At 35.2% G+C, this 72,089-nt stretch overlaps 3 protein-coding genes across 3 annotated transcripts; 1 reads left to right on the top strand and 2 right to left on the bottom strand.

Annotated features, from left to right (window-relative positions):
• Window positions 1-29,985: 29,985 nt before the first annotated feature.
• On the bottom strand, window positions 29,986-31,806 carry LOC113693500 (uncharacterized). The gene has a single exon (XM_027212031.2). It carries the CDS (start codon window positions 31,804-31,806, stop codon window positions 29,986-29,988), a length of 1,821 nt encoding a protein of 606 aa, XP_027067832.1.
• Window positions 31,807-42,369: 10,563 nt separating this feature from the next.
• On the top strand, window positions 42,370-48,543 carry LOC113694300 (beta-glucosidase 12-like). The gene is made up of 14 exons (XM_072069362.1): window positions 42,370-42,445; window positions 43,681-43,745; window positions 44,189-44,258; window positions 44,685-44,743; window positions 44,965-45,040; window positions 45,158-45,235; window positions 45,330-45,417; window positions 45,839-46,094; window positions 46,196-46,311; window positions 47,426-47,646; window positions 47,773-47,804; window positions 47,938-48,040; window positions 48,131-48,239; window positions 48,378-48,543. Exons 1-14 carry the CDS (start codon window positions 42,370-42,372, stop codon window positions 48,541-48,543), a joined length of 1,515 nt encoding a protein of 504 aa, XP_071925463.1.
• Window positions 48,544-49,313: 770 nt separating this feature from the next.
• On the bottom strand, window positions 49,314-50,852 carry LOC140016125 (uncharacterized). Its single transcript, XM_072069356.1, has 2 exons — window positions 50,421-50,852; window positions 49,314-50,138 (listed from the first exon to the last, which is right to left on the bottom strand). Exons 1-2 carry the CDS (start codon window positions 50,850-50,852, stop codon window positions 49,314-49,316), a joined length of 1,257 nt encoding a protein of 418 aa, XP_071925457.1.
• Window positions 50,853-72,089: the final 21,237 nt, after the last annotated feature.

Raw genomic sequence — 72,089 nt, 5'->3', positions numbered from 1 at the left:
TTGTCGAGTGGAGTGTTATCTTCTCGACTAATTGGTATGCTCGAATATTACCACCACTGTTTATTTTTGGATACGGAGTGTTAAATGACAACTAACGTCTCTAAGCTTTACTGTATGAGCATTGGCTAACAGCCAACGACTCTAATTTTGATTATCTGAATACTTGGGGCTATAAGCCATATCCTGAATTACTGAATATCTGGGACTATAAGTCCAACCTAGAGTTAGTTGGTTGAATTGAGTCAGCAAGGGCTTGGTCGAGGAGATCGACGAATCTTGGGTACTTCTTAGACATTCGGGCCAGATAGGGGGTTGATCAGTGGACGGAAACTGGTGTAAAGTGGAGATCTACGGACGTTATACTTTCGTGGTTGACGGAGAGTCAACGGACCTTGATCAAGCTACTGTGGAACTTGCTCCTGAGAGCAACCTATATCCTTTGCCCTGAATGTGTTTTTTTTTTGTACTCTTTTGCATGATTTATCTAGATAATTGTTTACCTATATATTGAGTCATGATTTATTTGAGTTTGACTTGTTTCTTGATGTCTGGGTATGCTATCTTGTTTCATATTTTACCTGTTTGTCCAAAATTAATTTTTGGAAGTTCGTTTAGTGAAAATAGTGAATACGCGTTTGGAGACAGTGACCGATTTGATGATACAATAAGTTCGAAAAAAATTGGATACTTATACATTAGTCTTAAAAATAGATATTTTCATGTTTAAGTATTCAAGTATTAGTTAGTGGTACAATCGTTATAGGAATTTCTTGGAGATTTCACTCTATCGCGCACAAATTAGAAATACGCGTTTTCACATGCGCGATTTAATTGAGGGACTTAAGAAATTTATTTCTAAATTATTAAGAGTGAATAATAATAGTATGAATACAAGTGCATTAGAGGTTTAGTGCACTAGTGAAACAAACTCGAAAGGAATTGAGCACAAAACGCACGCGCGCGCGCGAGGGAGAGTTGACTTTTGGAGCAATTCTTGTCCACAAATTTCAAAGCTTCTCACGGAAGCTTATCATCAGCCATCATCCCTTCCTTTCCTTCTTCATTCCAGCCGTGCAACTCCAAGGAAAAACAAGACCAAGTTCTTCATTTTTCCTTCATCGATTCTTGTTTCAAATCTCTACCAAATCACCTCAAATTTTAACTACACTTTGCTAAACACTTGGTGATCAAAAGAGGCTTCATTTCCATGGTTTTCTTGAGCTTCAAAGTGACCAAAAATTCTGATTTAGTCATCAAGAGAGGCAATGAACGATCAACCTCTTAATTCTTGATTTATGGATGTTAGATTACACTCATGAGCTCTTGGATTCTCATGGATAGCTTTAAATTATTGTAAAATTGGTGAGTGGGCTCTATGAACTCCCACTTTGATGGAAAGACTGATTTGATGATTGATGATGAAATTAATGGTGGTTTAGTGCTTATAATAGTGGATTAATGTTGAATTGTTGGTAGAAAAATCAAAGGAGGTGCTTGGAGCAAAACTGAACATTTTACCCCTGCCTTGTCCGATCACTTTTGTGCAAAATTTTGAGGTTCTAATGGCTTGATTATATTTCTTACATGTTATATTGGTTGTGTAAAAAGTTTCATTGAAAAATAACTTGATTTGGTTACCCAAATGTTGGATTTACGACAACTTAGCAATCTGGAAATTTATCCCGTATTCACCCAGGCAGTGTATTTGTTTCGGCTATATCTTTTTACTCCAATGTCGGAATCGAGTGCCGTTTGTGGCACTGGAAACTATATATTCCCAGATTTCTAACAGTATAAAATGCACATTTTAGTTCCATTTGAGTGAGCCAAACCATTCGTTTGAAATCCACTGTCCTGTTTCGTTGCTTCTTGGAAGGCAGCATACGAGTTGCAAATTGATGCTCACGAATGAGCTATTTATGGACAGATTTTGAAAATGGTTTCTTCTGAGAAAATATAGCCTTATGAGTCTATTTTCTAACTCCACCAACCACGCTCAATTCTGAGTTGAATTGAGTGATTTATTATCGAAATTCAAAACTGACTTTGTGAACGAAAACAGTGTTTTTGACAGATTTAAAACTAACTACGGTTTGGGACTTGTTATCCAAAGTTTCTTATTGTAAATCATCTATTGAATATACCTTGAACATATTTTGGACATTTCCTACTGGAATGAACCATGTTTGAGATGTTCCTTGACCAAATGTTTGGAAACGGCAAAACGGAAGTTCAAAGGCAATTTAGCCTTAGAATTTCTTGTGATTTCAACGGTTTTGTTAACCCATTTTCTGTGCTTATTTCTCTATGAAATTTGGTAGAGGAACAACCCTTATATGGTAGTGTAACACTGCTAATTTTGGTGTTATTCCGAGGCCGTTTCATTTCTTAACTAAACTTCCAAAGTTCGTGACTTGATTTTGGAAAACCCTTGTTTAACAAAGAAATTTGGGTAACTTTGAGCTACCATATCTTGGTTCTCAAAACTTCAATTCTCATTCTGCTTGTTCCATTTTAAACTTTGATTGCAACTCTAATAGAGTTCCAAATTTCAAAGGCTAGTTCAAATTGAGTGAATTTTGCCGAATTCCCAAAGTTGGCCAAAAACCAACCCGAAAGCTGTCTTCATGTTCAAAGCAGCAACTTTGAACCAATTTTTGAATACCTTCCATTTGGAATCATGGAAAAGTGTCTTCTAGAAATTTTTAGTACTTTGGAAGTAGTTTCCAACGGTGACAAGTTTTCCAATTTTGGACTCATAGAGAGTGAGATCTGATTTTTCAAAATTTGCTTGCCGAATCTGAAATTTCCGAACTTAAAGGAAATTGAGGGTTTCAAACTCTCCATTTTACTCCGATATTGCTAGACCGTTTTACACTTGATTTCAAAGACAAGAATCAAATTTCTCTTGTATTTTTAAAACCCACTTTCGAGTCTCGACTATAAATAATTAAGGTTCAATTCATGAATTCTCCTTAGAATGAACACTAGTATAAGCTTCACGATAAGTAAGGAATTTTAAGCGATAGTGTGTAATAGACAACTATTGTTTGCTCAGGTGCTCAAGGAGACCTTCAAGAGGATCTCGAGGGGAACACCTGAAGGATTGTATATGCACTTACTCTTTTGTTGCAATAGGTGAGTGTTCCATATAGGAGTACGTAATTTGAATAAGTCTATCATGCTTAATCCATGATCATTAAGTTTTAAGTGCTACATGTTAAGTATTTACCACATTCACGCATATTTAAGTAATGCATACTTGAATTACTCGACATGAAATATTTGAATTGCATATTTATGTGATGTGTTTAAATGATTAATTATGCTATGGGTGCATAAATCGGTTGGAGTGAATCTCCTCGACTCTTAAGTGGTAAAAGTGGGAAACGGCCAATGGCGGCCTATTAAAATGACTAATGTCTACCAATTAATCGTGATTACTACCGTTAACCGTCAACCGTTAACTGTTAATCGTCCACCGTTACCGTTTACCTTAATTTCTTATCGTTTCCTATCTACTTGATTACCTGGTACTTGATTATTTGATTACCGTAAATTACATGTTCACATGAAATTATCAAATATTGCTTATGTGTTTATGTGTTAATTGTTGTTAGCAATTGATCATATGAAATTGTCCATCACTTTAAGGCGAGTGTGTACTTTATTTCACTCGACCTACCAAAAGAATAAATTTTTACCGTTAGCCAAGTTATTTGATTACTTGTGCATGTTGTAAGCTCTAAACTGAACTTGGGCCCTGCCCTTGGTTACTGACCTATTCGAACCAGGATTGGGGTCGATCGGGTAGGTTGGAATCCTGTGCCACTGTTTCAGTATACTCGAGTATTACCACTGGAGGGATAAGGCGATGGCCAGACAGTACCGTGGGGACCGGAAGTTATAAGGTGCAGTTGACTGAAATGATTTCAATGGAACACCGTATCCTTCAATGTGTGTTTATTTTACATAATGATAACCGTTTCAGGCAAATGTGCCATACCTGTGATATGCTGAAATTACTCGTACAATGATTATTGTCTCATGTTAATATGCCAATGTGCAACCTTGAACCATACATGCAGTATGCTCAATTACTTGATTTATTAGAACTGTTAGAGTGTTTTGGAATCTCACTGGGCTGTATAGCTCATCCCACGTTTTGGGTTTCTTTAACAGGGTTCGAGACCAAGAGTGCTCGTGAATAGTACTAGATTGCTTTCTTTTAAAGATTTTAAGTTGTATTACAGCAGATGGCTGTAGTAAATATTCTTTTGGATTGTATTAAACTTGAGAGCTGATTAATTGTAAGTGTGAGATATTTTGGAGTATTTTTATTATGTATTAGAGTTATTTGAAGTATTATTGAAGTATTCCGGGCTTGTGAATTGTGGATTGTAGTGAGCCCTGGCGAGAGCTGGACAGGCGTCCCGCGGATACCCTTTGGTTCGCTTTAGGGAGAAGTGGGGGCGTCACAGTTGGTATCAGAGCTTAGGTTTCAGATCTTTGTAGTGTATCTTAGACTAAAAAGTTTAGGATGCCGGACTGTAGGACTGATTTGAAAGTTAAATGACTATTTGTATGGCCAAAAATTAGTGCCACTTCACGTGATCTCTACACGGGGTAAGATTGAGCCAAGTGGTGTTATGGTCCTTACTATGTGATTGAGTAAAGGCTTAAGTGCCCTTCTAGAAATGTAAGTTGTGAATCATGAATGTGATAGGTTGTAAAACCTTTATCTTGATCCTTGGAGGAAATTTGATATGTATGTTGGGTAGGAATCTCGAATGTGGTGATTTACTCTTGGGACCGGCCGGCTTGACTTGTGAATTACCTTATTTTGGATTCTTGTACCCGAGTACTTGAGAGTTGAGGGCAATCCTAAAGGCTTGAGATTTTCATTTGTGGGGAATAAATATAGAATCGATATTTCACGTGAATAGTTACAGAACACCAATAATTGTTTGGCTATAATGGCACGATAATTAAGAGCGGGAGGTGGAAATGATCGTAGCCCAGAAGATCCTTATGTTGGGATTGAAGTTGAACGTGTTAGGGAACGGGATTCGTCTTGTCCAATTAATCTAGTGAGATACTACTTGTGATCTTTTGTAGTGGGACTATGAGAGTAGAACTTGAGAGTTTTGTGCTATGGAGATGAATGTACTTTTGATAATCACTTGTTTATTTTTGTTTATTGACTTTGACTTGGTATGAATTTCACTTGACTAAAACTTGTGTTATGATTTAATGAGGTTTAGTTTGTGTTTACTTGCATAGTGATAATGTTATTTGTGTAAATGATTTTCTTTTCTTTAAAAGTTGTTACTAGTATGTGTGTATAGTTCAATTATAGTTTGGTGTGAGGTTTATACCTATGCGTATAGATTAGCTGTGAATATGGAAACTAGAGCACTACGAAAGGAACATCAACCTAAACAATTCCGAAATCAAAGAGTAGATAATGGGTCTGATATTGATCAAAATGCTGAGCAAAGTGCTGGAAGAGGAAATGACCAAATGGGAGTAGTTTTGACTCGCATGACGGATATATTAGAACTCTTAGTAGATCAACAGGATCAAGGGGTTGGACAAGGAAACCAAGAGATAGGGGAGGATCGAGCCTTAGAGCGGTTTCAGAAATTCTTTCCGCCCAAATTTTCTGGAGGACCTGACCCAGAAATGGCTGAGAATTGGTTAGAAAATATAAGAAATATATTCGATGCCTTAGATTACACAGAGGAAAGACAAGTCACCTTTGCTATATTTCAACTTGAAGGGGCGGCCCGAACTTGGTGGAATGTTAGAAGAAATAAGTGGGAAAGAGATCAAACTCCAAGGACTTGGATAAACTTTGTGCGTGAGTTTAATGAGAAATTTCTCCCTCCGCTTGTCCAAGAAAAGAGAGAAGATGATATTATAAAGTTTTATCAAGGAACTTTAAGTGTGGCTGTAAGGCCCAAAAATAACCTAAGAGGAGGGGTGAATTAGGTTGATTAAAAATTTAATTGAATTTATGCACTTTATACTTAATAAATATTTACCTTCTTTTCTAGTAGAGATCAATCAAGTAATTTTAAAGAAGAGAACAATGTTGATCAAAAATAAGGATATATATAAGCAATGAGAATTTTATTAAACAAAAAGAATAAGATAGAGTATCAAATCGATTGTCTACCAAGCTTTCCTCAAACTTGAAGACCAATCACAAAGATGAGCACCTTCTCTTTGATGAACAATAATCAACTCAATGTACAATGGAGGGATCACCTCCTTCTTGCCCCAAGCCTCTCTTAGTCAAGTTAGGAAGTTTTACTATCACTCAGATAACCCTCAACACAGCTACACTATTAAAAATTTCAAACACAAGAGAAGTGCTCACAAGAACTTCACACAACTAGGAGAACAAATCTTGCTTAGGAGACTATTTTCTAGCTAAAATATCCCTTAAGATCTTGTAAACAAAGTGTGCAAAAGTCATTTTCTCGTTCAGAATCGTTTGTATTTGAAGGGGACCAAAAATGGGCTTCATTAATGCTTCCAACGGATAGAAGCCAGATAAAGAGTCAGTTAGCCGTTGGGCCTGTCGGACGTCCGACAGATTAATCATCGTCCGATCCCATCATACGAAACTCACCAAGTTGTCGTTCGGACGTCCGATGGGATTTTATCGTCCGAAAGCATCTGCATCCGAATGTCGTCCAGAGAGTCATCAAAACTTTGCGAAATTTTTCGGACGTCCAACGCGATTGATATGCGTCCGAAGAGTGTGTCCGATCCTCCCGGACGTCCGATGCTTCCTCACGAGCGTCCGAAGGAATTTCCTTCTTGATGTTCTTCATCCTTTCGAACGTCCGACAATTTCCTTTCGGACGTCCGACATGAGTGCCCTGTTTTTGCTTCTTCTTTTGCTTGATTTTCTTTCCTTGACACCTTTGTACCTGATTCTCTAAAAATCAAAACACTTATATTTGAAGAGAATTAGATAAACATTTCAAAGTGCTTTTGTGATCATCAAAATCAAGAATAACAGTGGCTGAGTACGAAACACACTTCACGAAATTATCTACATATGCTCCAGAATTGGTGGCTATTGAATGGAAGAGAATAAGACGGTTTATCCAGGGATTAGATTTAGAAATCCAAGATGCCCTTGCCGCTCTCGAGATTTTGTAATAAAGCAATTAACTCAGATTCCATTGTAGATTTTGTAATAATTTGTTGCTTCTTTGATTTCCAAGATATTGCACCACTAGCTAAAGTAAAATATATCTAGCAGTAGATGGTGAATCTCCAGGCAATGTGTTCTAGTCTTCATCACAAAATCCTTCAACAACAGCAGGGTAATTTGCATAGAATAAGCCATAAAATTTAGTTTTAGCTAAATATTTCATAATTAACATGGCAAATTGCATGCCAATGAGTAATATTTGGTTTGGTAGTAAATCTATCAAGTACTCCTACAACATAAGCAATATTAGGTCATGGGCAATCGGTTGCAAAACATAAACTTCCAATTATACTAGCATATTCTTTTTGGTTGAAAACATCATTTTATTTTTAGTTGGAAATAAGTAAACATTAGGATTAAACGATGTACTTTCATATTTAGTATCACCATAATTATATTTCTTTAGTAATTTTCAATATATTGTGTTTGATTTAAAAGAATACTGCCACTTAATCTAAAATTTCCATTCCAAGCATAATATTAGCTACACCCAAGTCTTTCATGTCAAAATAGTTTAGCAACATTTTTGTTTTCTCAATTGCACCTAATTGGAACCAAATATCAATAAATCATCCACGTATAAACAAATAATTACATGTAGATCGTTAATGTTTTTAAAATATAAATATTTATCACAGTCACTATATTTGAAACCATTTTCAAGTAAGCAAGTATCAAAATTTTCATACCATTGTTTGGGAGCTTGTCTAAGACCATACAAGAATTTATTTAATTTACACACTTTATTTTCTTACCTAGATATAATAAATCCTTCTGGTTGGTCTATATGTATATATTTCTTCATCTAAATCACCATTCAAAAAGATTGGTTTTACATGCATTTGGTGAATAACTAAATTATGAATAGAAGCAATGGCAATTAAAAATCTAATTGATACTATTCTTGAAACAGGAGAAAAAGTATCAAAGAGATCAATATCTTCTTTCTACTTGAAGACTTTTGCAACTAGTTTTACTTTATTTTTTCTATTGTTCCATCTGGTTTGTATTTTTTCCTAAGAACCCATTTACAACCGATAGTTTTATAATCAGGCGGAAAGTCAACTAGTTTCCAAGTCTTACTAGAAATTAAAGAATTCATTTGGTCATTAATAACTTCTTGCCAAAAATTGAGTCAAGAGATGATAAAGCCTCTTTAATAGAATTAGAAATTTATAGGATTAATCTTATATACACTATTAGTATATACACTATCACCATTAGATATATGACACATGTACAAAATTTGAATTTGAAATTCAAAATTTGTTCATGTGTTATCCACCCAACTGTGATAGTATATACGCAGATAGTGTATATAAAATTTACTCAAATTTATATAGATAATAATTTGCATCACAATCTTTTTCTATTCTAACTCTTTTACTTCTTCTAAGTTCAATATCATCCATATTTTGGTTTTCTATAGAAGATGTTGATGCAAATGCATTATTGTTGATAATTTATTGGCCCTCACTATTTCTAGACACATAAGGACATTTATCTTCGGGAAAAATAGCATTTAAAGATAGGTTTTACTTGATAAAGAATAATCAACAAAAACACATGTAGAAGCTCTAGCACCCAACTTTGGTCTAATCGCACATAAGTCAAGCAATCCCAAACTTTTAAATAATTTAAATTAGGCTTATAATATTTTCAAAACTCAAAAGGAGTTATGTGACAGCCCTACCTCCCCCTAGGGCATACCAAAGGGTTTGGTGGACCGCCTGTCTAACTCTCGCCAAGACTCAGTCACAATTCATGAAAACTTACAAATAAAACCCTCAATAAAAAAATGATAGTTATTACAACCTTTAACATATACACTCATGGTCCTCCAACGTCCACGCGTGTGACGTCCTCACTTCTCCTTAAGGCGAACCAAAGGGTATCCGCGGGACGCCTGCCCAACCCTCGCCATGGCTCACTACAATCCACAATTTATAAGCCCGGAATACTTCAATAATACTTCAAATAACTCCAATACATAATAAAAGTACTCCAAAATATCTCACACTTACAATTAATCAGCTCTCAAGCTTAATACAATCCAAAAGAATATTTACTATAGCCATCTGCTGTAATACAACTTAAAGTCTTCAAGAGAAAGCAATCTAGTACTATTCACGAGTACTCTTGGTCTCGAACCCTGTTAAAGAAACCTAAAACGTGGGATGAGCTGCACAGTCTAGTGAGGTTTCAAGACACTCTAGCAGTTCTAATAAATCAAGTAATTGAGCATACTGCATGTATGGTTCAAGGTTGCACATTGGCATATTAACATGAGGCAATAATCATTGTACGAATAATTTCAGCACATCCATAACTTTGTTAAACAATAATCAGACAATAATCTTTGTTAAACAAGGGTTTTCCAAAATCAAGTCACGAATTTTGGAAGTTTAGTTGAGAAATGAAACGGCCTCGGAATAACACCAAAATTAGCAGTGTAACACTACCATATATGGGTTGTTCCTCTACCAAATTTCATAAAGAAATAAGCACAGAAAATGGGTTAACAAAACCGTTGAAATCACAAGAAATTCTAAGGCTAAGCTGCCTTTGAACTTCCGTTTTGCCGTTTCCAAACATTTGGTCAAGGAACATCTCAAACATGGTTCATTCCAGTAGGAAATGTCCAAAATATGTTCAAGGTACATTCAATAGATGATTTACAATAAGAAACTTTGGATAACAAGTCCCAAACCGTAGTTAGTTTTAAATCTGTCCAAAACACTGTTTTCGTTCACAAAGTCAGTTTTGAATTTCGATAATAAATCACTCAATTCAACTCGGAATTGAGCGTGGTTGGTGGAGTTAGAAAATAGACTCATAAGGCTATATTTTCTCAGAAGAAACCATTTTCAAAATTTGTCCATAAATAGCTCATTCGTGAGCATCAATTTGCAACTCATGTGCTGCCTTCCAAGAAGCAACGAAACAGGACAGTGGATTTCAAACGAATGGTTTGGCTCACTCAAATGGAACTAGAATGTGAATTTTATACTGTTAGAAATCTGGGAATATATAGTTTTCAGTGCCACAAACGGCACTCGATTCCGACATTGGAGTAAAAAGATATAGCCGAAACAAATACACTGCCTGGGTGAATACGGGATAAATTTCCAGATTGCTAAGCTGTCGTAAATCCAACATTTGGGTGACCAAATCAAGTTATTTTTCAATGAAACTTTTTACACAACCAATATAACATGTAAAAAATATAATCAAGCCATTAGAACCTCAAAATTTTGCACAAAAGTGGTCGGACAAGGCAGGGGTGAAATGGTCACTTTTGCTCCAAGCACCTCCTTTGATTTTTCTACAAACAATTCAACATTAATCCACTAATATAAGCACTAAACCACCATTAATTTCATCATCAATCATCAAATCAGTCTTTCCATCAAAGTGGGAGTTCATAGAACCCACTCACCAATTTTACAATAATTTAAAGCTACCCATGAGAATCCAAGAGCTCATGAGTGTAATCTAACATCCATAAATCAAGAATTAAGAGGTTGATCGTTCATTGCCTCTCTTGATGACTAAATCAGAATTTTTGGTCACTTTGAAGCTCAAGAAAACCATGGAAATGAAGCCCCTTTTCTAGCTTAAGATTATCACCAAGTATTTAGCAAAGTGTAGTTAAAATTTGAGGTGATTTGGTAGAGATTTGAAGCAAGAATCGATGAAGGAAAAATGAAGAACTTGGTCTTGTTTTTCCTTGGAGTTTCACGGCTGGAATGAAGAAGGAAAAGAAGGGATGATGGCTGATGATAAGCTTCCATGAGAAGCTTTGAAATTTGTGGACAAGAATTGCTCCAAAAGTTAACTCTCCCTTGCGCGCGTGCGCGTGCGTTTCGTGCTCGATTCCTTTCGAGTTTGTTTCACTAGTGCACTAAACCTCTAATGCACTTGTATTCATACTATTATTATTCACTCTTAATAATCTAGAAATAAATTTCTTAAGTCCCTCAATTAAATTGCGCGTGTGAAAACGCGTATTTCCAATTTGTGCGCAATAGAGTGAAATCTCCAAGAAATTTCTATAACGATTGTACCACTAACTAATACTTGAATATTTAAACATGAAAATATCTATTTTTAAAACTAATATATAAGTATCCAATTTTTTTCGAACTTATTGTATCATCAAATCGGCCACTGTTTCCAAACGCGTATTCACTATTTTCACTAAACGAACTTTCAAAAATTAATTTCCACAACAAGTCATTTTAAAAATATAAGAAAGTCATAGTTCCATGTAATTGGGTCTAAAAAGGTTAGAAAATAATATTCAGAGTAAATTGGCAATTAAATATTTAAATAAACTCGTAACAGGAGTTTAAAATAAATAAATTTTGCGAGTCCTCACGACTTTTCTTAATCTACTATTGATCACAGGTCGGACGAGACATTATGACTTGACTTGCTTGTGAGGTTTCCTTTGATCGTTTCTGTCCAACTAGAGTTCCTCGTGACATAGTTCCTTTTGGTTCCTCTATCATGAGTGGTGCAGGAAGTGATAGTCTTACTCCATCCTCTCCTTTTCTAACTTTGGGTGGTGGTCCAATTTTTCTGGGTCCATTATCGGATGTATCTCTTTTTTTCGCTTGAAAGGTTCTCAGTTGGGTTTTTGCGCTCTCTACCCTTTGCGCTTTCTCGAGAGCGTCACTAAATCACCTATATCAGATTTTTGTTCCATCTATTCTGGATGATCAGCTCCTCTACTTTAACCAGATTACATCCCTGTGGTTTCTGTGAGGTAACCTTTCCTTGATGGTTATCTCGCATCCAACTATCCTCCCAAATATAGGTACTCTTCCCATTGCCTATCCTTCTCCTGGTTCCTAGCTCTATCAGTTGCCTTTCTCCCATCAGACCCTTCCAAATCCAGGATGCGTTCCCCGCTACTCTGCACTTGAGAAGAGATTGTTTGGGATGGTATTTGTCCTTAAGCACTTTACTAACCAGTAGATTTGGTTGTATGAGTAGCCTCCAAACTTGCTTCCCCAATAGAGCTGTATTGAATGCCTCTAGATCTAGAAATCCCAATCCTCCATCCTTCCTGTCCAGTGACATTTTATTCCAAGATCGCTAATGCATCTTGTTCCTTCCATTTGCCTCTCCCCACCAATAGTTTGCCATCACAACATTAATATCTTTGCATATCTTCTTTGGCATCTTGAAGCATGACATCGTGTATGTTGGCATTGCCATTGCTACTGATTTGAGCATAACCTCTTTGCCTGCCGCACTTAACAACTTATTTTTCCATTTCTTCAATTGCTGCTGGATGTTGTCTCTAATATAGCCAAAAAGTTGTTGTTTCGATCCTGTGACCACCATTGGGAGTCCCAAGTACTTGCCTTGGTTGACCTTCTGGATATTTTCAAGTGCTTGACAGACTTCCATCTTGGCTTCCTACTCTAGATTCGTGCTGAAAATGACTGAGGATTTTTCTAGATTGATCAGCTGGCCAGTGCCTCTTTTGTACACCTGGAGTATCCGCCTCAGCTCTGATGCATTCTGATAGTCAGCTTTGCAAAATATCAAGGAATCGTCTGCAAAAAACAAGTGAGTTAGTCGAGGCCCTTGTCTACTGATCCGCATGCCTTCAATTCTTCTTTCAGTTGCTGCCTTCTGGAGGAGATTAGTGAAGCCTTCAGAGCAAAGCAGGAATAGATAAGGTGACAGTAGGTCGCCCTCTCTAATTCCCCTCTGTGGTATCACATATTCCTTCACCTCTCCATTGATCATGAAAGAGTAGGACACAGATGAAATGCATTCCATTATCCAGCTCCTCCATTTGTCATTGAATCCCATCTTCTGTATCACAGCTGCCAGGAATCTCCATTCTACCCTGTCATAAGCTTTTGACTTGTCTAATTTCATAGCCATAAAACCCTCTTTCCCAAGCCTTTTGTTTTTGAGATAATGTAGAAACTCATGGGAAATCATAATGTTATCTAAGATTTGCCTACCAGGGATAAAAGCTGATTCATTTTTACTAATGCAGGAGTGAAGGACTGGTTTCAATCTATTAGCTAAGATCTTTGCTATGATTTTATACACTGTAGTGCACAAGCTGATGGGCCTATAGAGCTTAAGGGATGTGGGAATCATGACTTTGGGAATGAGAGAAATACTAGTGTGATTGGCTGACTTGATGAGATGACCCGTGTGAAAGAAAGTTTGAATAGCTCCAACCAGATCCTTTTTTATTATGCGCCAGAATTTCTGAAAGAATATTGGAGGCATTCCATCTATACCTGGGGCTTTATCTGGGCTCATGGAGAAGAGGGCAGATCTGATTTCCTCCTCTCCCACAGGTTTAGTCAAATTTGCATTCACTCTCTCAGAAATAGTGTGTGGTATACCATTCAGAACTTCTTCCATTTCCCTTGGTTCTGATGTTGAGAAGAGTTGCCTATAGTAGTCAGCAATTTCCGCACCTAGCTCTTCCTCACTTTTGGTCCAAGTGCCATCCTCTCTTTGTATTTCCAGCATTCTATTCCTTCTCCTTCTTTCCTCCACACTGGCATGAAAGAAACTGGTGTTCTTATCACCTGCTTTTAACCATTGCAACCTAGCTTTCTGACTCCAGTAGACTTCCTCTTCTCTGTAGACCTCTTTCAATTTCTTTTTTAGACCATTTCTAATATCCTTCTTGTTCTCCAAATCCCTTGTTTTCAGCTCCTGCAATTGATTCGTGAGCACTTCAATATTCGTCCTCGTATTGCCTTGTATTTTGTTTTTCCATTGCAATAGTTTCACCCTACACCTTTTCACTTTCTTGATTACTCTAAACATCCGTGTGCCTTCATCTTCTTGTTCCCAAGCCTGTTTGACAATATCATTGATCTCTGCATTTTGGAGCCACCTTTTATCAAAATAAAACATTTTCTTCCTCTTGCTTTGACATGGCTTGGTATCAAAGATTAGCAAACTATGGTCAGAAGCAAAAGTGTCCTGGTGTTTACAGGTGACCCTCTCAAAAGTTTGGAGCCAAGAGTAGCTACACAATCCTCTATCCAACCTTTGTTTCACTTCCCTAGCTCCCTCCCAATTGTTACACCAAGTCCATGGATGTCCCTCAAATCCCACATCCATCAATTGTTTATCGTTAACGAAATCCTTAAATGCCTTAAAGCTACCCTCCACCCTCCAGTTGCCACCCCATTTCTCCTTATTTGACACTATGTCATTGAAATCACCTGCTATTAGCCACTTGTCCCCCCACAATCCTTTCCTCACCTGAAGCACTTTCCATTGCTGTTTCCTTACTTGATTCTCACTATTGGCATAGACTCCTATAAACCACCAATTACACTTACCTTCCTTGTCCTCAATCTGAGCTTCAATAGTGAAAGCAGTCTTGATCACTTGTTTTATCCGTATTTTCTTCTTCCATAGCAGTGCCATACCTCCTGCCTTGTGCATAGCCTCTACAAAAACAGCTTCCTCAAAATGCAGTATATTTTTTACTTTTTCCATATACTTACTTCTATTTTGGTCTCACATAAGAACAATATATCTGGAGAGGAGAGGTTATTCACCTCTCTCAACTGGAAAATTGTCAAGGGACTCCCCACACCTTGACAATTCCATACCAGTACCCTCATTTAAACATTGGGGTCCTTAAAGGGTTGGACCCCTCTCCCTTTTCCCCTGACTTTGAACCGTTGTTTCCCACTCCCACCTTCTTTCTCTTTCCTTCCAGTATGATTTCCTCATCAATGTCCATGTCAAGTTCCCTCTGAGTTCCTTTCCTTTACCCATACTTCCTTTCCCTCAAAGTATTAGAATTCAGCTCCTGCAGTGAATGTCTTTGTTTCTTAGGAGACCTTAACACTCTCAGGATTCTTCTAGCCTGCTTCACCAGTGTCTCTTTCACCTTAGGCCCTTCTAATGTTACCATGCTTTCATCATCCCGTACTGGTATATTTTCCTTGTTGCTTTCAGGCCATGGTGTTTGGACTATAATTGTAGCTTGTTCCTCATCCATCATTAGACAGTCACCACTTGATTCCCTAATACCTTTGCCATCTTCCTGTACTAGTCCATCAGTTACCATAGTGCTTTGAGGGCAAGGCTCCACACCTCCTACTTCCTCCCCTTTGTACAAGCTCCTTATAGCCTGGTCAGTTTTTCTAACTAACTTTAAATGCTTATCTAGGAATAGTTCCCCACGATCCCTATAGTCACCTTCCTGTGCCACCTGAGCAGTCCTATCACCCGTTATTCTACCTTCCTCCACATTATCCTCTTTGGTTTTACCCATAGAGCCTTTCTCTTTTTGTGAACCTACCCTTGTCTCCTGATCTTCAGGTGTCCTTTGCTCCTTCCATTCCCCATCCTGGAGCCTCCAATAGTGTTTTTTAGGGTTAAACACCATGCTGGCCTGATTATTCTGAGGTGGTTTCCTTGCAATGCCAGCACGCAGCCAGGGACCAAACTGGTTATCCTTTTTTCCTTCCCCAGTATTTCCTTGTCTCATGCATGTCCTTTCACTATGTCATATGATTCCACAATTATAGCAAAAATCCGGACACCTCTCGTATTTAAAACACGCCCATTTAGTTGTTTACCCCACTTTAACAATTGATCCTCTAAGCAGTGGTTTAGAGATATCTGCCATCACTAGGATATTCAGGTGTCTTCCTTCTTTACCTCCCGTCTGAGGAACAATCACCTCTCTAACCTTGTGAAAACTTGCACCTATCTTTTTACTTGCTTCCTTGGACATCCAGTGCACCGGCAAATTCCAAACCTGAATCCACAAAGGTGCTAACCTGAAGGCCCTGTCATCTTCCTCAATACCTTCATACCATTCACTTAACACCAGCATTTGGTTGTCGATTATCCATGGTCCTCCTAGCAGAATTCTCTGTCTTTCACTCTCTGACGACAGAATGAACTGGAACAAGTTGGCTCCTAGCTCCACAACTTGTAGATCTCTAGGATAACTCCATGCAACTACTACAAAATTCTTGATCTCAGTTTAATTGGCCACTTTTTCTCCAATTACCTTGCCAATCAAACAGTTTTTACACTCCTTAATTCCACCACTTAGTTCCTCATTCTCTAGACTCGCCATTTGGAGCTTTGCACTAGAAAGATCAAAGTTTTGCAAGATTTCTGCCAGCTCGTCCGCCATGCTAATAACTTTCTGATGGTACACCACACACAGTTCTGAGGGTTTGCAGATCTACTTTCCTGCGATTCAAATAGGAATAGATCTACCCTACTCTACCAAAGAAACTGATCTAGCTGAAAAGAGAAATGAACTACTGACACACAGCTTGGGAAAGAATATTATGGCTGAGAAATTACTTGTCTTCGCTCGCTTGGGTGTCACGAGGTTCTGTTAGCGTAATGCAGAATTGCTATCTAGTTGGCTCTTGTTTGCTTCTGCGTTGTAGTGACTCTTCAACTCCTTCTTATAGAGGATTCTTTTTCTTACTATCTCTCTGTTTTTCCTTTCTTTTTTCTGCTCTTCTTCCTTCTTTTTTTTTTTCCTTTTCTCTTGTTTTTTTTTTCCTTTCTACCGGAGATCGACAAACGGTGGCTCCACCTCTGGGATCTTTAATAGTGGGGATTGAAAGGGATTGCTCGTTGTTGCTGAGAATCCGACAGCATTAATCTAACACCTTGCATTAAGGAAGCTCGGAAAGAAAAAATTGAAGAAAGTGCACCAAAGTTTTGGTTTCTGGACAGTATTTAAAATTTCAAACTTCAAAGCAGTACTATTCCTATTTGTCGGTAGCTCCCACCAGGGGGAGAGAGAGCTCTCTTTAGAGAGAGAAGTGCCTCTACTTTAGAGAGAGACTTTTTTTAGTTAAGTGGTTTAGTTAGAGTTTCTGTATTTAGATGTTGAAGTCTTGTGTAGAGAATGGGCTTTGTAGTCCTGCTTTAGGCCGAATGTTGGTGATTATTGGCAGAGTTTATTGACTAATGAAGAAACCCAGCAAAGTTGCAGAAGTAAGAATAATAGAGTTGCGAGGAAGAAAGCTTTCTTCGACTGGCTTTGCCTGAAATGTTTTCGAAAATGGCAAATTGACCACCGAATTTTGACTTAATTCTATTATGGCCCAGAAAATATGGAAAATCAATCAATCTTACTATTTTTGAAATTCAATCATTTTCTTATGTTTTAGTCATGCTTTAGAGAAGTTCTGTTTCTGGTTTAAGGAGATAATTAGAGCTTAATTAGTTTTTTAGAGCTTTTATTTTATTTTAATTTGACCCCCAAAACTTTTATAATTGTTTCAATTAGGTCCTAGCTTGTTTTCAATTCTTGAATATAGGTTGTTTACTTTCATTTAAATGCTTTAATTGTGCAATTCCATGACTATTTCCATTTCTTTACATATTATTTCTTTTATTTGTTAATTAAATTGGTACATTGACTACTTTGTTGATTTTTGGAGTTTTAAATAGGGTAAATCCAAACCCAATTAGTTACTACTTCAAGGGGAGGTATTTTCTTTTATTATTTAAAAATCTTATGTGCTCCTATGTGATTTATGTGTGTAATTGCATGATTTTTTGAATGCTTTTATTTTATTTCATTTCATTTATTCATTTATTCACTTTATTTGTTTTAATTTCGTGTATTTATTTTAATTTAATTTTTGATTATTTGAGAGGCATTTAAATGCCAAATTGTAATAGTTAGGGAGTTCAAGACATGTATTTAGATAGAGTATGTAATAGTTAGGTAGTTATTTTATTCTTTTATTCTTTTTCCCCTTAAATTGTAGTTAGAGCCCCCAAATGTAATAGTTAGGTCTCTATTTGCTCTTATTTGCTTTGTGTGCTTGCATGCTTGTGTGTTTATATGTTTACTCGCTTTCTTAGGGTCTTTACATCTAGATATTATGCTTATGTGCTTTATGTGTTTACTTGTTTTTTATATTTTATATGATCTATTTAGCTATAATAAATGCATGGCATCACCACACTAGTCCAATGCTAGTTGTGGCCTATTTTCTCGATTTCTCGCTAGTACAACGCTAGTGAGAATACATGGGTTAGTCCAATGGTAGACCCTTATGGACCGTCCACGCGCTAGATCATGTTTGTGTGACAAATCACTACATTTCATGCATATTTTCCACTTTTTAGGATTTTTATCATTTTTGCATGATATTTCCCCTATATGTATATCCCTCATCCCCATGTATGAAACATGGCATGTAGACTTGCATTCCATTTAAGAAAATTAGAACTAAATTAGATCATTTGCTTGATTAGATACGAGAGTACCCCTCGAATATGGAATATGGACGAGTATGGCTTTCTAACTTTAGCACGCTCGTATTCCCTCTATAAAAGGAAAAATTAAGTCACGAATCTTAGCCCCCGTACCCATTATATTGTATCCCTCTCTTTTAGGTCACGTATATTTGTATATTATAATTTTTCTATTTTTTTTAAGTCTCATTGTTGCATGTTCATGACCTCTTCGAAGAATCACTTTTGGGTGTTGCAATTAACGCGATTTGCACCAACCAAAAATTCGAAGAGACATATTGACCCTTCCGATAGCCATTAAGTCTAGGTTCGCATTCATATAGTAACATCCAAATATGATAAATTTTTAGGTTAAAATAAGAAAATTTTTGACTAAATCACGCAACTAGCCTTAGTTAGGTTGAAAGGGTGCCTTGAATTTTATCCTTGTCTTCCCTTTCTTCAACCGTAACTCCCGAATCTTTTTCTCTTGATTTTCGAAAACTTGGAGTCGTTTAAAAAGGGGTTTCTCTACTTTTTTATTTAAAATTCATTTTAGGTGACTTGATACACCTTAACTCAATACCAAGTGGCGACTCCTATTTTTTATTAAAAACCCTTTTTAGACTATTATTTTGAATAAAAAATCATCACACGTTAAGTCCCATCTTAGACCCTTTTTTTTTATTTACTCTCTAACAAATCGAAAACACGTTTTCACTCAAAATAAATCAAAATTCATTTTCTAAACTTGTAATTTTATTTTTTCTTCAAAAAATGGGGCGCGACAATATCGATGCACAATAAATCTGGTTTTCTTCTTTTGTTTTTCTCAAAATTTAGCGTGGCTTATCTTCGTCACTATTTTTCTTCTTTGTAGTAAGCTTTCAATTTTTTAAATTATAATTTGAATTCTACCTATAAAAAAGAAGTATAATTTTAAAAAATAAATATGATCACCTAAATCTATCTTATCATCTTTTTCATCCTGTTGGCTTGCCCTCTTCTTATTCTTATTGCACTGCTTTCTCCTCAAGACTTGCTTTCTTTGATTTGGGATTTGCAACGTAGTAGCTTTATTGGGAAAATAAATATTAGTTTATATTCAATGCATTATGACCGGTGGATACAGATATTATATTGACCAATTGGTATTGATTCCCCTTTTTTTGTACTTTCCCTCACATCATCCAAAGAAAATTAAACCAAAAAACACATGTGGATAAAAATAAACAATTTATCACCGTAATTATGGACTTTATTGGAGTGGCCTAATTTGAAATATATAGGTGCTAAGAACCATGATCATAAACATATACTTTTGTTTTGTTGAATTGGCTAAACAGGAAGTAAATATGTAGTTGACATGAATGCTTATAAGTATTCAACTACATTTATTGTGATTGATTTGGTTTTTCTATTGCTTATATATTGAGTTATTGAAGCATAATGGGAAATCATTTGTTAATAATGCAAGAAGTTTCATTATCCAGGTGTTCATCGAAGAACAGTTGTGGAAAGGAAACAAATGCATATACTACTTCATGAGTTATTGTTTTTCAAGTAAAGGGTGATATATCCACTCTTGAAGTTCAATACCAAACTTGAACGCAAGGTAGAAATTTTGATTTTTAAAATTTTTCTTCTTGTGATTAACATTGTACAACTTAATCACGAAATACAAAAGAAATTTAATATTAACATTTTCCATCTTTCTTTCTTTTGCTAAATAGATTCACCAACAGATTAGTTGTTTCAAATTTTATACTGTAATAATGTAATCTCTCAAGGTTTTGGGTTCTTTTTTTTTTTTGAAATAAAAATAGTAGTATTATTAATTAGAACCGAAAATTACAATATTGATCGGATCTTCCCCCAACACAAAGCCTATACCATCCTTAACTTCCTAACTGAAGGCAAGCCGAGTCTATCTAGCCGAATTTCACCACGAGCCAACTGTGGAATCAAGTGTATATGATCATAAACCCTAACCTGCTGATCAGGGTGAGCAACTCCCACATTAGATAAAATATCAGCAACTTTGTTCGCCTCTTTGTAGCAATGAACTATTCGAGGGGACTCACCCAGCAACTGTCAAATCTGCCACATCTCCCTCCGGATATGCCAAGGACACTGAAATTGCTTCCGCAGAATCCCCACCAAGACCAAGGAGTCTAACTGGATGCCCACATAATCGATATAATAAACTTGTTTTGCTCTTTCCTTTTTCTTTTTCATTTTTGACTTTTATTTATGGAATAATAATGTGATATATTCTAATAGATAATAACATTTCTTTCTTTCCTACCAATGATAACACCCTGGGCAAATGCATGGGGTTAAATCTAGTTATAATTTACAAATAGATTCAAAATGATACCATCTGTTTTGCCCAAACTAGTGCTTGTTACCGCTGATTAGCATCCAAATCCTTAGTGGGCAACCAAAGTTGTACCAACTCTCTCCATAAAAAAAAAGGCACATGACATTTTTTTTATTAGTTTAACTTTGACTTTTTAATGTTGACTATTAGTTTTAATAAAAATACTAATGATAACACTTTAATATGGATTGTGAGGAGGTTATGTATAAGTTTTTAAAACATAGGAGGCTGATGTGGTAAAGTACCAAATCATATAAGGGTAAAAGGTAATTTGCCTTAAAATTTATGATACATAGAGCCTTTAGAGGATAAAATGGTGAAATCAAATTCAAGGACCTTAAATCTAACGTGCAATTTTTTTATTTTCGACTTTAATCCTTTTTTTTTTGGGTATAATTGAATAGCTGTTTTTCTCGTCATTATCATGCATCTTCAATGGAAACATTTTTTATTTTTAGATCTCAAGTTTCACCTCTATTTTCTACTCTCTCTCTTTTGTTTATTCTTTTCTTTCTTCTTTTCAAGCAACACAACTCCTTTGAGAAGCCTAATGTGAACACAACCTGTCGCGCCCCATTTTTCGCGATGGAAAATACAAATAAAGGTGGTTTAGAAAAGATGTGATTTTATTTTAAAGCAAGTTAAAAGGGACCTAAAATGGGACTTTTAAAAAAATGCGACAATTTGGGTCCAAAATTTAGTCTGAAAGGGTTTTTAAGAAAAAATAGGAGTCGCCACTTGGTATGGAGTTTTGGTGTACCAAGTCACCCAAAAATAAAGTAAAATAAAATAAAACCCTTTTTGACAACTCCAGATCTTTGAAAACAAGAGAAAATGGGTTCGGGAGTCACGGTTGAAGAAAGGGAAGGCAAAGGTTCAATTGACTCAAACCTAAGGCACCCTTTCAACCTAGTCTAAGCTAGTTGCGAGGTTTAGTCAAAATTTTCCTAATCTAACCCTTAATTTTATCATATTTGGATGTTTCCTATATGGATGCAAATCTAAATATATCGAAAGGGACAAAATGTTCATTCAAGGGGTTTAATTGAACCAATCGCATTAATTGCGAAGCCCAAAATGATTCCTTGAAAGTGTCACGAATATGCAAATGATGAAATTAAAATAAAAGAAAAGAAATTAAATTATATACATATATATAAGTGATCAAAGAAAAGGAGAATGCAACATAAAGGGTACGGGGGGCAAAACTCGTGACATAATTTTCTTATACATGGATTAATAGGGTACTTAAACTAGAAAGTTATAATCACCCATTTCCCATGTTTGAAAAATAATTATCCTAACATGAACAAGCAAATGAACTAGCTTAAATGAGATGCAATTCTAAATGACATGATTAGCACCTATAGCGGGTAGGGGATAATATAATAGGGAATATCATGCAAATGAGAAAAGATCCTAAAAATGAAAATATGCATGAAAATGTAGTGAATAGCATACAAAGATGAATCTAGCGCAAGATGACCTAAAGGGTCTAGCGTTGGACTAGCCCATTTCTAAAAGTCCTTACTAGCGTTGGACTAGCAAGTAAGCGGAGGGAGAAACCACAACTAGCGTTGGACTAGTGTGGTGACGTCATGCATTAACAATTCATAGTGAAACAAATAAAACATAAATTAAAACAAATAAACACATAAGAGCACGTAGCACATAACACGTAAACATAATATCTAGATGCCAAAATCCTAAGAAAAGCGGATAAAACACATAACACATAAACCACATAAACACGCAACCTATCTATTACATCGGGGAGCGCCTAACTACAATCTAGAAGGGAAAAATATAATAAAACAAATCTAATTATCCTATCTATTACATTTTTTAGGTATTTAAATGCCTCTTGAATCATTGTAAAAATTAACTAAAACATATATAAGAAAATTTGAATGAATATTTAAATCAAATAAATAAAGCATATAAAAATATAAACACATAGGAACACATAAGAGCACGTAATTGACATTGAAATAATAAAAATAGGGGTACCTCCCGTTTGAAGTGGTGACTAAATGGAGTCAAATTGTCCTATTTATACTCACAATGAACAAAAGAATCATGGCACCAATTTAATTGAAAAAAAAAAAAACAATAATAATAAAAGTACTAAACTCACGCGAATATGTCAAACATAAAGAAATTTAAAACATCTAAAAGTTACAAGTTGAATATGTTCAAAAGTAACATAATTAGTTATTGAAGAAAATAAACAATCATAATAAAGAGAGCCAAAATTTGCCAAGGACTGAATTGCAAAAATTGAAAACTTTTGGGGGACAAAAATTATATTTTTCAAAGTTCAGGGGTCAAAAATTAAATAAAAGATAAAATTAAGGGACCAAAGTACAATTAATTTTAGGACCTAGGTGAAAGGAATTTAAAATGTTCTGGGCCACAATAAAACTACTCCAAAGATCAAGAGCCAAAGTGCAAATCGTAACCAGATCTGGGCAAGATAAAGGGCATCGGGCCACTCTTTTTATTTTACTTGGGCCAAACCTACCTAAGCCCAACTGAAAACCCAAGCTAAAACACACAGGCCAGCCCGTCTTTTTGTCCCTCAAGCCCAGCCAAAAATACATGGGTTCTAAACCTCCGGCCCAACCGAAACCCAAAAGAAATAAAACAAAAGCCCAACTAAAGAAATATAACAAGCCCACCCGAAAATAAAAACATTAGCCCAAATCATTTCTTTTCTTCTTTTCTTTTCTTTCTTTCTTCTTCTCTTTCTTTTCTTTCTTTCTTCTTCCTTCGTTTCTTCTCCTCCTTCTTCGGCCAGCTGAAGCTTCAGCTGGTGGCCAAAATACACTCCCTCATTCGATTTTCCGCGTAGATTCCATTTTTGGACTTAGTTTTTACAGAAAATGACCCAAAAGTGACCAAAATGCCAAGAAATCAGTTCAGTTTTTATTTTTTAAAAACCCTCACATCTTCACCAAAAATCATAAAAATTATGCCAAAACCCTCCTTACAACTCCTACAATACAAATATAATTTTATTTTGACAAGAAAACAACATAAAAAGACTAAAATAAATCAAAACAGCCCCAAAAATGAAGAAAATATTTCAATGCCTTTGAAGCTCAAAACTCCAAAAAATTTGGATAAGCAAACATTTCTAGGCCTGGTGCTAGCTAACGGCCATCCGTTTTGACAACAACATGCACAATATTCAGCTTTTAAATCCATTTTTCCATTCCGACATTTTATCAAGCATTTGGCATGCATTCACAGCACCGTTTCTTTTTTTCTTAATTTTATACAGGCTTGTCCCAAAAACTTCAACAACACCACAACCAAGGAAACCAGCAAAAGCAAAAGAAAATTAGACACTGAAACATGGATGTAATATGATAAAAAAAATCGAAAAATACCTCAATGAAGGTAGTAGTCCCTTGGCCAAGACATTTAATACAATTTCCAAGCCTTGAGCGTATCTTCCTGGTTCCCCTTTTTTTTGTTCTTTTTCCAATTGAGAGCTAAGAGAGAGCCGAGAGTTTGGTCTGGAGTTGAGGAGGAAATCTACTAGTTTTTCTTGGGAAGAAAAAAACAGGACCGATAGATGGAATTGAGAGTGAAGTTTTTTTTCTTGTTGTGGCTTGTCCCTGTGACAGAGCCGAGTGAGAGCTGGGGGGGGAGGAAGAAAGATGGAGTCTTGTTTTTGCTTGTCTCTGACTTCCAAGAGAGAGCCGAGAGAGTGAGGGAGATAGAGTGCTTTTTTTTCTTCTTGTCTCTCCGTCTAGAGAGCAGAGAACCGAGAGGTAGGGGTGTGCAAAATCGAAAAATTCCGATTTACCGACCGAATTCGAATTGAATTCGGAATTTTCGAAATCGGTAAATCGGAAATCGGAATCGAATTCGGATTTTCCGAATTCATATATTTCGAATTTGGTTCGAATTCGGTAATGGAGTTTTTCAAATCGGAATTTCCGATTTCGAATTCACAATTCGAAATCGGAATTCGAATTCCGATTTCGATTTCAAATTCGTTTTTAATATATAAATATATTTTTTATACATGTAATATAAAATTTATACTATATAATATTATATAAAATTTATATAATATAATATAATATAAAATTTATAAAATTTATATAATATTATATAATATTATAAATTTTATATTATATAATAATATATAAATTTTTCCGAATTCGGTGAAATCGGAATTTACCGAATTCCGAATTGAATTCGGTACGAATTCGAATTCGGAAGTGGTGAATTCGAAATCAAATTCGGTCGAATTATCAGGTACCAAAATTTCGAAAAATTCCGAATTCAAACTTCCGAATTACCGAATTCGAATTCGATGCACACCCCTACCGAGAGGGACTTGTAGCCAAAGTGGAGCTTGTGTGTTGGATTGCCCAAAATGATGGTTTCTTAGCTAATGAAAAGAAAGGTGCCTAGCAATTGAGTGTGGAATGGGTTAATAGTTGTTTTGGTAGGGAAAATGATGAAATGATTTTTGATTTCTTGATTTTTCTCTTTTGTTTTGTTGTTTTTTTTTTTTTCCAAAAACAAATCTACAAAAATGAGAAAAATACACATTAAAATGTAAGAAAATAAATAATTCATTAAATAGAAAAAATTCAAGAAAATATTAAAAATTGACAAAAATTTGGTGTCTACAGCTTGCCCCTCTTTGTTTAGAGTTTCAAAGAAACTCAAGACAAAGACGTAGACACCAAATTGCTTACCTGTCTCTTCTAGCTGCACCTGAGTTAAAATAAACAAGCTAACACTTGGTTGAAATTATTGGACAAAATGATGCAATAACATTGCAGAGCATATGACCGAACTCATGTAGAGTTGCCTACGTATCCCGCCATGGGAATCAGGTCAAACGTAGTTCGAATGCAAGTGAACCACAACGAAACAAGTGCATTGACCAACTGTGGTCTTTGCAAAGTCGAAAAAGTCTGAGCTCTCAGAACTTCTAAACATGAAACACAAAATGAATGAGAAAGCACAATTATTAGTCAAAACAGTCAAGAAAAGTAACTTGTCATAACTAGAGAAAGATGCGCGGAGGGACGCGGTTACGCTCCAACAGAAAATTAAATTTGTCAAGAAGGGGAGATAGAAGGGTGTGCGGTGGACGCTGAGACTCACCAACAGAAATTTAAAATGTCAAGAATGGAAGGTAGAAGGGTGCGCGGTGGACGCTGAGACTCACCAACAGAAATTTAAATTTATGCGCGGAGGGACGCGATTACGCTCCAACAGAAAATTTAAATTGTCAAGAAGGGGAGATAGAAGGGTGCGCGGTGGACGCTGAGACTCACCAACAGGAAATTAAATTGATGCGCAGAGGGACGCGATTACGCTCCAACAGAAAATTAAATTGATGCGCGGAGGGACGCGATTACGCTCCAACAGGAATTTAAATTTGTCAAGAATGGGAGATAGAAGGGTGTGCGGTGGACGCTGAGACTCACCAACAGGAAATTAAATTGTCAAGAAATAACAGATTGGTGGGATAAAATCCGAATCCAATAAAATAAAACGGTCAGTGGGATAACACCCAAACCTGCCGAATCCCAACATGATATACAAAAGACACGTTAGTGGGTTGAACCCGATGCTAACGGATGTGAAAAAAAAAAAACATAACACACGTTAGTGAGTCAATACTCGATGCTAACGGTGATGAAAGACACGTTAGTGGGTTGGACCCAATGCTAACGGATGTGAAAAAAAATAGCACACGTTAGTGAGTCAAATCTCAATGCTAACGGTGATGAAAGACATGTTAGTGGGTTGGACCCGATGCTAACGGATGTGAAAAAATATAACACACATTAGTGAGTCAAATCTCAATGCTAACGGTGATAAAAGACATGTTAGTGGGTTGGACCCAATGCTAACGGATGTGAAAAAAAAAAAAATAGCACACGTTAGTGAGTCAAATCTCAATGCTAACGGTGATAAAAGACATGTTAGTGGGTTGGACCCGATGCTAACGGATGTGACAAAAAATAGCACACGTTAGTCAGTCAACTCTCAATGCTAACGGTGATAAAAGACACGTTAGTGGGTTGGACCTGATGCTAACGGATGTGAAAAAACATAACACACATTAGTGAGTCATACTCGATGCTAACGGATATGAAAAAGTAAAACACACGTTAGTGAGTTGTACTCGATGCTAACGGATATGAAAAAATAAAACACGCGTTAATGAGTCATACTCGATGCTAACGGTGATAAAAGGCACGTTAGTGGGTTGAACCCGATGCTAACGGATATGAAAAAGTAAAACACACGTTAGTGAGTTGTACTCGATGCTAACGGTGATAAAAGACATGTTAGTGGGTTGGACCCGATGCTAACGGATATGAAAAAATAAAACACGCGTTAGTGAGTCATACTCGATGCTAACGGTGATAAAAGGCACGTTAGTGGGTTGAACCCGATGCTAACGGATATGAAAAAGTAAAACACACGTTAGTGAGTTGTACTCGATGCTAACGGATATGAAAAATAAAACACGCGTTAGTGAGTTGTACTCGATGCTAACGGTGATAAAAAACATGTTAGTGGGTTGGACCCGATGCTAACGGATATGAAAAAATAAAACACGCGTTAGTGAGTCATACTCAATGCTAACGGTGATAAAAGGCACGTTAGTGGGTTGAACCCGATGCTAACGGATATGAAAAAATAAAACACGCGTTAGTGAGTCATACTCAATGCTAACGGTGATAAAAGGCACGTTAGTGGGTTGAACCCGATGCTAACGGATGTGAAAAAAACGTAACACACGTTATTGCATGAAAAAGTTCTTGAATACTTACCTGAAAAACCTTTTCAAAAAATTGCCCCAGTTTGAATCATTTTTGTACAACCAATCATTTGCTTTGCATTGTGTCATCATTGCTTCTTCTTAAAGTCTTGATTCGTACTTCCTCTTCTATTTGAACCCTGGATGTTTGATTATTGGGTGACTTTCCATGACTTAATTACAAAAATAATTCTTCCAATTTTGCTATGTGAAACAATCAAAATAATGCCACCACTATTCGATCTGTCCGACTTTCGAGAAATGTGTAAACATGAGTATTTTGATGTTTTCCCTTGACGCTGCAAAACCCGACCTTACACCGCAAATTGCATCCCGGTCGTCTTAGCTTCCAATGCTAACTTAACATGAAAACTTATAGATATGCACCTTTCGATAAATCGAGGGAATTGTCATTTGAAAAAGTCCAATGAGACAAATGAAACTATGTAACATCCAAAGAATTTTTATACAAAAATGTCACAAACCAAAGTAATGTAAAAAATAACCATCGACTCGTATTGAAAGAAAAAGATGAATTTAGAAAAATGAATCACAAATCCAACAATCTATGTTGATGACCAAAATATTTTGACCTCTAACAAAGTGCCCCGTTTGACCCTTTTGGATATCATCCGTCCAAAATTCAATGCCAGCAGAAAAACCACGATGTAAAAAAAAGAATTCCAATGAATTGAATCACCTTTGCTTTCTTTGTGCAACCCTACCTCAGCGTCATTTCGGGTTTCCACCAAAATTACCCTCCATCCTTTTGTTTTTCTTTTTCTTTTTGTTTTTCTCTTTTTTTTTTTGATTTTTTTTTTGATTTTTTTTTTGATTTTTTTTTTGATTTTTTAAAAAAGGCGTCCTTGCAGGTTTTCACATGATGAGTGGTGTCGACCTCACACCTAATCAATTCAGAAATACATCTAAAAAATATTGGCATCAGTATATGAACATCACTTGCCAATTAATTAGAAAATTTCTTGACAGAGATATTGCAAAGAACAGAAGTCAAGACTTTTGGCTTTTATACTGGGGTCAGGTGAGGTGCTTAGAAAAGTTAAGGCTTGAAAGTTGATTTCAAAAGTAGTTCAAATGATCTGAGATCGCATTGTTGCATCAACCCTATATTAGGGTTAAATCAAGACTTGCCCCAATTTATTCTTAACTAAGGCTCTCTTTTTTTCATTTCCTTTTTTTTTTTTTTTTCGGCTTTCTGCCGTTCTTTTGAAACTTTCAAAATTTGCCCCAGTCTATTTTTAACTGAGGTTTTCTTTTCTTTCAATCCCTTTTTTTTCTTCCTTCAAAAATTGAATTTGCCCCAGTGTGGGTTTTTTTTTTTTTTTTTTCAAAACTAAATTTGCCCCAGTGTGGGGTTTGCGATCCTCCGGGGTTGCCAAACGAAATGATTTATTCTGAAGGTTCAAAAGGGATAACTAGGGATAAAAAATGTCTCAATGGGAAAGGAAGATGGCCTGACTTTTATTCTGTTCCTTACATTAACTCTGAAAGGAAACTTCCATCAATGCGAAATTTCTTGCTTGTATCTGAATTAATTGAGTGAGGAAGACTCCTCTTCATCCATATCTGTGAAACATAAGCGATCCGCCAGACAATACTCTTCCTTTTTCTTTTTCTTTTTTTTTTATTTTCACTTTTCTCATCATTTTTTTTTGACAACAAACCCCTTCCAATCTTGCACTGACAACAGCTGCTTCAACATTTTGTCTCTTTTCCGAGTAGTCACGCTGTCTCGTTTATTGTAAGCACAGGTCGCTCCTTTTGACTGTATTTGGTTGCTTCTTCTCAACTAGAAATTATTGTTCTTGACGCTACTTTCCATCAGCCTCCTTTTTCTGCTTTTTATTCAAGTGACCACTAATTTTATTTCCTTCATCTTGATCCCCATTTGGTCTGAGTTCCTCCTTATACCATTCGGGCCTCTTTAAAACATTTTCGGATGTCTCTTCACTACTCCTCTCATTTTGAAATTCAAATTCACATTCGTGAGAATCTAGATGGCTGGCATCAAATTTCGGAACAGTGATATCCAAAGGGTCAGGGGATTTTATTCGTGACCATCTGAAAAGAATGCGTAAGTAACACAGTATGTATAAAACTGTACATTTTATTGCATTTTAAGATAAAGATCGAAACGTGTCTTCAAAAGTCACTTGATTAAAAATATTTACAAAAAACATGGTTAAGCAAAAGACACGTGCATGAACAATTTTCATGGATTTAATAAAAAATAATTCCCCAAATTTATCGAAACTCCCTTCGAGAGGGAGTGATCTCACTAGTTCGGGATTTTCAAGTTTCCTCATCGGGGGTAAATGCTTCACAGGTGTCTTTGTGTTCGGGAAAGGGATTTGTACTTGTGCTCGATCCTTGTTCTTCCCTCTTCTTTAACACTATATCTCCTGCTTCAATCATATCCTGGATCTTATGCTTCAGTACCCAACAGTTACCAGTCGAGTGACCGGGTGCTTCAGAATGATAAGCACAAGCGGCTTGAGGGTCGTACCCAGCAGAGAAGCCTCGACGAGAGTAGTTTGGAGGAGGTATGTCATCAATTTTACCGGCGGCCTTGAGCTGTTCGTACAGTTGGTCAATGGGCCTGACTAAGTTGGTAAAAACTCGAGATCGGCCGGGATTTTGTATTTCATGGGTTTGAGGATGGTTGTAGTTCTGTTTGTTTGGTGGAACAGGTCTGGGATTATAAGGAGGGCGGGGTCTAGTTTGGAAGTTAGGTGGAGAAATATGGAATGGTGTTGTGGGTGTGTTTGGATAATTTGGTCGGGATCGATGATGGTTAATGGTAGTACGATAGACAGGTCGAGGGTGTGACTGGTGTGAGTAATGGGATGGATAAGTGGGGTATTGTCGGTACCTAGGTCGGAAAGAAGGGCTTTGGTTCCAAACAAATGAAGTTTCCTCCTCTTTCTTCTCGAACTGGGATTTCTTACTACTATCGCCTTGATTTTGCATCGCTTCCAATTGTGATTTCAGAGCTGACACATTAACAATCTTTCCTGCTCTCACAAACTCATCATACTCTTCCAATTTATTAACAATTTCTGCGAAGGAACATCCAGTCATGCGAAAAATCTCCTCAAAATAGGGCGGGTCATGAGCTTTAATAAATGTACGCACAATTTCATCTTCAGTCATGGAGGGTTCCACCTTGGCAGCCAATTTTCTCCATCTTTTTGCATACGTCTTGTGATCCTCAGATGGTTTCCTTTTAGTTCTTTCCAGTGTAGTCCTTGTTGGAGCCAAATCGCAATTGTATTCGTATTGCCTTATAAAAACGGTTGATAAGTCCAACCATGTTCTCATGTCCTCGGGCTTCAAATTGGAATACCAGTCCAGTGCATCGCCTTCTAAGCTTTCAGGAAACAAACGAACTGGCAGATTCTCATCATCCATTGGCTTGCCCAACTTGTTGGCAAACATTCGGAGATGCGTCTTGGGGTTGCCTGTTCCGTCATACTTGCTAAATTTGGGTGCTTTAAAACCCACAGGTAGTTGCATGTCAGGAAACAGGCATAACTCGTTATAATCCAAGCTCTCTTGTTTGCTCAAACCCTGACTCTTTTTCATGAATTCATCAAACCGATCCAACCTTTTTAGCAAATTCTTGTCAATTGGTGCGGAGGATCCCCCAGCTTCAACTTTCCATTGGATAGCGGTATCCAGCGTGAATGGTTCAGCAGTGAAATTGTAATATGGCTTTTGGGATTCAAGCGGCCTGTTCAGATTTACAGATGGATGATTTTGGGGAATTTGGAGGTGAGGAGGATTGGCTTGGGTAGTGGGCGCGTGGGTATGCGGTAGGTCATGAGTGAAATAAGTAAAAGTTTCTTTATGCGGATTTGCAAAATGTGGAGTAAAGGAGGTTTGAGTACAGGGTAAAAGTATTGGTTCAGTTGGATTGGCAGGTAAGGGTTCCCGCTGGATACCGCCGCTGCTCCCAGTGACTAGCTGATCAATTACACGTCGTTGTGCGGTCATTTCCACATTCAGTTCATTGAACCTGTTTAGCACTTCGCTCAGTTGAGCTCCCAGATTCACCAAGTCAGTTGATGATGTCGTTACAGGCCTATCAGACGATTCCGGATATGTACTCATATTTACACGATTTCTCAAAATCCGGCTATGTGAACGTGTAATGATGGGGCTTTGTAGCTATATTTCAAAAACACCTGATATTTTAGAAAACCCTATTTAGCATCATCTTTTGATCGGCTTTTAGCAAAACAAAAAAAAGAGAAAAAAAAAAAGCACGAGTTAGTATATATTGAGATAATTCGGATGCATGCCCTATCGGGGGACCCTTTTTATGCCAAGGGTAAGCCTAGCATGAAAATGCAATCCTTTGGGGCAGGCACTATACAATACCTGATGAACCCGAACAACTTATTGAGTGAAAAAAAAATAATTTAAAAAAATTTGGTCAATTGGAGTGAGAAGAGACATTTGTCCAAAAAATGAGGACAAAGTCCGAATGAATTGCTTGCTTTGATCAACACAAAATGATGTGTAATAGGGCCTACTCTTGAAAGGATTACGATGTCTCGACTAGGTTTCAGTGAACCTTAGATCGAAACCCTAACAAAGAACAAACGGGTCAAATGGATTGGATAAAACTGATGATTTATTCAAAATTGACTAGATCACCCAAAAAAATAGGTAAACTGATTAAATGAATTGAATGAAATTTGATTTATTCAAAATTGATTGGATCACCCTAAAAAGGGGTAAATTGGTCAAATAAATGAAAATGACGATTTATTAAAAAATGACCGAATTGTCCTAAAAATGAATGAATTGACCAAATAGATTGGATGAATTTGATGGATAATTTGATTAAATGAATTGAATGGAAATGAAAGTTTATTGAATTGGCTACCTATTGGTAGTTTCAAAAAAAATTCATTGCGATGCATCAGTGTATGAGCCTTCTAAAATCAAGATTTGGCCTCGATTATATTTATCGTCTCAACAATGTGAAATTTTTGTGAATTTCTCCAAATTAATATCTTTTGCGCAGGGGAATTTTACCAAATATGTTAAAATGGCCAAAAAGTGATTATTAGACGCTCATATTCCAAAAATCGTTCTATGAAAATGATCGGATCCTACCTTACCTTGTGCACTACCCCTTTGGATGGTACGAAAATATAAACGTGCAAGTCTCCTTGGATTAAATATCCGAGACACAAGGCGGTTTATTCCTAACATGGGATGCCCTAAATGGCATTTCCTCTCTAGGGTTTATGCATGATGCCATTTTATTAAAGCAGTAAAACATGCAATTATGACCTAAAAGGACCCTTTATACGCCAAGGTAGGCCTAGAATGATATGCAATCATTAATCTATGAATGCAATATACCAAAATCTTTAAACGTGCAATAACCTATCTACAAGGGTAGGTTCTAAAAGGAGGTCATGCCAGACCTCTTATTTGCTAGGATTTGTGAATGCAATGGGGACAAAAACCAAGAAAGGTTAGTTCAATCACATAAATACACATAACACATTGTAACGAAACAATACAAAGAGATAAAGTAATAAAAGAAAAGAGAGGTTGGATCCCTCCCCTCGTGAATCGTGTCCCTAATAGGGTAAGGCAGACTCTACCCTAGGTAAACTATCATGGATGCATGAGGTATTGGCTCACTAATGCATCTAGACTCGATAGGTTTAGGTCCCCGAGCTTTCAGACTTGGAAACCGATGGTTATCAATCCCAAGGTTCTTTGTCGATGGCTCGAGCGATTCCCCAGATATTGCTACGCACACATCGTGTCACGGCTACATGTCATGAGTGAATCTATAGAAAATCCTCAACATTCGACTAAAAGCTAAAGGCTATGAACCCAAAGCTTAAAATGGAAGGTTGAGTGACCCCTCGGATCATGCTACGCACACATCGTGTCGCGATCACAAGTCCAAGTGAGTCGCCTAAAATCCTAATAGGGGTGGAGTGGCGTGACAAGCCACTAAAGAAAAATAAATGAGGGATAAAAAAAATAAAGCGTATGCACGTATGCTAGTGCTCCGTTTGGAGGGGAGGGATCGAGAACCAATCGCGAGGCTCTAAGGTAATATCCCCCACCCAAATGCAAATCGCGATACGAATAAATAAATAAATGAACCATTCATCACATACACGCAAGATGAGAAACGATTACGAGTGTGAAATGCAAAACATCCTAAAAAGAGAAATGCAACCTAAGACATCCAAATATGATAAATAAAAGGGCTACAAAGAGAAAATACAACTAAACCAAGTGCTTGGACTCTCTAGCGCATCCCCAGTGGAGTCGCCAAGTTGTCGCGCCCCATTTTTCGCGATGGAAAATACAAATAAAGGTGGTTTAGAAAAGATGTGATTTTATTTTAAAGCAAGTTAAAAGGGACCTAAAATGGGACTTTTAAAAAAATGCGACAATTTGGGTCCAAAATTTAGTCTAAAAGGGTTTTTAAGAAAAAATAGGAGTCGCCACTTGGTATGGAGTTTTGGTGTACCAAGTCACCCAAAAATAAAGTAAAATAAAATAAAACCCTTTTTGACAACTCCAGATCTTTGAAAACAAGAGAAAATGGGTTCGGGAGTCACGGTTGAAGAAAGGGAAGGCAAAGGTTCAATTGACTCAAACCTAAGGCACCCTTTCAACCTAGTCTAAGCTAGTTGCGAGGTTTAGTCAAAATTTTCCTAATCTAACCCTTAATTTTATCATATTTGGATGTTTCCTATATGGATGCAAATCTAAATATATCGAAAGGGACAAAATGTTCATTCAAAGGGTTTAATTGAACCAATCGCATTAATTGCGAAACCCAAAATGATTCCTTGAAAGTGTCACGAATATGCAAATGATGAAATTAAAATAAAAGAAAAGAAATTAAATTATATACATATATATAAGTGATCAAAGAAAAGGAGAATGCAACATAAAGGGTACGGGGGGCAAAACTCGTGACATAATTTTCTTATACATGGATTAATAGGGTACTTAAACTAGAAAGTTATAATCACCCATTTCCCATGTTTGAAAAATAATTATCCTAACATGAACAAGCAAATGAACTAGCTTAAATGAGATGCAATTCTAAATGACATGATTAGCACCTATAGCGGGTAGGGGATAATATAATAGGGAATATCATGCAAATGAGAAAAGATCCTAAAAATGAAAATATGCATGAAAATGTAGTGAATAGCATACAAAGATGAATCTAGCGCAAGATGACCTAAAGGGTCTAGCGTTGGTCTAGCCCATTTCTAAAAGTCCTTACTAGCGTTGGACTAGCAAGTAAGCGGAGGGAGAAACCACAACTTGCGTTGGACTAGTGTGGTGACGTCATGCATTAACAATTCATAGTGAAACAAATAAAACATAAATTAAAACAAATAAACACATAAGAGCACGTAGCACATAACACGTAAACATAATATCTAGATGGCAAAATCCTAAGAAAAGCGGATAAAACACATAACACATAAACCACATAAACACGCAACCTATCTATTACATCGGGGAGCGCCTAACTACAATCTAGAAGGGAAAAATATAATAAAACAAATCTAATTATCCTATCTATTACATTTTTGAGGTATTTAAATGCCTCTTGAATCATTGTAAAAATTAACTAAAACATATATAAGAAAATTTGAATGAATATTTAAATCAAATAAATAAAGCATATAAAAATATAAACACATAGGAACACATAAGAGCACGTAATTGACATTGAAATAATAAAAATAGGAGTACCTCCCGTTTGAAGTGGTGACTAAATGGAGTCAAATTGTCCTATTTATACTCACAATGAACAAAAGAATCATGGCACCAATTTAATTGAAAAAAAAAAAAACAATAATAATAAAAGTACTAAACTCACGCGAATATGTCAAACATAAAGAAATTTAAAACATCTAAAAGTTACAAGTTGAATATGTTCAAAAGTAACATAATTAGTTATTGAAGAAAATAAACAATCATAATAAAGAGAGCCAAAATTTGCCAAGGACTGAATTGCAAAAATTGAAAACTTTTGGGGGACAAAAATTATATTTTTCAAAGTTCAGGGGTCAAAAATTAAATAAAAGATAAAATTAAGGGACCAAAGTACAATTAATTTTAGGACCTAGGTGAAAGGAATTTAAAATGTTCTGGGCCACAATAAAACTACTCCAAAGATCAAGGGTCAAAGTGCAAATCGTAACCAGATCTGGGCAAGATAAAGGGCATCGGGCCACTCTTTTTATTTTACTTGGGCCAACCTACCTAAGCCCAACTGAAAACCCAAGCTAAAACACACAGGCCAGCCCGTCTTTTTGTCCCTCAAGCCCAGCCAAAAATACATGGGTTCTAAACCTCCGGCCCAACCGAAACCCAAAATAAATAAAACGAAAGCCCAACTAAAGAAATATAACAAGCCCACCCGATAATAAAAACATTAGCCCAAATCATTTCTTTTCTTCTTTTCTTTTCTTTCTTTCTTCTTCTCTTTCTTTTCTTTCTTTCTTCTTTTCTTTCTTTCTTCTTCCTTCGTTTCTTCTCCTCCTTCTTCGGCCAGCTGAAGCTTCAGCTGGTGGCCATGGCGGTCGCCGGTGGCGCCGCCGCCACCGGACCGCCGTCACCGGTGGTCGCCGGCGACCTCTCCGGTCACCGAATTTCCCCAAAATACACTCCCTCACTCGATTTTTCGCGTAGATTCCATTTTTGGACTTAGTTTTTACAGAAAATGACCCAAAAGTGACCAAAATGCCAAGAAATCAGTTCAGTTTTTATTTTTTAAAAACCCTCACATCTTCACCAAAAATCATAAAAATTATGCCAAAACCCTCCTTACAACTCCTACAATACAAATATAATTTTATTTTGACAAGAAAACAACATAAAAAGACTAAAATAAATCAAAACAGCCCCAAAAATGAAGAAAATATTTCAATGCCTTTGAAGCTCAAAACTCCAAAAAATTTGGATAAGCAAACATTTCTAGGCCTGGTGCTAGCTAACGGCCATCCGTTTTGACAACAACATGCACAATATTCAGCTTTTAAATCCATTTTTCCATTCCGACATTTTATCAAGCATTTGGCATGCATTCACAGCACCGTTTCTTTTTTTCTTAATTTTATACAGGCTTGTCCCAAAAACTTCAACAACACCACAACCAAGGAAACCAGCAAAAGCAAAAGAAAATTAGACATTGAAACATGGATGTAATATGATAAAAAAAATCGAAAAATACCTCAATGAAGGTAGTAGTCCCTTGGCCAAGACATTTAATACAATTTCCAAGCCTTGAGCGTATCTTCCTGGTTCCCCTTTTTTTTGTTCTTTTTCCAATTGAGAGCTAAGAGAGAGCCGAGAGTTTGGTCTGGAGTTGAGGAGGAAATCTACTAGTTTTTCTTGGGAAGAAAAAAAAAGGACCGATAGATGGAATTGAGAGTGAAGTTTTTTTTCTTGTTGTGGCTTGTCCCTGTGACAGAGCCGAGTGAGAGCTGGGGGGGGAGGAAGAAAGATGGAGTCTTGTTTTTGCTTGTCTCTGACTTCCAAGAGAGAGCCGAGAGAGTGAGGGAGATAGAGTGCTTTTTTTTCTTCTTGTCTCTCCGTCTAGAGAGCAGAGAACCGAGAGGGACTTGTAGCCAAAGTGGAGCTTGTGTGTTGGATTGCCCAAAATGATGGTTTCTTAGCTAATGAAAAGAAAGGTGCCTAGCAATTGAGTGTGGAATGGGTTAATAGTTGTTTTGGTAGGGAAAATGATGAAATGATTTTTGATTTCTTGATTTTTCTCTTTTGTTTTGTTGTTTTTTTTTTTTTTCAAAAACAAATCTACAAAAATGAGAAAAATACACATTAAAATGTAAGAAAATAAATAATTCATTAAATAGAAAAAATTCAAGAAAATATTAAAAATTGACAAAAATTTGGTGTCTACACAACCAACTAAAATTTGTAAATTTTATAATTGGTGAATTGTTAGTAGCTCTAATTTAGTACTTGCATATCAAACCTCAAAGGTAAATAAAGGTCACCCTCCTTTTTATTTTTAGCTGTACATTAATAACGAGATTTTTATGACATCTGGAGTATTCTTGAATAATACTCGTTAACATACATGATTAAAGGTCAATGAGAAAAAAAAAGACTCAATTGGGCACCTATTAGTTGTGATATTAATGATATAAATTACATTACAATTAATTTATAACATCGTACATGTATCCCGTGGATCAATTTGCTAAATCTAGTAATTTTAGGATGCAATTGTTTGTGAAAATACTTGATTATATTTTTACCATTCACCTATATTCGTGCTTTTCCTTTTTCCTTTTTTGTTGGAATTTTTTTTGTTCCCAATTACAATTATAATTTTTTCCCAGCACCTAGTAGAAAATTTAGTTGCTCTTGAAAACTCTCACAGATTGATAATTGCTTGGTTCACATTTGCAAAAATTTTTGTTTTAAATAATAGTAAACAACCAAGGTAGGATGGCATACAATTTGAAATAAAAATCTTTAAAAGTTTTAGATTATCTTAAATGGGAATATCTCGACTGATAAGTGGGCCTTTTACTATTTTAATTATGGCAAATAGGAGGCGATAAGGCAAGAAAAAATCATTACGAGAATAAATTATGGAAGTGCATTAAATGGGTAATATTTTTCGAAAAGAATATTACTTTGGCAAAAAAAAAAAAAAACTCACAAATTACACCTTTTAAACTTATATAATTATACTTTCCTTCCCATCAGGATCCTCCAGCTTGCAATTACACTAGAACACTGATTCAAATTATCAAAAGCTTCATATAGTTCTAGTCTACATTGATAAGCAGGTAGTCCTAGGCCAAAAGGGAAAGAAAAAAAAGTTTACTTAACATGCATGGGTTCAGAAAGGTAAAGTAAAATTCGAATAGTGTTTAAATGTAAAGGTGGTAATAAATATATGTACATTAACATAGTCAGTTGAATATAAATTAGGAGGTCATCTACGAACTTTAAAAATGCGATATGCCTAAATAATAGGCACAAATACAAATAAGCAAACTCTTAAAAATCAGAAATTGGATCATCTTTTTATTTGTGTCTGTTGTATTAGTTGTATGCTAGTTAGAGTGGGATTTTTGACAAATTAAGTGTGCCGAATTGCATATTAGATATAAAAAAAATGAATAACCAACCGGCAAGGAAAAAAGGAGGTGTTATTTCTACCACCAAAGACTTTAAGGTTCCGTTTGATAAAACTGAATCTGAATTCTGAATTCTAAAATCTGAATACTGAAACAATTAATTTGCTGAATTTTAAACACTGAAAAAAATATATGCATGCCTGAATTTTAATACTAAACCTATTTATACTGTTTGATAAATATTTATAGCTGAATGCTTAATAAGTTTAATTTGACAATTTTGCCCTTATATCCTTTCATTCAAAAAAGAAATAGAATCTATGATTTAATTAGTTTAAAATTGTTAGGTATGAAAATGACAATATTTATTTTTAAATCAAATTAATATAAAAGATGAAATATATTATATGAGGAGTATGGAGAAGATGTGAAAGTCATTAAAAAGGGAGAAAAGAGAAACTAAAAATCGTTAGATAGAGAATATTATGTTGTTTAATTAGATAAGAATTTTGAACATAATTAACAAACAAGGGTAGATTTGGTAGATAAGATAAGATAGTTGAAGTAATTCTATTGATTCTTATCAAAATTAAGCATTCAGTTAGGATTCTTGTGCTGAAAAAAATACACACAGGTTCAGCACTGCTTAACAAGTTCAGCAAATAGATTTTCATTTATCAAACACTCAAAATATCCGAATGTCTAAAAAAATTCAGATTCAGCACTTTTTTATATTATCAAACAGACCCTTAATCTATAATGCGTAGTACACCCGTCTCGTCCGATGATGATTTAATCCCGGTCGGTTTCTCTAGGTCCTATTGAACCTCTCCCTCCCTAGTCTAAACTAGAGTATGAGTAAGAGTTGAAGTAGGTTAGACTAGACGTTGATGTCTAATAAAAAAAAATAAAAAAAAAAGATCTGGATGCCAATTCGCGAGTATCTCCGGCTCTGCTTGCACGTTTATGCCAGTACGTGGTGGAAAACTAAAGATAATACTGGATGGTGCCTAGAAACTAAAGATTTGTGTATCCTTGGAACTCGCAGTCAACAGATTTCTAAAATAGATCTTTATATTTTTAACAGTTATAATATTCTTCGTGCAAATTGCATACATGTTACAACTTAACCTCGAGCTTTTCCAGCTGACTGCCAGCAAAAACAAATCCTCGTGCAAAAACCTCGTGCCATCAAAAACCTCGTGCAAATGATGTTGATTTCACTTTCGATCCTACCAATCTCATTATTCCTATTTTTTATTATTGTCATTTTTCATCTCTATTTTCTACTTCTCTTCTGTTTTCTCTTTTCTTTCTTCTTTTCGAGCCATACAACTCTTTAAAGAAGTCTAACGTGAATACACAACCAACTAAAATTTGTAAATACTATCACTGGTGAATTGTTAGTAGTTCTAGTTCAGTACTTGTATATCAAATCTCAAACGTAAACAAAGGTCGCCCTCCTTTTTATTTCTAATTGTACAATAATTACAAGATTTTTATGACATCTGGAGTATTATTAAATAATACTTGTTAACATACCACTACATGTTCGAAAACTAAAAATGGTACAGGATAGTGCCCAGAAACTAAAGATTTGTGTTTCTTTGGAATTCGAAGTCAACAGATTCCAAAAAATGGATCTTATATTTTTAACAGTTATAATATTCTTCGTGCAAAATGCACACAAGTTACAGCTTAGACTTGAGGTTTTCCAGCCGATTACCAGCAAAACTGCTCGTCTTATAAAATGAATAGCATTTAAAACTGAAGAAAATCTTAGATGAAAGGGATACTATCAGAAACCTCCCTTGAGGTTTTTAACAATTTCACTTAGTTCCTTTGAGATTTTAAAAATTACACATACCTCCCTTGAATTTATCATTTTAGTAACAAAAACTATTCAATTGTCAAAATTTTGAATGAATAACCCAAATTGCCCTTGTGAAATTGTGAAGTTCATTTTACCTTGTTATAAAATTTGATAAAAAAATAAGGAATATGCACAAAATCTCAAACCCACTTTCAACGCTTATCTCTACTATTTTATACCTTTCATATACCTATATCTCAAATTAGTACCACTATCATCATGACCACCGCTACCATCAGTCCCTAAATTATAAAATCTCAATCTAAGTTACAAAAGAAAAAGAAAATTAGTACTGTTAAATTTAAAAAATTTCACTAACTATATTAATATAACATCCCATCCCTCAAATGTTGGAGTATCAATACATGCCCCGTTGTATTTAAATCTTCAGCTTACATCTTCTTCTATTCATCTTTAGATCTTTCAAGCCAAGCTAAAATTAATTTGTAATATGTTAGAATTATGTTTAGGACATAATTAGTTATTCTATAAGTGAACCTTGTTTTTGTTTCCATTAAATATTTAATTGTGTGGTACATTCCTATGCACAAGATTATAGGAGCATGTTATTATGAAAAATATTAATATATTTAGATTATTATGGTCATTTTATAGGGTCAAGAGAGGTAAGTGTAATATTGAAAACTTCAAGGATACTAGATGAAATTTTCAGAAACCTCGAGGGAGATTTCTGAAATTTTCTCTAGATGAAAACAAGTTTAAGATTTGTATCTCTCCGGAGTACTAAGTAGAGAAAATTCTACTTAGATCAGTACATATAATATTCTTCATACAAATTGTACAAGCTTCCTAATAATAATAGCCAACAATATACGGTACAAAAAAAAAATTTACTTCAGATAAGTCAAGCCAGACTTTTGCTATTCCAACATGCTAATAATAGTAATATTAATATATGGTACAAAAATATATTACTTCAGACGTAATCAAACTTATACTAAATAATAGTTAATAACATTATTTTAGTCCCTAATCTTTAAATGTCACTTCAATCTAGTCATTAAAACACTTTGCCCGAAGACTCTTTTTCTAAACTGTCATTAATTTTTTTATTAACACCAAATTTACCAAATAAACTTGTAAAAGTAAATGACTTGGAAAACTACAATAACACATAATGATTAAGTAATTACACATAACAATTCTAAAACGATTACTTAGAAACGAATAATAAGTTACAATTAGTTTCAAAATGATAGTAGCATTTTTCGCTCAAACTAGCGCTTGTTACCACTGAATAGCATCCAAATCTACAGTAGGCTACCAAAGTTGTACCAGCAATCCCCCAAAAAAAATTAATAAAAATGCACCTGATAACTTTTTTTTTTTTTTTTTTTAAATGCTGCCGTAACCGGGAAGCTAGTATAACGTTCATTTGATAAACAATTTTGGTAACAGTTCCAAGTGAAAAAATGTGCCTGATGCAAAATAAAACCTCATGCTTGCATCTAAATTCAATACATCTTAAAAGTTGGAAATAACTGCAGCTAGCTTCCTGATTTTCCACAGAGAAGTGTTCTTGAAAGAGTGATGGCATTGCTATATGAGGACTTCATCCCACTAAATTGCATCTTAAAGAGCAGGAGGGGAGGGAGGAGGAGAGAGGGAGGGAGGGGAGGGAGAGGAAGAGGGAAGAGGGGGAGGGTGATGGTGAGGAATGAGGGAGGTAGAGCGGTGGAGAGGGTGGCAGCAATGGAGGAGAGAAGAGATGAGGAGGGTGATGGTGTGTAATGGATGGTGATGAAAATTAATAAATTTGAAAAAAATACTCCAATAAAAATCACAATAGAATACATCTCCGAAAAGCACATAATCTATACGACCCATTTACAATGGAAAAATTTTCAAATATAATGCTATAGTGTAATTTTTTAAAAACACCTCCAAAACACCTAATCTATATGACCCATCTATAGTAGAAAATTTTTCAAATAAATACTACACTATAATTTTTCAAAAATAGTTAATCCATACGATTCATCTATAGTGAAAAGTTTTTCGAATACAACACTATAGTATATTTTTTAAAGTACCATTAAAAACACCTAATTCATATGACTCATCTACAGTGGAAAGTTTTCAAATACAACACTATAGTGTAATTTTTCAAAATGCCATTAAAAACACCTAATCCATACAAAGCATAGAATATCAAGGCTAGAAAATTCAACTGTAACTAGAAATATACTTTAAGGGGCAAAGAAAACTTTGAAGTATTTAAACTTAAGTATATAACTTAACACATTTTCAAGTTTTTGTTGAGGCAAGAGTTTAAAATTAGAATAACAGTTTAAGTTTGAGGACAGTTCAAACCCCTCCGCACTGCCCTCTACTTCTTTCGATGAATACATCTGTTAGTCATCATTTGTAAATTAAAAAACATAATTAGCCAGCCTCTTATATGTTGATACATTTTTTCAACACTTTGTCCTTAAGATTTTTCATTTTTTTGGTGCAAAAACGTTAACTTTGGCTTGGAATGAGGTCATTTCCCTTTCTCCTTAATCTTTTCGAAAATAAAATGAAATTAAGAGAAGAATTATATACTTTCCTCTAGAAATCTGAATGTTAAAAGTATACCTTCTACCCAAAGTAATAGAAAAGAAAAAACTTCTACCAAAAATAAGAGAAAATAAAAAGAACAAGAAACTATGTTTGACAATATCTGGAGCATTATAACAGAAAATTTAGTGTTTGAGCATTATATATATCGAACTTGTCAAACAGAAAACATTAAATGGTCATTTGGCATCGAGTTTTGAAACTGAAAGAAATCTTGAAAAAAAAACTATTTTATTCTACAAATATGTGTTGACCTAATCTTCTTGCATCGAAGCTTCCCATGTATTCAGGGATCACGAGCATGGTTTTGCATGTGCTTGAGCCTGAACGTGCATTAGTGAATACGAAAAACCTAAAGGGTTCATCTTTGGGGCTGCATCTTCTGCTTTGGTATAGATGTACTCAACCGGAGCAGTTTTCCCAAAGGGTTCATCTTTGGGGCTGCATCTTCTGCTTATCAGGTTCGTGATCTATTTATATGTAGTATACATGTAGTTCAGGTGCTCATTCAATTGGTCATTATTGTAATGCTAGACTCTAGCTTTCGTTCCCATTAAGTCAGTCATGCTTCTCATTTCTAGATGTTCTAAAATCTTTGTTATGCTTAAGAGGTCAAAGCATAATTTTTATCAATCTTCATTTTATCTCGTCCTATTTAATTATAGTACCTCATTTTTTTTTGTTAATTATTAAATTTTTGCCTATTTGAAGGTAAGAGAGGGAATCATCGATCAGACAACATTACCATCACTAAATTATCTCTAAAAAGTTCTTATTATCTTTCTCCTTCCTTTTTTTTTTGGGCCCCTCCTCTGTAAGCATTCCTAAAAGGTTGGAAGTGAAATAAGGATTCAACTATTGCGACGCTGAGAATAATTATGACTTTCTCAAAATTTTTTTATAGGTTGAAGGCGCTTGGAACATTGATGGCAAAGGTCCAAGCAACTGGGATGTTTTCACTCACAAATTCCCAGGTTCACAGTTTTAGAACTTTTTTTTCCATTAATACAGTGATTTTTCCCCCGCTCACTTAAGCGTGGAGGCATTAGGGACGCAGAATTGAAAGATCCATATATACACATGGTCACATATATAGTTTGCTCAGATGTGAACCACTTCTAATATTGGGCATTCAATTTTGGGCAAGTTATTTACATGAAAAACGTATACTTTCGAGAATTTAATATTGCTATTAGTATATTGGTCCATCTATCCTATTAATTATTAATTACTACAACAAAAGAAAAAAAAAGTATTGGTCTATGCTATTAAGTTTCGCACTTCTAATGATTACCACTCTCCCTTCTCCAAATTATTCATCACATCCTAATAAATTGTTGCACAAAAAAAATTGTCAAAACTAGTAGCCTAGTCTGACCAACTCCATTCTGAAACTACAGGTAAAATTTCAAATGGCAGTAACGGAGATGTGGCAGCAGACTCCTACCATCGATATAAGGTAATGCAAACCAAATCCTTTGGCTGAAATAAGTTAATAGTAAAGCCAAAATATCATACATGGAAAAATAGGGCACGAAAATCAACGAGCCCCGCAAAAATATACCTAGTTAGAAAAGAAAATCTGTTATTTCTGTTTATTTACGTTGACTACAATCGTTGCCACACAAAAAAAAAAAAAAATTGAAGTGCGTCTACAATGCTATCTTTCTCGTGTGACAGGAGGATATCAAACTCTTGAAGGAAATGAATGCAGATTCTTATCGCTTCTCAATTTCTTGGCCTAGAGTAATTCCTCGTAAGGCTTCACTATGTAAACCTTTATCTAGCGACAGTTTAAGCCCGTTTAATATCTACCAAGTTTACCCAAATTGGAACATATTATATTGTTACTAAGCTATACAATGATTTGCAGATGGCAAGATTAGCAAAGGCATAAATGAGAAAGGAATTGAGTACTACAATAGGCTCATAGACGAAATTCTTGCTCATGGTATATAAAAATCCAATGCTTTTTAAGACCGTATGATCTTGATCATTTGGTTGTGTTCATCTAATTCAACATCTTTGAAATTTGAAATGCACAGGTTTAAAGCCAATTGTGACAATTTTTCACTGGGACTTGCCCCAAGCCTTAGATGAAGAGTATGGAGGCTTCTTGAGTCCTAAAATTATGTAAGTCAAGATCCCTCTTCCTATAATACTACTATCACAACCTAATTGATATTAATGAACTCTAAACATGGGTGATAATTTAGTCTAGAAGTGATAGCAAGCAACATATACAACACAAAATAGTTTATTTTCCAAAAAAAGGAAAACGAAAAAGGAGCAAAAATAGACATACATAACACAATTTAGTTTATTTTGTTTATTCCACATATATCCAGTATAGCAAAACATGATTCTGCGCACACTAAATATTATAGCAAATATAACAACTGGTTGGAACCAAATAGAAGACAACCTTCACTTGCCCTATTCTATCAAATTCAGCCCAAGAAATCATTTATGCAATCCAATGATAGTGTTCTATTTACTGTAAGAGTCAAGATGCCTTTGGCTTTTGGATTTGATGACGTTTTATACTTTCCAGAAAGGATTTTCATGACTACGCAAATCTACTGTTTGCGAGGTTTGGTGATCGAGTGAAAGATTGGATCACATTCAATGAACCTTGGACCTTTAGTTCAAATGGTTATGATAGTGGATCCTCTGCTCCTGGTCGATGTTCTGCTTGGATGAATAATAACTGCACCGGTGGAAATTCAGGGACAGAACCCTACTTGGTGGCACACCACCAACTTTTGGCTCATGCTGATGTAGTTAAATTATACAGGAGAGTGTATCAGGTTATTGTTGCACTTCTAATTCAAACTGACATAGAATTTGATCGTAATCAATATTGAGTTCCATAATTACTCTTACTAATTGAATGGTGCATATGGTTTAGGCTCGCCAAAAAGGACAAATTGGGATTACACTAGTCGCTGAATGGATGGTGCCATTTTCAAATTCACCTCTTGATCAACGAGCAGCCATTCGTGCCCTTGATTTCATGTTTGGATGGTAAGTGTGCCAATAAACGTTTGATGAAGAAGATTGCTAACAAAGTTTGTATATAAATGGCCTTTCGAAAAAAAAAAAAGCCCTTTCGAAAAAAATAAGAAGTTTTTTCGGCCCTCATTGAGGCTTTAGGAAATCGAAGGCTCTCCCGGCTTAAATACAATTAAGTTGTACTAGTTCAACATGATTTTGTCCAAGCATCTAACTTCCAATTTTAAAACTTCACTTGGCAATTTATTAGTATTATTATTTTTACTTTAGCGTCTTTCCAATGGATACCTAATCTTCCAATGTAAAATTCTCTTTGACCATAGTGTTTTTCCCAATTGGTGCGCAGCCTGCACCCAATGGTGCACCTAATTTAAATAAAAAATATTATATGAATGTGAACACTCAGAATTATATTGTTTTTCTTGGTAATATCACCTCAAAACTCTCTTACCGAATGCCAATTGATCACTTGCTTGCTAAACCAGTTACTGCAGGTCAAAGAGTTTTTGAAGTCTGGAATAACCTTTATTTTCACCAACATCTTTACAAATTAGATAGCCACATACTACAATTATGTAGGATGTTAACTTCTTGTATTAGTCCCCATTTTAACACTTACCCATAGAAATCCCCCGCGTACACAGATTAATATTTTCATGTATTATTAGGAATGCTTTCTATTAGAAAGATCAAGGTTTCTTAAAATTTTCATGTTCAACACGAGGAAACGTCTAGTTCTCCTCTTGTAAAGTTACATCCTGTGAATAAATTTTGGAGTGGTGTCCCTTCCCGACTCGTTTGATAAGTGAATTTTTTGGGTGTTTGTCTAAAACTTTATTATAACTTACTGTAAAAGTTTTTTAAAAAATTTTTAAAGTGTATAAATTTTTTAATATTTTGAAGTGTATAATTTAAAAAGTTTTTTAAAATTACTGTAACTAAAGTTTTTAAAAAACTTGTAACAGACAAACTTGACAAAAAACTAAAGTGCCAAACAGGGCGGTTAGCCAAAAAACAAAAGAGTGCATGCCTACAGAGCTAACACCTATTCAATAAAACGCTACATTCAATGATTACCTTGACTAGATAGATATTGACACCTATTTTCTATTGGCATGTGTTACAGGTTTATGAACCCTTTGGTATATGGTGATTATCCCGCTTCAATGAGAATTCTTGTCCGCGACCGACTTCCCAAATTTACACCAAAGCAATCTAAAGAACTGATAGGGTCATATGATTTTCTTGGATTAAATTACTACACAGCTAATTATGCTGCCCATGTTACAACTCCTCCAAATAAGGTGAATTTAAGCTATAGCACAGAACAGCGAGTTAACCGTACAGGTGAGTTTACTTCAGCTTGCAGGATATATAGTTTCAAATTTTGCAAACATTTTACCAGAAATTTATTCATTATTTATTTTTATTATTAAATTTTGAATAACTTAACGTTGCGCACTATAATGTCAGCGAGCCGCAATGGGAAGCTCATTGGCGCACAGGTAATTAAAATGTTTTAATAGCGTACAATTATATTATATCTTCCAAGTTCCAACTGTTGAATTTTAATAAATCAATTGATATTTTGAAAATATTTTGTATAACTCCATGCAAATTTCGAAACTGACTATGCAGGCTGGTTCAACTTGGCTTCATATTTATCCAAAAGGGATTTGGGATCTCCTTCTCTATGTAAAAACAAAATACAAAGATCCAATCATTTACATTACAGAAAATGGTACATCTCAGCACTTTTCTTCTTCTCCTCCTCCTTTTAATGGTGGCTACCCAATGTGCATTAATCTTAACTTATATCTTATTCTTTCAGGGGTTGATGAAGTAAACAATCCCACATTACCACTTAAGCAAGCTCTTCAAGACAGCTTTAGAAGCCGATACTACTATCAGCACCTTCAGTATGTTCGAAAAGCAATCAAGTGAGTATCTTCAAATACGTCAGTGAAAATCATGAAACAAATTACTTGGTCAAGTTAATTAAACTTTATATTTTGAACCCATTAATGGGGCTTTATTTCACTAAACTTTGTTCATTTTTGTGTTTTATATAAATGTAGAAATGGCGTTAGAGTGATGGCATACTATGGATGGGCAATTGTTGACAATTTTGAGTGGAGTGCTGGATATAGTGTCCGTTTTGGAATCAATTATGTAGACTATAGTACCTTAAAAAGATTCCGTAAGCTCTCTTCTTACTGGTTTGAGAGATTCCTCCGCAAGTAAAAGTTCACATATTATTCAGCAGCAACATGAGGTGGCCATGCTTAGCTCTATTCCACTACGAAGATGCAGCAAAGTGGAAGACAACATTTGCCGAACTTTATTCAGTTTCTATGCTCTTCTTTATTTTTTTCCTAATTCAGTTTCTATGCTTTGATTCAATAATTGAAGAATGAAGAGGAATGAATTGTAAGACTTCTTGTTGTTGATCAATATTATTACTTTTTTTAAGAATGCAAATCATGCTAATCCAACTGAATTTTTTCATCATATCACTCAGCTCCCTAATATCTTGAGTTTCGATCATTATGGTCCTTTAAGTTTAAGCAATTACAACTAGAAATTTTTAGATGAAATAATATGTGAATTGAATTAAATATACGATAAATATGATCCTAAATTTCTAATAAAACACTTTGTATTGGCACAACATTATTGGAGCTTTTGTCCCTGGTCGATGTTCTGGCTGGACACAAAATAATTGTACAGGTGGAGATTCAAGCACCGAACCATATTTGGCAGCACATCACCAGCCTTTAGCTCCTGCTGAAGTACTATAGTTATACCAGAAACACCATCGGGTTTTCTACTTTTTTTTTTAAACAAAATATCTTTTTTATTTTTTATAAAAATTTTGGCAGAGTTTCCCCTTATAAATGGACGAAACTCCCTGCCAACAAACCCAAATTCAAGAAAAATATCCACATGGCAATTATTTTATACAAATTTTGAGCTAAGCTAAAGCATTTTTCTATGAAAATTAAGGAAACATTTCATCCACATCCTGTAGCAGCTGCAGTATGCCTAATTTTCCTAATCAAAGGCATTCCTATTCTATCCAGTCGGATTTCCCCACGAGCTAGCCTGGGAAACATATTAAAGCAATCATAGACCTTGATATGTTGCTCAGGGTGAATTATGCCCGCATTAGACAGTGCATCAGCAGCTTTGTTTGCCTCCCTGTAGCAATGTGAGAAACAAGCAGGATCGTCAACTAAATGCCAAATTTGTCGGACCTCTTTTCGGATATGCCACGGACACTGAAAGCACCGCTGAAGAATCCCAACTAAGACCAATAAATCCGATTGCACACATAGGTTGTCAAAACCCCTTTGTACACGTATTTGAAGATCAATTAGAAGAGCCAGAACCTCTGCACGAAGAGCTGTAGTCTCTCCAAAGAAAGCCGAAAAAGAAAACAAAGTTAAGCCGGTTGTATCTTGAAGGACCCCACCACCTCCACCTACTCCTGGATTACCCTTAGAACAACCATCCGTATTGAGTATAAACTTCCCAATCTCTTTCGCCTCCCACCGAACCAATTTGAATTCAAATACACTAACAGACGAAATCGACCAATCAAACAACTGACAAAATGTTTGCACTTCAATCATTTGTTTGAAGTGGATCTCCACAATGGATTTAATTTCAGAGAAGATGGCTTTACATATGACAGCAGATCGCATCTGGACACCCTCAAATATAGCTTTATTTCTCGCCTTCCAAATGTGCCAACAGGTAATACTTGGAAGAATGAGACAGATAAAATGGCGTATCGCAGAATCTTGTGACCTTAACCACCATTCAACTATGCGAGCCTACAAGGACACCCCTGGGAAGTTCAATCCACATAAACCTCCAAAATAATTCCAAACCTCCAAAGCTATGTGACCAGTGGAAAATACATGTTCAATAGATTCCTCAGACGCCTCTTGACAGCAAAAACACTTTGAGGGCAAATGGAAACCAAGTTTACATAACGTATCCGGTAGCGGCAGTCTTCCCATCAACAATCGCAACATAAAAAATGACACTTTCAAAGGGATCGTAGGGTGCCAAACCTTAGAGAGCACCATCGACGTGTTACAGACCTGTCAAACCTCCCGAAAAGCTGATGTCAATGTGAAGTTTCCAGATGACGTGTGCATCCAAATGACTTCATCTGCATGTTCACCTTCAGGGATCGGGAACTTTAAGATTGAGGAAACAATATCTCTTGGCAAGGTTTGAGATAAAAGATTGACATCCCAATGCCCGTTGATAATGAAATTGCGAAATGATAAGTTTGGGACAACTGGTGCTCTAAGAAATAATGCACCAGTGGCCAACCAATTGTCGTACCAAAAGTGACACGACCCGTAATGACTAACCATACCATAGATAGCTCCACTTGGTGGCTCACGTTTAACATTCTTCACCAGACTGCCGAGTTTGTTAACCTTAATGACGCCTGACAATGGTGGATCATTCTGCAGTACTTTTCTTGCATGAAAGTCACACACAACGACGATCGAGTTCGGAAGCTCCGCCATAGTTTACAAGAGAAAGCTGTATAAACGTCCGTAAGTTTCTTGAATCCCACACCCCTTTCGTCAACCGGATAGCAAAGTTGAGACCACCGTATCCAATGAAACTTCAACTCTTCAGATGTAGACTCCCAGAGGAATGCCGAGCAGGCCTTTTCTATAATGTTAAAATCCGCAGCAGGTATCACAGCAGCTAACAACAAATGCACTGGCATTGACGCCAGCAGCTGAATCCCTAGGGTGTATTAGTCTATTCTAGGGAGGATTTTGTCATGGAAATCAAGGTTTTCTACTTAAACAAAATTATATTCTTTCAAATCCACTCATGTTTGGTTGGTGAGTTAGAATCTTCTCCACAAGGTGCTGTTACTCTTGGCATTGTGACAATTATCCTGACCATGGTCAACTGTAAAAACCTATAAGCATTGGCCAATATTAATTACAAACAAACCAGAAGAAACACTAAAAATTCCATTTTGGTTTAGAGAATTAAGTACAAAATGGAAAGTATTATAAAGATAGAAGTAGGAATTACCAACAGTTTTCAAGTGATGGACTCGCTTATTTAAATTAGTTTGTGAGAGAAGAAAATCTTGAACATCCTTTGAAGCTATTATTGAATTTCAGAAATATTTGGAAGTCCATTTTGAAAATCCCTTTTTTGCACTCAGGTGCAAATGGAATGGACTAGACTCCTCTCCATTGAATAGGAGAGATTCTTCATGCATACTCCAATAAAGTTCAAAGTAGTCCCGTGTTATTCACTCCTTTTGTGCTTATCCACATTATAAATTATCGTCACACTGGAAATGGATAGTAATTAACAATGATCCACGATTTCTACAAGTATATAGAATCGATCGTAGTAATAAAATTATGTGGAGTATTCCAGGGATTGAACTCATAGAAACGAGTTAATTTCCTATACTTTAATTATTATTAGAAGAAAACAATAAAATTCAAATCCCAACAGAATTATTCTTAGCTAAATATGGAGGAAAATAAATAATCAAGTCAAAGGAGATAAGTGTGAGAAAACAATTGGCAAGAGACTAGAGTTTTAGATTTTGATCTAGAGGTTGAATTAATTATTTAGTTATTTTTTTTAACAGGCCAAGAACATATCACACAAATATACTTTAGATTATCTCTTGGTAATCTAAATTGTACTCAATTAAACCTTACGCCTCTCTCGAGATCAAAAGTATTTGATTTGACCTATTTAAATTTTTGGTGATTTTGATTACACCATAGAAATCCTAAACTACTCCTTTATTTAGGCTAAATATTTATCTATCTAGTGCACAGTTTTATATTTCTTCCCTAAAAGTATGTCTATGGTGATCAAGCATTAATATGAAATTAAAACAGGATAGATAAATCAAGACAAAAATCAAGAATTTAACTACGATAAATAATCACTACTCTTTCACAAAACCCTAACCCTAGAAATAAATTAGTTCAACATAGACCTAGGGAAAATCATGAATTCAAAGAGTAAATACAAATCTGAAGATAAGAAAAAGAAAAACTTCTCAATTTACCTTGCTCTAATCTCCGTCTTGATCTCTCTTTGATTTGCATGTGCCTCGATCTTAATCTCGTGAGAAGAAGGTTTAAGAAGCTATAAAGGGATGAACTAAATCTAGTTTAGTGTTTTTTTTAACCCTTTAAACGATCTAGATAACCCCTATTTATAACTTTCTAAAGTTGTAGCTGAATTATGATAGATAGGTGCTCCAAAGGAAACCCGGGGTTGAGTGGTGGCAGGAGGATTCTTAGGGATGACTTGGGAAGGTTCATCTTCGCTTTCACTGGTTGCTTTGAGGTTGGTTCTAGCTTGCAGGTTGAGGCCAAAGCGTTAGTGCTTGGGCGGCTTCTGTGTGCCCAGAGGAACTTTTTACAGCAATTGATTGTTGAGTCGGATTCGCTAGTGCTCATTCAGATTCTAAGGAACGTTTACCAATGTCCGTGGACGATTAGTTATGAGGTCGAGCAGTGTTGCGAGTTCTCTCAGGGGAGTATACAGTTCAAGCATTGCTATCACGAGGCCAATAAGGTTGCTGATGTTCTGGCCAATGTGGGGTGTGTCTTGGTTGAGTCGGTATGTATTTATGAACATTTCAGGGACCTTTCAGGTGTAGCTAGAGGCGAATATCGGTTGGATAAACTATCGTACCCGTCTATTCGGCGACGTCGAGTCAAGTAAGTAGGTGTCTCGTAGCTGGTTTGTATTGTTGAGGTCAAGCTTTTGTCCCCCTCAAGAACTGTTTTGAGGCAATCAAATCGATTCTTCAAAAAAAAAAAACGCCCTTAGGACACCCATTAGAAAAACACTATTAATATTTAGGCTTGGAAATGTATTGCCCTACTTAGGGATGGCAATTGGGGCGGGTGACCGCGGGCACCTGCCCTGCGGGGGGCTAATGGGAAGGGGGTCGGGGCAAGGGGTGGGGGAATTTTTTCCCCCCCGCTTAGAACGGGGCGGGGGAGTGTACCCCCGCACCATCCCCCGCCCCGCCCCCCGCTTAAAAAAATAATATATAAAATATGTGTTAGTGTGTGTTGTGTGTGTAAGAGAGAGAGAGAAAGAGAGAGTGAGGGGGTTGCGAGATGATAGATGGCGGTTGGTCATCGGGTAGTCAAAAGAACCCACGTGACTAGCGGGAACAGTCTTCCATGGATAGTCTGCCTTCTCTGATCACGAGGCAACAATCTCAAACCCAATACATCAAAAACCTCTGTTCGTATCCGTATCTCTGCCCCTCACTGCTCTGTCACTGCCACCCTCCCAATGAAAATGGAAAATGCCCCAAACTCACTCCACCCCACCCTTCTTCAACGTCGTCCATCTCACGGGCCTAATTGCCAAGCCCTTTTATGGAGTATTTGGTTTTGTATCAGTAAAAAAGAAAGAAAATTTGTACTCATTTTTGCCTTTATCAGCTATGGTGTTCTTCTTAATTAGCAGAAGCACAGCTAAGTCCAAACACAATATTTGAATAGGTGGTGATCAAAGAACTCTCAAACACAGATTTTTATTAGCCCCGCGGGGGAAGCGGGGCGGGGCAGGGACGGGGCGGGGGGAGCGGGGGACGGGGGATGGGGCGGGGGCGGGGGGGAGTTTGTAGGCAGCGGCGTGGGGGATGGGGGAGGAGTCCCCCGCCCCAACCCCGTCCTGTTGCCATCCCTAGCCCTACTTATATCTCTAGTTCTTAATGATGAAGGATTTTTTCATGTCCACCTTTAGCTGGCAAGGTACGTAATTACAAACTAAGTGATTACATACACACACACTATATATATATATATATGTAAAACCCAGATCATAAAAGAATTGTATATGTCAAATGATGATCTTTTTGTGGCCAGACCACTAAAAAAAAGAATTATGATAGAATTAGATTTCTTAAAGCGGAAAAAATGAGCCCGCGCGAAGTTTCGGAGAATGTCCAGCATCAAGACTAGCCCCTATCACTCGGGAAAGCTAAAAGCCATCCGAACCAAAGGAAGACCAGCCTAATGAGCCCACGCAGATCATTAGGATCGGTCCGTGGATCCTTCCCATCCAGGCAGTCCACATTTATGCTTCCTTTGGTGCTCCTTCCCGTGCTTCACCTTGTTCCAGAACTCCTAAAGCCAATCCATTTTAGCTCAAATTGAGCTTTCCAACTATGAGAACAACAAAATATCAAAATTGAGTGGTTTCTATTCAAATTATAGCTCAAGTATCATAATTAACTAACAATTTACACATAAAATAGTACAATTTATACCCTATCAAACAACTAATATCCATATTTCTTATTTTTTTTCAAGGATTGATGAATTAAATGATCCTAATTTATCACTCAAAGAAGCTTTACAAGACAGCTTTAGGATACAATATTACTTTCTCCACCTTTTGAATGTTCAAAAAGCAATTGACTAAGGGGGTGTGTGGTAAAAAGGTATCGGAATGAAGTAATGGAATAAACTCCATAATTGGTGTTTGGTTCACTGGCATGTGAATTGAAATTTTGGAATGATTTCTAAATATTTGGCATCCCTTCATTCCTTAGTAAAAGGGTGGGTTTTGTCCAAAACCCAAGTGTGATTCCAAAATCTTATAATTATATAATATTTAGTATAATTAATATATATATATTATATATATATTTATATTATAATATATACATATATATAATATATTATAATTATAATATTTTATTATAATATTTGTATATTATATAAATATATATTATAATTATTTAGTTAAATATTATTATATTTATATAATATATATTATATAATAATATATGTATAATATATATGTATATTTATAAATTTATATTATATGTGCATATAATTATAATATATACATGTATATAATATTAGCAAATTATATAATTATAGTTATATTTATTATTTTAAATATAATAATATATAATAATAACTATATCTAATATTAATATGCATTACATTTATATAAAATATTAGTACAATTAATATTTATATATTATATAATTATAATTACAATTATATATTTAGATTATAACATTTGTATAATTATAATTAATTATATATATAATATTTAATTTAATTAGTTACAAAATTATAATAATGATATTATTATATTATATAATTATATATTATAATTATTTAGTTAAATATAATTATACTTATATGATATATATTATAAATTTATTAATATTATATAATAATATATTTATAATATATATATATATATTTATAAATGTATATTATATGTGCATATAATTATAATATAATGATGTAAGTAATATTAATAAGTTATATAATTATAATAATCATAATTATTTTAAATATAATAATATATAACAATAACTATTTTTAATATGTAAAATATATTATATTTATATAAAATATTAGTATAATTAATATTTTTATATATTATATAATTATAATTATATATTTATATTATAACATTTGTATATTTATATTTAATTATATATATAATATTTAATTTAATTAGTTACAAACTTATAATAATAATATTATTAGTTATATGTATTATATAATGTATATTAATTTATGTAATATAATTAATATTATCAATTATACTAATAATTATACATGTTTACTAATAGAAATTATTAATTAGTTAGACTAAATTTACTAATACATTTATACTAATATATTTAATTAGTGAAAATTTCTTATATCCCATTTACAAAGAGCCAATAACTATCATTTACGATGTGATTTATTATATATTTATTATATTCCATTCTGAAAGAGTCAATGAACCAAACATCAACTATAGTAATGATACACATTCCAGGTACTTGAACCAAACAAATGTATTAGAATGAATGACCTCATTCCAAACCTAAGATATCCGATTCCGAATCCGAATCCGAATCCGATTCCGATGTGCGAACCAAACGCCACCTAAATTCCTCTAAAACCTCCACGTCTTCAAAAGTTTTTTCAATTATTAATTGTCTCAATTTACTTTTATGACATGTCAAAAAATATTCTAATTTTCCCAATTATAGCAAAAGTAAAAATCAATATGATAAATGCTTTTGTATTTTTTTTCTTCATTTATTGCAGTAAGGGTGTCCGAGTAAAGGGATATTATGGGTGCGCTCTAGCGCACAACATGGAATGGTCCACTCCAGCGGTTACACAGTCCACTTTGGAATAAACTTTGAAACGCCACCGTAAGCTCTCAGCATATTGGTTTGAAGATTCCTCCGCAAGTGAATTGATGAGTAAGTCCCCGTGACCCTGTTGGGTTCCCCGCAAGTTCTCATCGGTTCCTCGTGATCCTGTTGGATCACCTCCTAGTATAAGCTAAATTAGGACTAGGAGTAGGTGTAGATGTAGATGACGACAAGTGACCAAAAAAAAAGAATTGACGAGTAAGAAAATTTTCAACATTAACCTTAAGAGACGTATAGGATTGGGTAGAGGCAGGGGAACAAATACAGCAAAAGGTAGAGTTTCCTTGAATAGACAAAACACATATGTACTCTTCTTTTCTTTTCTTTTCTTTTTCCGTAAGCACCAATATTTCTTTTAGTTGATATTAAATACCATTTTCATTGCTCTATTGTACTTGTCAAGGGGAAGTATTAGGTGCACATTGCCTTACTTGTAAATGCAGTATCATTTTTCACTAAGGAAAATCCTGTTTGACATGCAACTTATGCAATAAAAACAAACTAAAAGATGTCTCATCTTTTTAATTTTAGGAACTTGTATGTTTGTATCTATGTATCTATGATTTAGAAATGTTGTGATTTCAATTGCTTTTTGTAGATGGACTATTTTAAAACTAAGTCCATAAACACTCAATTTCTAGATGGCTTATGGACAAATTGGGTAGTGCAATTTTCAAATAAATTTTTCTTTATAATTTTTTTGGAAGTGGCCGATTTTAAATTCAAAACCTCTATTTAATTATAATCCTTCCCTCTTATCACCCAACCCGACCCTCTCTCACGTAATTTTGGTGATATCTAACATATGACAATTGATTTTAAAATAAATTATCCTCATATTTGTATGGCTATCAATGATTTAACAATAAGATTATGAATATTAAGTTTCGTCCTTTATGTAGACCCAAAAATCATAAAAATTATTTGACTAATCTTTTACCTAACTGAATATTAATAAAACATCAGCATATAGACACGGAATTTGAGAAGTGCAAATGGTTTCAAAAACTTACAAAATGATCTGAAATTAAATAAATATTAAATATGTAGCGGACTAATTGTTTAATCTTATACAGTTCACATATACATGAAACATCTTAGTTGACTATTTGTCTACAAAAGATGTATCATCTAAAATATTTAAAAGCAGCCATTGACTCATTAATTCATTCGACTGCAAAGAGGGAAAGATTAAGACAAATTGGTTAACAATAGTAGAAAAGTCAGGAGTCCAAAGGTTTTTTTTTTTTTTTTGGCAAATCCCGTGCAGAGTGGCGACCCCTAAATTTTATTAACAATTCAAATGAGAAAAACAGAGGAGGGCATGGACCTTACCTCCAAATAGTGCAAGGAAACAATGAAAATGCCAAAAAAGAAATAAGGAATACTATTCCCTTTACATTATTTGCACTTACATTTCCTAATTGAAGGCATGCCTATTTTATCTAAATGAAAAGCCCCTCAAGTTCTGAGAGGGAGATCCAAAATTTGAAGATATGTTGTATCCAAACCTTCATCACACCCAATAATTAATAAACAATCAAGAACTTGGTTACTTTCTCGGAAACAATTAAAAATTTCAACAAAATTAGACAAAAATTAGATTTTAGAATCATTTGCTTAAGTTGGTTCTATGAATTTGTATTTTTATCATTTTTATTGTCCCTAATGATAATATAAGCTAGATGTGGAACTGGATATGCCGTGACTATTTGGTTGAAGGAGTTGATAAATTTTTTATAAACTCAAGTAGCTGAATTGATTACTGTTGTTAAGTGATAAGAATATATTTTACGTATTTTTAGTGTGTTTTATTAGTTAATTTTGGTTTGATTATTTAGTTTTATAACTAAAATAACTAAGGTTTTGGTAAAAATCTACATTTTATGTTAAAGTGGCTAACATTGCATTTCTATTGATTTTTATGGTAAAAACTTCATATTTTGTAGGTTTAATGATTCAATCATCAAATGAAGTGCATTGAGAAGATACTTGGATGATTGAAGATGGATTAAAGTGGTGAAAATAAAATATGAAGTGTAAAAGGAGAAATGCAATTTGAATCAAGAAAAGTCAGCTTTGACAACTCTGACACGTTTTGGTATTTTAACTACATCTGGAGCTACACTGATTGGATTTAGGTGATATTTATATCATTTTGAAGCTAAGAGATAGATCTAAATTCGGTATGAAGACATCAGAATCTAATTCAGCCTATTAATCAGTCAAAAAGTCGAAATACCAAAATTCAACACTGCTGTCCAAAGTTGAAAATAGGGGTTTGACCAGGTGTTAGTATTGCGGACATATCTCAGTCTACAAAGCTCCAATTTGGATGTTTTTTGAAGCATTGGAAAGCTAATTCAAAGGGCTAAAACTTTTGTGTTTTACACAAAAGCTAGTTCGGCCTCTATCATAGAGAAAATTGCAGTTGAAGTGAAGTAAAAAACACAGAATTGAAAACGCGAGTTGACAAAATGCGACTGAAAGCCGCGTTTTGTGTAGGCGCGTTTTGAAGCCGAAATTCTGCAATTTGTTCGGCCATTTCTCTTGTGTTCAGACTACTTTCCAGCTATAAGTTGCAAGGGAATTCGGTGCACATGCTTCAGAAGACAAAAGGGCAAGAAATGTGGCTTATTTTCAAGTCAAAAACATTTGTTATTGACTATCTTAACAATTTCAGATTTGGGAATCAAGTGTGGAAAGTTTGACCAGTGGAAAATGAGCTTTGGAGTAATTTATATGCAGAGACATTTGGGAGGTCTAAAGGAGGATCATACGGGAGAAGCTAGAATAGTGTAGAAATGTAGTTCTTCCATTTCCTTAGTGTAGGATAGTTTTAACTAGTTAGTTCCTTTTTCTTGTTTATTAGTTAGATGAAGAAGAGGTTGGAGGATGAAGAAGGCAAGGAGATAAACTCATGTGACAAGGGTTACATTTCTCTCCAACTCTTTATCTTTTGTACTTGATTCCAAGTTTAACTAATAGACAAGTTCTGGATTTTGTGTTCATTATGTATCTCTAAAGTTTTTGCCTTGGGTTTGGTTGAACTTTCTATGATTGTTAGTGTTTATTATTTGGCTATTTGATTGCTATTATTTGAGCAAGTTATTTAGCACTTTAGCTCTTTAAATCATGATTAATCTGGTACCATTAATCTTGATTATCTAAGGTATTGTTTCTGCAATGAAAATTGAGATTTAACACTAGTTCAAGAAGTGCTAAATATAGGGAGTACACTCACGAATGTAGAGGTGCACCTATGTGGTTTTTAGTGATTCATTTCATGTAATTTCACTGAAGAAATGAACTTGTAGCTAATTTCATAACCATGAGAATAGGTATGGATTAGTTATAAGTATAATTGATTCACTACGAAAGTAGGATTCAAATGCATAAGGAAATTACACCATAACTAGCCTAGATGTAGTGTTTAATGATCCAAATATAGCACTTGCATTAGTAGTTAGAGATACCACAACCTAAGGAGCTTTTATTTGTTATTTTGTATAATTTCTGTAGGTTAAATTTGTTATAATTCATTGATAATCTAAATAATAGAGAAGCTTTAGTAATACCGGTAATTGTTCATTCTTCCCTGTGGGATCGACCCAATATATACCCTAAACTACTAGTTGACCTGTATACTTGCAGTGAACAGGTGTAATTCGGTTTTTTAACTTGTACGTATGTAAAATACCTGTCATTAAGGAATTGCAATTGGTGGTAGAAGTCAAAATTGAGACTTTTAGCCTCGAGTGTGATTCGACAACAAAATTGTTAAAAAAATTCAATCTTGATTAAGAAGACATTTTGCGATTAAACAAATGGTTGGTTTCGAATTTGTACATGTACATTTGCAAACATGGGAGTTCATATTTTTGTCTAATATTTCTATGTGTATTCTCAAGCTTTTTGCAGATAATGTTATCACCTGTTTGTAATGCTATTAAAAAGGATTTAAATGAATGGATTAATAACTTGCTTTTTCTCTAACAAAAAAACAATGTGCAGGTTTGTATGTTTTGAAAAGGATAGAAAAATGTGCAAGTTTGTATGTGATAAGTGACTAATTTACGTAATAATTGAATAACATCTTATGTTATTTTTAGTCATTTTGGTTATATTATTGGAAGAAAATGAATAATTTTGGCTATAATTGGGGAAAAATGTTCTTAAGTGATTCAATGAGGTTTTTATCACTTTTTACTTGCATTTTGTGCATTTTTGACAGTTTTGACACATTTTAGCTATAACTTGAGCTACAGTGATCGGATTGAGATGATTATTCAACCAATTTGAAGATAAGAGATAGATCTACAACTTTGTTGAAGATATCGAAATCCAGTTTGAAGGTTTTCCAGGTCAAAAATCCGAATTACAGTAGCTAGTTTCTATTAGTCGAAGCTAAAACAGGGCATTGAACAGTCAAGGGTATTTCAGTCATTTCTCAGCCAACACAAATCCAAATGAGGTGATTCTTAATGCATTGGAAAGCTACTCAAAGGGCTACAGGTTTTATGTTTTAGTCAAGAGTTAATTCATCTTCTAACATTAAGAAAAGTTTAGTTGAAGTTGAGACAAAATTAGAGCAGCAGTGAAGTTTGAATAGAAATTGCACATAAAGGTCATCGTAGCAATCCGTCCGGAACTTGGCTGGATTTATGGCTGAATTGTGGTCAGAAAAGGCTGCTCTTTATGCGGACAACTTGATTTCACCTCCAATAAGTCACATGTAATGCTAGACATGTGACAACCACTACCAGCTGTAAGGGGAAAGTGTAAAGCCTCATTCCTTGACCACATTTATCTATATATAGCCAAAACACTTGCAAGATTGAAGGGAGAGACATACGGAGGCAGAGCTTGAAGAGTGCAAGAAACATCACAGAAATGTAGTTTTCTTGGTTCTTTAGTGTAGAGTAGTGTAGGATAGTTTAGCTTTAGATAGTATATCCTTTCTTGTAAATTAGCTACATGAAGAGGAAGATGGAGGATGAAGAAAGCAAGGAGATGAATTCATGTGACAAAGGTTATATTCCTTACAAACTCTTTATCTTTTGTACTTGATTCTATCATTTGGTTAATATACAAGTCTGGATCTTATGTTATTTATGTGTCTCTAAAGTTTATGCCTTGGGTTTGGTTGAACTTCCTATGATTGTTAGTGTTTATTATTTGGCTAGTTGATTGCTATTATTTGAGCAAGTTATTTAGCACTTTAACTCTTTAAATCATAATTAATCTAGTACCATTAATTATGATTATCTAAGGTGTTGTTTCTGTAATAAAAATTGAGATTTAACACTGGTTCAAGAAGTGCTAAACATAGGGAGTACACTCACGAAAGTAGAGGTGTACCTATGTGGTTTTAAGTGATTCATTTCATGTAATTTCACAGAAGAAATGAACTTGTAGCTAATCTCATAACCATGAGAATAGGTATGGATTAATTATGAGTATAATTGACTCACTACGAAAGTAAGATTCATATGCATAAGGAAATTACACCATTATTAGCCTAGATAGTAGTACTCAATGCTCCAAATATAGCACTTGCATGAGTAGTTAGGGATACCATAACCTAAGGAGCTTTCATTTGTTATTTTCTTGCATAAGTTCAATAGGTTTTACTTGTTATAATTCATTGATAGTCTAAATAATAGAGAAGCTTTGGTGGTGCCAGTAATTGTTCAATCTTCCTCGTGGGATCGACTCAATATATACCCTAAATACTAGTTGACCTATATACTTGCAGTGAAACAGGTGTATTTCGGATTTTTTTAACTTGTACGTATATTAAAACCCCGTTAGTATGTTTTATTGATGTTGAAAATTGTGGCAGATCTTGGCGATTTTTTAAACTTTTTCTAATTATTAAACTGCTAGAAGTATTATGACTACTTTTGGTTTAGTCATAATTAAAGTTATGCTGCTATTAAATTGACAATGTATATGCTGCTATTAAATTGACAATGTAGTATACTTATTATCTCTCCTTTTTTTGGTATTATTATGCACACATAGTATTGGTTCAAAAATCTTTGTCCAAATCACGATAAATAGGGGACTAACTTCATAAACGAAATTTCTTTTCATAGCAAATTTTAATTGTTTTGATGCTCAAATTTTCTCCTATATTTACCAAAAAGATTTATTGCTCTATGTTTAGCTAAATTCTAAGGGTCACGACCAAGATACCTCTAGTTATAATTATACATAAGAATAAATACAAGAAATAAAGTGATAGAAGAAATCTCATCCATGTCACTTGAACTCTAAGCTCTCCATCTTCATTCTCAACTTCACCTATATCTAGCTACACACAAGGATTAGATGAAACTAACTATACTAAGCTATAGTACATTAATGAACTAGGAAGTTCTAGTGAAAAACTACATTTTGTGTAGTTTCTTTAGGTTCCAAAGTTATGAAAATATGCCTTCAAACCCCCTATTTATACGTGAATTTAACCTCCAAATGAGTTGTTAAACTTGAGGTGAGATGCTTCATGAGATTCCCAAAATATGTTTCTACAAGTCTTTAAGCTACAGCTGAAATTCTTACTGGAAATGAGTTGTAAAAACTGTGGAAAAATAAAGCAAATGGCTGTGCAAGTTGCATAGCCAACTTAAGAATATGTGGTGTCAATATGCATGGTTAAGGCCACGTATTGCACCTACGTTTTACTTCTCCTGCATTTTATTTTTCCTTTTTTGCTCTAGCTAAAATGAGGAATTAAAACGTGGGTTCCCCAGCATATTTAGGTCACATTTCTTGCTTAGAAAATTGCTCTTGTTCATTTAATCCTTTTCGATTCACCTTTGAATTGCATCATATATGTCACTTAAATTCTCCTCCATTTGATTTGATCAATAATCACCAAAACCTATAAATGTAACAAGTTTTGCACATTAAATTGCTCAAATGCAAGTTTTGATTATAAAATGGGAGCTTAAAATAGCAAATTTCATCTATAAAAACCCTAAAAACATTCCAAAAATAAATAAATTAACATACTAAAAAAATGCAAAATAAACGCTTATTAATTAGTAATTGACAATTTTCCCCCTATGAGATTGATACCTAATATCCCTTATGCTCGATAAATGATCAATATCCTTACAGAAAATAGGGTATTTAGATTTATAAATTTGGAGTGAAAACCTCATGAAGTTTTTGGTGCCATTGCCAGGAAAGATTTGGTTCAATATTGGTTTAAAAAATAACTTTATTTGTTTAGGCATTTTTACTTACTTTTCTTATGTTTGTCATATCTAGTGATAAGTGACTAATTTACGTAATAATTGTATGATATTTTATATTATTTTTAGTCACTTTAATTATACTATTGGAAGAAAATGAATCATTTTGGCTATAATTGGTGAAAAATGCTTTTAAGTGATTAAATGAGGTTTTTATCACTTTTTACTTGGATTTTGTGCATTTTGACAGTTTTGACACATTTTCGTATTTCGGCTATAACTTGAGCTACAATGATCAGATTGAGATGATTCTTAAACTAATTTGAAGATAAGAGATAGATCTACAACTTTGGTGAAGACATCTGAATCCAGTTTGAAGGTTTTCCAAGTCAAAAAGCTGAATTACAGTAGCAAATTTTTACTGGTCGAAGCCGAAACAGGGCAATGAGCAGTCAAGGGTATTTTGGTCATTTCCCAGCCTACACAGATCCAAATGAGGTGATTCTTGATGCATTCGAAAGCTAACTCAAGGGGCTACAAGTTTCATGTTTTGATCAAGAGCTAAATCAGCTTTTATCATCAAGAAAAGTTCAGTTGAAATTGACGCAAAATCGGATCAGAGCTGAAAATTGAACCAGAGTGACCAAATGGTCACTGTACCAATCCGGCCAGGCCGGATTTGTGGCCTAATTGTGGCCAGAGAAGGCTGCTCTTTACGCCGAAAACTCAATTTCACCTCCACTAACTCACATATGATGCTAGACATGTGAGAAACATTCCCAACTGTAAAAGGGAGGTGTAAACCTCACTTCTTGACCAACTTTCATCATTATATAGCCAAATTCATTGCAAAACAAGGAGAGAAAAGAAAGAGACGAGAGAACTTGGAGAGTGCAGAAATATAGCCCTTTCATCTTCTAAGTGTTAGGTTAGCATTAGTATAGACTAGTATAGTTCATCCATTCTTGTATGTTAGCTAGATTAGGATGAAGATGGAGATGAAGAAGGAGGAGTTGAAGCTCAAGTGACATGAGTTATCTCTTCTCCAACTCTCTATCTTTTGTATCAAATTCTTAAGTTTAGTTAATATACAAGTTCTAGATTTTGTGTTCAATATGTGTCTCTAAAGTTTATACCTTGGGTTTGGTTGAACTTTCTATAATTGTTAGTGTTTATTATTTGGTTATTTGATTGCTATGATTTGAGCAAGTTATTTAGCACTTTGGCTCTTTAAATCATGATTAATCTGGTACCATTGATTGTGATTATCTAAGGTGTTGTTTCTGCAATGAAAATTGAGATTTAATACTAGTTCAAGAAGTGCTAAACATAGGGAGTACCCTCACCAAAGTAGAGGTGCACTTATGTGATTTTTAGTGATTCATTTCATGTAATTTTATTGAAGAAATGGACTTGTAGCTAATTTCATAACCATGAGAATATGTATGTATTAGTTATAAGTATAGTTGATTCACTACGAAAGTAGGTTTCACATGTTTAAGGAAATTACACCATAACTAGCCTAGATGTAGTACTCAATGATCCAAATATAGCACTTGCATGAGTAGTTAGGGATACCACAACCTAAGGAACTTTCATTTGTTATTTTCTTGCATAAGTTCAGTAGATTTTACTTGTTATAATTCATTGATAGTCTAAATAATAGAGAAGTTTTAGTAATACCGGTAATTGTTCACTCTTCCCTGTGAGATCGACCCGATATATACCATAAACTACTAGTTGACCTGTATACTTGCAGTGAACGGGTGTAATTCCGTTTTTTAACTTGTACGTATGTAAAATACCCGTCAAATTTTTGGCGCCATTCCCGGGGAAGATTTGGCAATATCGGTGTGAAGAGCAACTTTATTAGTTTAGACATTTTATTAGTTATTGTGTGAATGTTATTTTCTGTTATTTTAGTGTTTTATATGTGTATGCATTTTATCACCTATTCTTCTTACTAATCTTGCTCTTAAGTTGTTTTAAAGCAATTTTAGGTGATGAGAAGGGTAGGTCAATTTGGAGGACAATGCTTGAGAAATGGAAGATTGGCAATGGATGGTTACCAAGTGCAAAATTCCTTCAACAGAGGTAACCAAGAATTTACTGAATGTATGTCTTTTGAAGATGGTTTAGGATGCTTAAAGGCTAAATTTGATGTTATGATGCTACAAGTTCAAATGGACACAATTATGCATGAAATTGAGCAAGGGAGGAATGTCAATACTTTTAATTCTTATCATGTGATTTGTGACTTGTGTGGAGGTTATCATGCTACTAACACATGTATGCAAGTACAAAATGTGGATTATTATGATGAATTAGAGCATTACAATCCTTGTTTTTATCAATACAGTGCTAATTGGAGCAATTCTCCTGCTTATGGTTGAAAAAATCAATGTGCATATAGTGATTATCCGTATTTTTATGATTACCAACCTGAAAGTGTCCAATATGAATCAAAACCATCTTGGGAGTTGGCAATAGAGAAGTTAGCTAATGCACTTCTACCTTGGGAGTTAGAAAGTGAACCATTAGCTAATGATTCTAATGCATCTTGGGAGCTAGCTGTAGAAAATTTTTCTAATTAATTTGATTTAGCAATAGAAAAGCTAGCAAATACAACTTCCGACCGTTTTGATAGGATTGAGGAAAATTAGTGACGGGTTCTTATTGTATCAATGCAAGTTTAATTCCGATTTTACACCCGTTGGACTGCAAGTATACAGGTCGAAATTTTAGTACAAGATGTGTATCGGGTCGATCCCACGAGGAGCAATTTAAACAATTACTAAGCCCCTGTTCTCTCTATTATTTAGACTTACCATTAATTTTGAGCAGAGAAAATCTAATGCTGTAATCTACAAATCTGATGTACAAATCTAGTTTAACAAATGCTGAATGCAAATAGAGAAATTTCACTTAATGAAGATTCTAGGGATGTAGATTCCACTTATGGCATAAACTACACAAATAAATGGATTTACTTATTGCTATTATTCTTGCTTAACCAGAGATTTATTTCCAAGATTACCAAGTCTCATTTCCATGATGAAATGGCTTAGAGCAATATAGATTTCCCTATTTCCATGGTGAAATACTACTACAACTCTGTTTTAGTTCATGAAATACTAAGTAATCCACTTAAGTGTATTTCTATTTTCATGAACATACAACTCAAGCTCTACTCATGTGTTTCCATTGTTATTACCAATTCTCATTGAACAATAACAACTGTAAACAAGTTATTGGTGATCAAACAATAACAAGAAATCACAGCTACACAAGTAGACAAGTTAACTCAAGATATAACAAGTGTAAATCACATTCAATTAGTATTATTTAGCCATAAGTTTCATCTACTCCCTAGATGAAGGAGTTTAGCTACTCATGAATGATTTAACAATCAAATTCACAAGTTTATTAATACAAAACATCATAAAGTACAAGTATAAGAAAGATAAAAGAAAGCTTAGCCAATTGAAGGTGAAGCTCTCCAATTCCTGCTATGTTCTTGCACAATATGATTACAAGTGAAAACTCTCCAAAAAATGCTTCTCCAAGTACTCCTAACTAGAGAGAAAACTTGTTGCAAGAAGGAAAACTAGCTACGTATGGTTATCCTTGCTTCTCCCTTGTGTTTCTGCATAAAAGGTGGTAGAAATTCCATTCCTCTCACTTCATAATTTCCTCCACTTAGATTTTGTAAAAAGAAGTCAAAGATATGATGTTCCTTTTGTCCACACTCATTTGGTCTTCTCTTTTATTGCAGAAGCATGTGCCACCGATTTCTGTCCCTCAAAATAGCTGTAAAAGTTGTGAGAAAGGTAAAGAAAAACGGCTGTGCCACTTGCTGAGGAGAGAGACAGATCCGAGCCTCGGATCCGAGGAGTGATAATGGATCCGAGCTCGGATTATAGGATCCGAGGCCTTCCCATGATGGATCCGAGGTCGGATCGTCCTGACCTCGGATATACTCCGCCAGAAGTACAGACGAGGGGTCGGATCCCTCTTGTACACACGGATCCGAGCTCGGATCCGTGTTGAACATTTTTCCAGTTTTTCACTTCTTCCCTTTTTCTACATTTTTGCTCCCACTTTCTTGTGTACTTTGTCCTCTGGATGACCCTGACATTTCTTTCAACTTGTGCATGAATTTCATACATCAATTACCTTCACAATTTCACAAAATTACGCATTAATCACTCATTTATCAATTTCTTAACTCTTAAACAATATTTAAGCAATTATCACCAAAAGAGTTTAAATATGGCTTTAATCTTCTCAAAACATACCAAAAATTCATGCCAAATTCATACAAAATGTACGTTAAATATTCACTTATCAAATTCCCCCATACTTGAATCATTGCTTGTCCTCAAGCAATTTTACACAAAACTTACTTCAAATATTCAATAGAGAAAACAGTATGCGTACTCTTGTCAAATTTAATTCCTCAAAAACCTAGAAACCAATTATTATGCCATTTCTCAGATTACACTAAATACTCATAATATTCAATTAAATAAAAATAATTATGCCTAAATTTTGACAAATTCAAATCAATTCTCTCATTCTATCCTAATTCCACAAATAAGTAAATCACATAGTCAATTTTATGGCCTTCCTCATCCCAAAACTTAACAATTTAGAGGGATTTATTCACAATTCATTTTATTTAAATAGTGAAAACGTCTTTTTACGCGAAAATCAACACTTTTAGGTGAAAATTCCCGGTTACTCAACATTTCACTCATTTAAATTGCCAATCATACTCTTAATTCCAATACTTTTTTACGCGAATGTCGACATTTGTAAATGCCAACCCCCGGTTACTCAGTATGTGAATCATTGGAGTAGAAAATTACTAATAATATTTTTCTCTTTTTTTTTTTTTTTTTTTTTTTTTTAACAATCAAATTCAATTTCTTTTTTTCTCTAAGTATAATTAAAGGAAGAATTTGGCCTTTCTTTGACTATATCAATCACTTACTTATAAAATTAAGTAAAAATGATAAATATCATTAATCTTGCAAAACTCTAAGCATAACCTTTCTTATTTAAGCAAATATATACTTTCTAAAATGTAAAAATATTACTTGCATAATAATTCATTTCAAGCCAAATAAGAATTAAACTTTTCCAAAATACACATAGCTTGTTATCCAAATGGAAGATATTTTAGAAAAATTTTGACAGAATTTCCCCATAAAAATGGATGAAACTCCCTGCCAACAACCTCATTTTCACAAAAAATTATCCTCATGACAATATCTCCAAATATAATTCCAACATTTTTAAGCTCTAAACAACTAAAGTCATGCATTTCAAGACACAATCACCCATACGATAAAGTGATCCCTCCCCCACACTTAAAATCTACAATGTCCTCATTGTAGAGGAAGGTAAAAGAACTGAAACTTCCCTCAAATAGGTGGTGATGCAATTTGAAACCCTTAATCATCACGATCATCCAAATTCTGCCCAAATTGAGACAACAAGGGTACCAAACACCATAAGTAGCACAAGATGATTCAAATAAAAGAAAACTGAAATCACAAAGTTTGTTTTAACAAAAGAAAAGAAAAATAAAGAAATAAAAGATCTAATCCGCTAAAAAGTATCATGGTTGCTCGGAACGAGGGTCTACTGCCTCCTCGGCTCCATGATAACCCTGTGAAGTACCAATATGGCCCTCCTCCTGATGAGGTGTCGGAGTAGGAGACCGTCGGATATGAAAATGATCCTCGATCGCACGAAGGCGGCGATCATGTCGGTCGAGGCGCTCAGTCATCATCCGCTCCGTCTGGTCAATGCGCTCGACGACTCGCGTCTCCATACAACAAATAGCATTGAGAAGCTCTTGCCACTTGGAGCGCGGTTGAGGAGGTGGTCGCGGAATCGGAGGAGGAAGAGTCTGCTGTGCCTCCGTCTCTTGGGTTGCCGCTTGTGGTTCAGTGTGAGGCGGAGGCTGAGTGGAAGTCGATGCTTCTCCTGTGTCCCGGACCAAAGCAGCTCCAAAATCAGTAGAAATACCCAAAGCGTTGAGTATAGAAGCATTTACCTCCTCGACAGACCTAGTTACCACCGCTCTCTCGGTTCCACGAGGAACCTTGAGCTTCTCAAACACGAGGGATAGCAGTCGAGGGAATCCGAAGCAAGTCTCGCCGGCCCTCATGCGAGCTGTGGTCCGCATATAGCTGATGATAATGCTGGGTAGAGGAATGCCAGTCAACTGCCTACCCAATCCATGTATCATCTTATCCAGAAAATAGAGATCGCTATTTCGGATCTCCCGTTTACCACTCTTTTTCGGCACCACATTAAATGCAAAAAGATAGAAGATCAGGTGGTATCGATGCTCAAAGGAGTCGGCATATACCGTGAGTTTTTTCGAAGTTCCTCGCTCACGGTACTGACCCTTTAGACGCTCCACGGCTTCTCCCACTTGCCAAGGGTCTCGAGCCTTGAATTCCTTAGTCAGTTTGACATCTTCGCCTTCGTCTATGAGTTGAACGAAACGTCGCAGTGCCTCTCGATTGAGAACCACTTTCCTGCCTCGAACCCACGAGACGATGAGGTTGCCACTGTGGCTCTGCTTGTTCTCCACATTGGCGTAGAACTCCCGGACCAAGTTGGGGTAGTAGTACTTGGGCAATTGAAGGATGTTCTCCCATCCAAGTCGCTTGAATGCTGTCGAAATATGGTAGTGCGCATCCACCTCTGGAGCCAAGTGTTTCTCAATGATGATCTCCTTGGCTAGGCCGGCTTCATACCACTCTTGGTTTTCGAGCGATGTGAATCGTGTGGTATCGTAATCTGGCGGTGGCTCATCACGGCTAGTGGATGCAGTCTTCCGGCGAGATCGAGGTGGTGACTCAGGCGAAGGAGATTCTTCCTCAGGCGACTCCTCATGCACAGAAGGTGTATGTTCTTCACTTGACGATGGTGTAGGAGTACGAATACGAGCCCTCCTTGTACGAGCCATAGCACCTATAAACAAGATGAGTATGTATTAGAAAAGATAGAAACTCGCTCATTCATATTAAAATAGGAATTTAAGAAAATTTCGGCAGAGTTTCCCTTTGAAAAAGGGCTAAACTCCCTGCCAAAATGTCCCCAAATTTAAACAAATAAGCTTCCTAACACTTCTCAAATCCAATTCCTACACTTAGAAAGGATATTAGCAGTAAAGAAATTATTTCATGCATATTAAGTGCAAACAATTTTAAATTATATCTATTTGCAAAAATAAACATTCAAACACTTGAGAATATCATCAATCCAATTCATAACACTCGTTAACACTCAAGTTAACTACACATGACTCCCAAGTTATCCTAATATTAATTATTTCAAGTAAAAGTGGTTCAATGTGCTTAACTTGATCGGGAACACACACTTTTACCCAATGGGCTATTGCTCTAATGATAGCATATCATTTTCAATTATAACATTGATTTATACTTCTCGGAACAGTTCATATATTCACTGAAAGCAAAATTCACAAATTTAAACCACTAAAATGCTCAAGCCCAAAAATTGAGAAGGAAATCTCAAAACTATCACCAAATTCATAATTTTTACACAAATAAGCATGAAAATAATTATTACAGCTGATTTGAGCACAATGTAGCACAATTATATCACGAATTTGCAACAATTAAGCAAAATGTATTGAAAAACTAAAAATATACAAAAATGAGAGATATAAAATGTCACAGAAATTCGAAATTTGTTACCTCAAATAGATGGAGTGATGATGGAGGATGATAATGATGCAAAAATGGAATAGAAACAAGCCCAAATTCGACCTCAAATTGCTAGATTTCAGTTTGGCCCTATTTTGCGTCTTGAAGATCAAAACCCCTCAATTTGATGTTTTTGATTCTAAATTGTTGAGGGTTAATGCTCTCAAGAGGTTAGGGAAGGTTTTATTGTGAAAAATTGGGAATTTTATGGATGAAATGGAAGATTGGAGGAAAGGGGATAGGGTTTCGAAGAGAGAGAGAAGAGAAATCTGGAAAAAATGAGGAACCGAGGCCTCGTTTCCTTTCTTATCGCGAAGAGATCCGAGGTCGGATCCTTTCTGGAAGGCCTCGGATCCTACATGGCTCGGATCAGCCTCAACAGAAACACAGACGAGCCCTCGGATTTATCTGGGTTGGAAAAGATCCGAGCTCGGATCTATGGATCCGCGGTCGGATCTGTCTGGGATTTTAGGATCCGAGCTCGGATCCTGACTTCTCTGCACTAATTGCAGAAACTGCAATTTTTCAAACTTTTTCTCCCTTTTCCGGCCAATTCCAAAACACACATTGGACAAACTTTTATCAATTCTAACC

The sequence above is a fragment of the Coffea arabica genome, chromosome 1e, assembly GCF_036785885.1.
Source record: "Coffea arabica cultivar ET-39 chromosome 1e, Coffea Arabica ET-39 HiFi, whole genome shotgun sequence".
Classification (NCBI taxonomy): Eukaryota; Viridiplantae; Streptophyta; class Magnoliopsida; order Gentianales; family Rubiaceae; genus Coffea; species Coffea arabica.
This window is presented reverse-complemented; position numbering and strand designations above follow the sequence as displayed.

Bases quoted from the DNA above. Each gene is read 5' to 3' on its own strand.
- LOC113693500 (XM_027212031.2), bottom strand. From the start codon at position 31,806: ATGAGTACATATCCGGAATCGTCTGATAGGCCTGTAACGACATCATCA.
- LOC113694300 (XM_072069362.1), top strand. From the start codon at position 42,370: ATGGTGAGGAATGAGGGAGGTAGAGCGGTGGAGAGGGTGGCAGCAATG. The intron at 45,418-45,838 runs GTAAGTCAAGAT...TATACTTTCCAG, and splicing joins TTCTTGAGTCCTAAAATTAT to AAAGGATTTTCATGACTACG. The intron at 48,240-48,377 runs GTGAGTATCTTC...ATATAAATGTAG, and splicing joins TATGTTCGAAAAGCAATCAA to AAATGGCGTTAGAGTGATGG.
- LOC140016125 (XM_072069356.1), bottom strand. From the start codon at position 50,852: ATGGCGGAGCTTCCGAACTCGATCGTCGTTGTGTGTGACTTTCATGCA. The intron at 50,139-50,420 runs GTTTGACAGGTC...GTGTCCTTGTAG, and splicing joins TGACATCAGCTTTTCGGGAG to GCTCGCATAGTTGAATGGTG.